Genomic DNA, 72,089 nt, shown 5'->3' on the forward strand with positions numbered 1-72,089 from the left:
GAAGTTCAGCCGAGCACTGTGATTCCAGATGAGATACAGTAAGTCAGCAGCTCTCAAACTGGTGAAATCTTCCATTTTTCCACAAGTGTCTTTATATAACGTAAGGCAGATTCTACATGAATTTAAATCACTGAAGGTATAATAGCTCCAGCAGGTCTATGCTAGTTCACACCAGCTAAAGATATCTAAATAGATTTATGGAGAAAGCTCCTTTATTATTGCTTAGAATTATTTCTACATGGAATGTTTATTTCTTTCCTGAAAGCCTTTCCTTCAGTATAAGGAAGCACTACCCTCTGTGCATTTTATTTAATCTTGTCTTGAAACGAAAAGCTGACCGGTTTTTATACTAGCTTTGTGGTGATGTAGGTTTAAAAAAAAACCAAACAAAAAAACCCCCACCAAATCCCAAAGAACCTGTCAAGTGTTTCCACATCTTTCCCACTTACTTTTATATATACACATATATACTATTTTTTTTCCTCCTGACTCCACTTGAAACTCTTCAGAGCATACTTCTATAACCTCATCTAAAATTTACTCAGGTGGTAGTGTATTTATTCTACATTTAAACAGTGCCTTGGCTTTATGCATAATTTAAAAATAGGAAGAAAAAAATCCTCTTTTCTATCAAAGGGATTTAGAATCTTTGAGGAAATTTATAAAGCACTTTGAGATGGTTTTGCATAAAAAGGTGCCACTATATATTACATGTATTTAAAGTGGTTTAATATTCTACTCCAAATAGAAGAGAAAGTTTTGTATTCTCAATATCTATTTTGCACATAAAAATTAAATATATTTTGGAATAAACAAAACTACTCAGTGTAAAGGGATTTGAAAGTACTAGATGCTACAGATTTTACAGCAGCTCTTCAACCAAGCATGAGGACCTGATACCAGAAAACAATTTTTAGACGATCTAGAAGAATGGTGCAGACATGCAGATGTCATGATAGGGGAAAAATATTAAGTAATTTTGAAAAATGTATTAGTATGTTCCAAACATATTAATGATAAAATTAAGCCATTAAGCCACAAACAAAACCGCACAAAATAACTTTTGACCCACTTTCAATTGCAGAGAAGACTGATCTCTTAAAGTGAGAAACAAGCACTTCTTGAAAGCAAGAATCACAAAGCTTAAATAATTCAGCAGAGCCATTCACATACGTTCATGTATTATGAATGAATGCTCAGTTATAATTTAGTCCTTACACATACAGCTTTATGCTAATACATTTAATGCCTTTTTTTTTTTAAAAAAAAAGAATTTAACAGCTGCAATGGGAACAGTCTATACCTTGTTAGAATGATGCTTTTAATTTGACTGCTTGGGTCATGATACTTCAGCCACAGCAGTTACTACTTTGAATTTGTTCCTCTGTGGTCATAATTTACAATTTAAAGTTAAAGTTTTGGATGCTGTAAGGGGGGGCTTGTCTGTAGAGAATGGAGTAAAACAGTTAGGGTGGTTAAATCTAGAAGCAATTTCTCCATCTTCTAATCTCCTTTAATATTGGTGGTACATAATTTTCCGACAAAATACACACAGAACCACACATTTGACTGCCAAGACATTCTGACTCAGAAGAGAACAATTCCAACCAAGCAATTGATTATGAGAACATGAAATAGGTTTCACTAGGGCAAATAAAATATCCTGCGCTATATAAACTTTAATGGCTGAGAGCAAACATGAGGTTAACATCCAAATAACTCCTAATGCTAACTTCATTTCAAAGTGCTTATGCCCAAATGCAGGCCTTTGTCTCAGAGATGCTGAAATCATTCAAACAGCTTCAGGTACTGAATACCACTATAACAATAAGGCAGCCCAGAAATTGCTGCTTCTAATTATTTCCCTTATCATTTAGATGGAATAGATCTTCCTACTTGGCTCAGAATTAAGTTTGCAGGAGCTTAGAAAACAGAATGTACTACATGATTACAGTCATACCATCATATTATTTTCAGAATAGCTCAGTCCATCTTATCTGTGCACTCCTTTAAGGCAACTTCACTGTTACACTCAATAACTTGAACATGGGAAACAATGTTTTTATACATTAGGATGTGGTAAGACAACGCTCCAGATCCCACAATTGCACTTGAGAGTCTTTTAGAAGATACCAACTTTCAGGAGATGACCATGAAAGAAAGTTAGCCAAGGAGAGTTCTTCTTGCTTACCTGAATGTTCCCCCATCCCTCGCCAAGGTATACGCAAGATGACATGTACTAGCTAGGGAGACCCAGGCGAAGATTTGATGGCACTTGCCAACGTGAATCAAAATGGGCTTGAGCTGCCCATAAATAAAAATAAACATAGCTGACAGTAAAAATAACTAAAATCTCATAGAGAATTCAGAAGAGCTTGCACATCAGATAAAAGTAATACTAGGGTTACATCCAGAATAATCTGGACACATGGAGCACCCAAGGAAGAATTCAGAACTGACATGCACAAAGTCAGTTGTAGAGTTAGTACTCTACAATGCCATGTCCTGATGATTACAAACACTAGCGTAAAACTCTGAGGTCTAAAAGCCATGGTAGATTTTGGATTTGTGCAGGTGAAAGCAAAATCCAGCCCACTAACATTGTTTCATGACATTCTTCTTACCAAAGAATGATAGACACTGTGTACTCATGTACACTTGACATTAAAAAAAACAGAGGTTACTTTAACAATCCTTTGTTAAATGCTAAATAAGTATTCCCGCCCCCCCCCCCCCCCCCCCCCCAGTGTTGCAAAAAGAGTGAAGTGGGAGTTCAGCGAATACGTTGTCTGGAAATCTCATTATAAAAAAGCAACAATTTAAATCTGCCTGCATGTTACTAACAAAAGTGGACTTGAACCTGAGCTCTTCAGCTTGACATGATTTAAAATACAGATTGCAGCTATACTAAGAAGTAAGACTCCTGAATGTACTTATGACAAGTTGATTGTAGAAGTTACCATATTTTCCTTCCTTTGAGGGGTCAGAAAAGGAAAGATACTATCAAGCAGACAATTAAAATGATTGCCAAGTCACTACCTCTGAATGTGTCATATTTCATCCAAGGATGTTAACAGTAAAAATCTTTGGGAGGTCATTTGCCTCTATGTATAAAAACCCTAATAGGAATGGAAGTTCATAAGGGACTTAATGCTGTAGAGCCCACAAGTCCTCATTCCCATAAGTGGAATGCAAATAATGTCAGTTAATGCAACTTGAGATTTGCAGGCTCAGACCTCACACTAGAGTCATATAAAGCAGGCTACACTTTACAACAATAACCCTTGAAGATTGTTGTCATAAATAAGTATTACAGTATCTAATCTTCTGCAAAAATTAAAAGATGTAAGTTCAAAATGTTCTTCTGGTCCAATAATCATAATAGCAGTAATATACATTCCCAGAAGGTTACTAGAATCTGTTGCTTTTCTCAAACCACATACTGCATTTTAGTAATGAACTACTGCACTCTTAAAAGGTAACAGTGATAGGACACTGAAGAAAAGCGACTACTCTTTTAAACACATCTGGAACTTATTTGTCCATTTCATGCCACTTACATTACTGCTATTTTTTTAATGCATAAAAATACCAAGATCATTAAGTGTCAGCTATTAAAACAAATCACTGAACAGTATTTGTTAATTTAGGACTGTGTTTAATTTCAAATAGAAAACATGCTTTTTAAATAAATTATTCACTAATAGGAACCCAGTATCATGAAATCAAAGCAAAAATCAAGTATTGTACATTTTTAATACTGTACATATATTATATATTGTTTTCTCATATTTTAGGTATTCATTTCTAGATTGAAAATCATTAGATTGTTTCCTTGATAAACTGAAACTTTAAAAGCCAATATACCTGTGAAAGCAATTTGCATTAATTAAGAGACAAGTGAATACAACATATGTACAGATCTGTGGAATTCAATCTATAAACTACATACATTAAACCAAACTGTCCCTGCATATTTAACTACAGATCTATTTTGGCAATGTGGAGGTATATCTTTTATCCTGTTGCAAGTCCTAACAAGTAAGTAGGAAGCTTCGATATTTGCATTCTTAATGAAAGTAGCAAACATTAACGAAAGAGCAACTGGATTTTCAAAAAAATTTCATCACGACAAACAAGTAGTACCGTAAAGTTAGTTAAGTATTTTTAATAGCATTCACATTTTTTAAAAAAGTCTCTGAAATGGACCTGTACATCACTTTTATTGACAGAACATAAATATAAGAAAAAGATCCCTAAAAAGACCAGAATTTTTCCCAAACATAAAGTGCTAAGATGTGTACGGTAGTAAGAAGTTTCTTTTTTCTTTTTTTCTTTTTTTTTTTCCTTGATTGAGCAAAGAAAGGTTAACACAAAGGTTAACCACAAATTCAATTGAAATCTTTTAAAAATACCATGTGTTCTTGAGCTTCAGCATTCAGATGTTTTAGAAGATTCAGGTTGCTCTTCTAAATTCACTTGCAGTTCATTTTGACATTCTGGTGTCTCACCTTTGACAGCTAAATGGATAACTTTCAGCCATTTCTGTTTCAGTTCCTCATTGTCCGCAGCAAAGCTGTGCACAGACTTAGACTGGGTCAGTTTGAAGCTGTGCGGGAGGTCAGCACTTCTTGGAGTGTCATCTACTGTATAGCCCAGAAGTGGAATTGTAGCCAGAGCTTTAACATCCTAAGAAGAAGGGAAAGTTCTGGATTAAGAACAGCCAACTAATCTGCCTGCTACCTCTCATATACTATACAGGTTAGTAAAAAACACTTGTGTCTTTCCTCCATTCCAAAGCTATTTGACTACTCTTCCTCAGATGTCAGTGACAATAATTACTAAAATCTCTTCTATTTTCTCTGTACATACCTGTGGAGCACCATACATGTACAGCACAAGAGCTTCCTGCTTAGGTATAACACACCATGCTTTCTGCCAGGGCTTTGATTTTTCCATGTACTGAAGAAAGCTACATATGACACTATTTCCAGAGACTTCCGCAGATTCAATCTAGGAGATAGCATAAAGCATAAGAAGGAAAATTAACTTTCCTTAAATAAAGATTAAAAACATACAGAACAGAAAAGTAGAAATTCATCACCATTCATAGCAAATCTTGGAAAGCATCTGCAAAAGAGATTTAAAAAGGGCCTATAAAGGGGGATTTAAGAAATGGGAAGGTTAATTGCAATTGTAAGATGCCTGTTTCTCCCCCTGCTCATAAGAGAAACATGGGTCTTTATTGTCTGATTGAGACCTTGATTTTTTAGATGTCAAAAGCCGAGAACAACTTGTTGACTTAAAGGGTACAGTTCCATACATTGATCAAAACAGTATCTTACTGTTCAGACTCTGAATAGCAAAATTTTCCCTCATTCCCCTCTCCTCCATCCCAAGTTCTTTCAGTTTGGGTGTATGTTTTCCAGAATCATTGTAGTAGCAGTGGTTTTTGTTGCTACAAGAGCTTAAGTGCAGAAGAAGAAAATTGAAGATTTACAAGGAAAGATAATGTTTTATCACATTAGCTGGCAAGAAGCAAACAAGCTCTAAGGTTCATAATCCCTCATTTAAAAAAAGTTGTAAGAAACAAAGTAGTATTGTGAAAGATGCATGGTGAAAGCCAAAATCCATTGGGTGGGATGAATTTGGTCCACCTGCCCTTTATTTCTCAAAGAGAAAATAGCCCCACAACAATGGTACCATTTTTCACCTACTGATGAGCTAAAACTCTTTGCAACTATGCACGTATGGTATTTTTAAATTACATACCTCCAAGATGCCTTTCTTCTTCTTTTCTTCACTGTCTGTACAACCAATTATAACATGATAGCAGTCCTTACATACTTTGTTCAATTTATTGCCATCATATTCAAGATGTGCCTTGTAATCAGAACATTTCCAGCAAACCACCTTAGAAACAAAAAAGATTACATATAAAATTTTAGTATTTATAAAACTTTATGAAAACAGAATTTAATTAAAAACTAGTATTATTTTATCTACCTAGTAATATGCTGTTTAATTAAATAGAACAAGAAAGATAATGGCTTTATGACCTGCCAACAATAACTTAATTGAAAATAATGATTTTCCAAATTTGTGCCACTGCTTCTTAACTATAAGTGCTTTTTATTATTTACCCTGTGGGAACTTTGTGTAAAATCACATTAGCCTTTCAATTATATCTGTAGGTTAAAGTTAGGAATAGAATCAGAATATAGCACAAGCCATGCTGCAGAAGAAAATCCTCCGGTTTCTTTAGATGCTAACCTGAAAAGGTACATTTACCATTTTGTTTTCTACATAACCTCAGAAATGTACAACTGAGATGCACTTTTAATGTTAAAATTAATAAAATCAGGAACGGCTAATTTTTTAACCTCCTAATAATTAAGTTTACAGTTTTAGAATCTGTTCATAAGTACACAGAATAAATAAGCCAATATCACACTGATTTTTTTTTTTCCCACTACATATATATATATATATATATATATAAAAAATGAAATGCAAGAGAGATCCGAGAGTTCTTTTGTTAGAAATGTTTTTCCACAGAAATGTTCTTTCAGGTGAAAAATATGCCCTGCATAAAATATATGAGTGTAGTTATTTCAGGAAAGAAACGTAGACAAAAGGACTTGAACCACTCAAACACCTGAACAAAATTTTATTGTAGACCAGGGCTCTGCAGTACTAATCTAGATCACTACCTTCAACTACTATCCCTAGAGAATACTAGTTAAGTGTTCTCAATTACTCACTGCTGTAAAGACACTATCACTGACTCAAATTAATTCCCATGAAAAAATATTTTAATATGAAAGTGCAAGGAGATGTGATAGAACTACAATAGAGGTTATATAGTAGAGTAGTTAGGAGTCTAAACAAAGGGGGGAAAAAAGGAAGAGTGTGATCTTAAGATTAATAGAGAAATTTTAAGACAGAATGATCTGGAAAAAACCCCAGATGACAACTCTATAATCAATAATTCAGAGCTTCTGAAAGCTTCTAATATCCTGCAATGCACAAAAACAGCGCTGTGAATGCACTAAGCTTTCATACCACATAAAAACATTAGAAAGAAATCATAAAAGATAACCTGTAAGACAAAAATTAAACCTGGGCTTGCACTACCACCTGCTGGAGAAAGGCAGAGCTGCTGGATGGCAAGAAAAGAAAGCACAGTATGTTTGCTTACCTTTTATTAATTTCTGAAAACTCCCAAGTCATACCACTATCCCATAGTCATTTTAAAGTGGCATATGTTACCGTAGCACCATACATGGAGAGCAGCAGTAATACTCTCTCCTCTTCCTAACCTTCTCTCCTTCCCTGATGCTTCACGCATGTTCACACAGTTACACACTGAACCCAACTGGGAACAGCTCCAAGTTATCCCAATGAAAAAGTTTTAATTGCAGGGCTTCAATCGTTTTCTTGCGAGGAGGCAGCAGAATGGGAAGAGGAGGCTGCCAGCAAAAACGCTGGCTTATCCCAGTTTAACGTGGTCTTGAAACTGTTGAGATCAGTGGAGGCCACTGAGGAGTAACAGTACAGTGTATGTCCAGGGGCTTGGGACATTTTACATAAATGCACATCTTCCACTGCTCCAAATTACTTCCAAATTTACTATGCCAACTAAAGCAGACAGAGGTTCCTTCGTGGTACAAAGGTACCACAGCTTCTTTCAGCCACAGCGCAGCAACAAACTGCAGCGTAACAAGCAGCCACCAGAAGTCAAGTAGGTGCTTAGACCGGTTCCCAAGCCTGCTCATCAGCTACAGCACCTAGGATTTTGCACTTACATGTCCACATGCTCGGCAGTGGTGCCTTCTCCTTGTCAGTGCATTAAAGGGCTCCTTGCATTTCATGCACATGGTTACTTCGTTGTCTCGGATCCACCTCGGTGCTCTCTTCCCAAGCTCAGCGTTCTGAAGGGGGGCAGAGGGAGGATGGGAGAATAAAAAAAGCCAGTATAAAAAGTTGCACAGTACTTTAAATAGAGAAAATAATTATTCTCTTCCTCTGGAAAGGAAATGGCAAAACACAGCTCAAGATGCACTTTGAAATCTATACAAGAAATAACAAAGAACCCAGTCAAAAGTCATTATGCATCACTGAAAGGGTACTCTGTTATGCATTTGAAGAAAAAAAGAGGCTTGTTTATAAGATTTGGCATTATGAAGAAAAACAATTATCAACAAGACGACTACCTCTGCTATACGAATGATGAGCTTGAAAACAAAGCTTCTGCCAAACTTTTTCCAGTTATTGAAGAACAAAATGGGTACTAAGAAGGTTACCAAGGAATAACAGCAACTTACAGAAACCTCAACAGGCATGTCTTCATATTCTTTGGCAATAGCGTTTCTGAAAGTTTCATTCCTCTGCTGAAAAGCTTCTATAGTATTCTGAAGTGCCTAAGGAAACAATGGAGAAATTCCTCAGGCTTATTACATTTAAAATGGACTCTCTGCATTCTGACCAGTTATTGATTAGCAGAGGGAAGCTACAGCCAGAAAATATGAATATTACTTTTTTGATTGCTTCACTGAAAAGTGTTTAGAAAATAAAGAATGTAGATGAATTTACCTTTATCCATTCTTCCTTATCTTGTTCAGAACTAAAAGAAATATTTGACACATTAGTCCAAACTGGTTCAAGAAACATTATCTCACTATCAACAACTTCTTGCAAAAGCCAAGCTTCTGAAGTAATTCTCAGGAATTTAAATTTAAACAATACTAATTGTTAACTGTCCAACTTAAAAACAAAACAAAACAGAAAACAAAAGCATGACTTCAGGCTTCACCTGAAAAACTTCAGGTTTGCAACGACTAAGCAGTGAATTCAAGTTGAAAGATAAATGTAAATGCATTCAAAAGTAGTAATAGTATTTGCATTGTTAGACTTTTTTGTTGTTGTTGTTTTTGTTTGAGGACAGCATAGAGAGGAAAAGAGGACAACGCAAAATTTAGGTGCAGGTGGTTTTTTCTCCCCTCATTTCAGGCACTAAGTTCACATACTAACACACATTTCTCCTGTGCGTCTCTTAAATCTTCCTCCCTCCCCAACAAAAGTGATTTCCTTAATGCTTTTTTGTTGTTGTTGTTGTTTAAACTTGTCTACAGTGAGAAGAAAAGTATCCAATTAAACAACAGGAAAAATGTGTTTTAATATTATAAATCAAACAGCAGAAATTTCCCTTTTATACATTAGAGCAGGTACAGATGACTTAACAGTAAGTACAGATGAGATATACAGACAAGACAGAGATGAGAGAGGAAGCATATCCAACTCTGATGATGTATGACAGCCTTGTCTTTAAAATGTATCAACAGGACTTTTACATTTAAGTATTTGGAAAAGCATCTTATATCACAAGCAATAGTACTATTAGAAACTACTGGCTAATGCTAGTAATGAAAACAGTTTATCTGCAAACTTTAGGTCAGAAAGATGAGAGTTAATACCACAGTGTATCTGGCTCTTCAGAAGTGGCCTCCTCTTTGGATAATGATTTGGGAAAAAACCAAAACAATTCTGTAGCCATGCAATGTCAGCCATGCAAAATTTAATTTTTCTATGGATTGCTCTGAAGGATGTGAAAGAGAGCTTTTACAGCATCTCAGTAAAAATGGCTCCTCACATGTTGTTTTGCAGTATTAGTACAACTTTTAAGCAAGCAGAATCCTAAACAAGTGTTTCCCCTTCCCACCTACCAGCTGCATACAAGGCAGAAGAAACCTGTCTAAAAAGCCAAAATAGTTCTCCCTACCTGCTTACATTAAAAAACAAAAGCTGAACTATTAAATGTCATACCAGATCAGCAACCTCTCAAAGAAATAATCTACCAGCTGTTTAAACCAGTGATTGAAAATGTACTCAAATAGTATTCTGAAAAATAAATAAATAGAAACCTACTAGTAAAGAAAACCTCAAGGGTAAACTAAACATTACAACACTGTTAATACAAGCTCATGACTCAAGGACAATAAGGTATAGGGTACATAAAATACTCATACATTAATTGAGATTATTCTAATATAATTGAATAAGATCTCATTTGGTACTTATTCCTTCACTATTTTGTACAGACTTAATGCATTCTAAAAATGTTCATAAAACAAAACACTATAACATGTTCTTCTCACACCTAAAATAAACTAATGCAATAACTTTTAGTTACTGATCATTTGGGAAAGTTGACAAAATAAACTTACTTTGTTGCAGCATTTTTCTTCCAATTAAAAAGTACTTCACAAACAGTACATCAAGATTGAAATGGACATATGGTATAACAACTTGCCAAATACTTAGCAAGACATCATACAGCAATTTATAGTAGATGTGATTGACAACCAAAAACATGCCCCGAAAGTCTTGCAGAGCTTAGTGGAAAGCTTTTTCCTGTCATGTTTCAAATTACATATTTAATTTAAAATTCAATTATAGCGTAGGTAGATTTCTATATGCTGTTACATTTTTATATTCACTGCTGTTACTCTCATTAAATATTACAAGCTTTTTTCCATAAAGGAAAGTAGTTTGCAAGCTCGCTTGCTAGCAAGCTATGGTTTGTCCCCAAATACATGGTGTCAACACAGAAATGAATCCACTATGGACATCCTCCTGCTTATTTATTCCTTGCCTCTCTGCAATGAAATCCTGATGGCTAAGATAGGATCTTTAAGCACGTCCAAAAGGAGTAGTGGCACACCCTACTTTATTTGAAGTGGGGCAGTGTAGACAGGGAAGGTTTAGTCTAGGCAATGTAAAAAAGCAGCCAGAGGAAGGTAACCCAGCAAGAGGAGGATACAAGGACTAGTAAGGAAAGCAGAAAAGTGCCAGTTAGAAGAGTGCAACTGGAGGAAAAGGACCCAAGAACTAAAAAGGAGAACTTGCCTTCTAGGGTGAGGTTGATACCTGGGACCGGAGGAAAACAAGTAGACTGGAAACAGGCCTGAGGAATGGAGAAAGCAGCTGCCCATCTACCACTGTAGAAAACTACGTTCTGTGGACATATCGCCACCAGGATAGAGAGTTTTGTTGGGCAGACATGCCCTGAGGTGAACAGGCCCATTTGTACCAAGGTGGCTCAGGTACCAGAGGCAGCAGCACTGCCCAGACTTTAACGCACTCAGTGTCCCAAAACACTTACGTCAGACGGATTGCCTTCGCACCAGTTAGGTACGCTGCTTTCAATTTTCCAGCCAGCCCATTCACAGCTAACTTAGGTATTTCTGAAAAGCAAGGCAATGCGCTATATATTGTAGATGCATCTTCTATTCTGAGAGATTCTGGGACTGATAATTTATGTTTTTGGCAGCCTAGGCTATTTCCAAAACACTGATATTAAGATGAAGCCCACTGCATCTTACTCCAAATCTATCAGCCCACTCTTTTGCGTGTATATTTAATCCTCCAAAAATTAGATAAAAGACTTCGCTTACCTGGCCTGCAATTCCAGTGTTCGCTCTTTTCCAGACACTTGAAAAGTGTGTGGATATTCTTCATTATGAGTTTCTATAATCTTCATACCATCTATGCCAACTCTGGTACGAACTGAGAACTTTGATCCTACCAAGCTGAATTTGGGGACGCAGTAGAGCAACATATTGTTAAACTGGGAAAAAAATAAACATATGGTTTTGCATTAACAAAACCACAGATACAGAGATCTGGGACAATGTTCCAAAGCTGGAGTCAGTGAGTGAGAAAGAAGGTTCTTTCCTGCTCAGCTGATATATGAGAAGACCAAAGCTCTCATGCAAGACAACTTCTTTTTCTTATTTGTTTAGAAATAAGATGGAAAGACAACTTCAGTGGATATAGGAATAATTGTTCTGTACATGCAGCAGTCTTCACAGCATTCATTGCCAACTATACTCAGACTGGATATTTTATACCATTGTAAACCTTCTTCTGTTAGAAAAAAATCCCATTCTTATGCCCCAATTCTGTGAAAACGACTCTAAACGGCAGAATAAGAACTCTTTTCTTCAGTGTATACATTTATATTTACCCTGTACCAAAAACATTCAGTTTTGCAGAAGTTGTAATTAATATTATTTGAGGACATTATTTGTCTTTTCTCCAAGATAGAAGAACATTTCTGTCTTACAGTTTTTATTCACTGAAACCCTCAATATCACAGGGGAAAAAAAAATACATGAGCAGAACAAAGATATATTTCTTTATTAAAGATTAGAACTTTAAATAATGTTTAAATGTCTAAAGCCCCAGCCTAGAAGCACATTTATTAGATCTATAGTGTTTAATTTTCTCACAATTAATTATTAAAAAGAGAAACTCAACTTCAGTTAAATAATATTTCACAGAAATCCTGTCTAGCCTAATGTCTAGTCTGTATCACAGATACAACACACTTGAACTTGTCACCTCTCATATGAAGTGCACATCATTTTAATCAGCTGTCTAGCCCCATTTGAGATCTTACTATTCAATGATTTCACCTTTTGTTTGAAGCACAGATAAGCAGGAGTTGTGCCTCAACAACCTGTTACTGGTCTTTATTAACCAGAAGCCATGCAATGCCAGAGCATTTTTAACGCATGGGAAGCAATGAACTACATCAAACCTTTTCCAAGTGAGTTGGAAGAGACCATGGCTGTAGCTTGTTAGTTCTAAGACAGGACACAGGCACCTGAAAAGAGGATGGCCTGCCACTATAATGAGCTCCCACAGGACCATGAGACTTACTGGGATCTCAACACACACAATCTATCAGGACTAAAATCCTAAGCTTTTACATTTCAGTTTCATGAGAATGTTAAAGTTCTTATGCTCTAGGACCTGCATTTATAATCAGCAGCCACTTATTTAAAAGTGAGTTGCTGGACACTGGTTCCATTTATTTAAAACGATGTATTCTGTTCTAAATGGTGTTTTCAAGCCTTTCTGTAAGCAGTATAAAGTTTACTCATGCTCTAATATCGCTAGTGGAAAGCACTGACATCAACTAGAGAGGATTTCCCTCCCTCTTTGGTAGTTCAAGTCTAGAAAGGTATACAGCCACTCCTGCAAACACAGGCCACCATACTTACTAGGAAAAGATACCGTTCTTGAGCAGACGTATTGCGAGCAGCGAGTTTAAGGATCTGTCCTTCTTTTATCAGTTCATTTGAAGGGTTCACAATGTCTTCCTCTTCTCCCAGCATCTCATATATCTCCAACAATTTCTTTAGATTCTCCTTTACAGTGGAAATAGAGTTATAAAACTTATTAATTAAAAGCACAGATCTTTAAGCATGTTTAAATGAAATGGTGGGAGCTTGTGTAAGTCTGGAGAATAAATGTCAGCTTTGAAAAACATATATATACCTGTTATGTATGGTCAGCCATGCAGATTGATTAACCTAGTTGATACAGTAACAAGTACTTTTAGAAACGTTATCTCCATGGTAATTTTTAAAATGCAGATAAACATAGAGCCTGCATTATTTCTTGTCCAAAATATCTCACGTACTTAATGAAGGACCTATCATGCCAGCCCAATATGGTAGAGAAACAGTAACTACTCTTTACAAACATTATCCTTCCACTGACAGAAACAGGTGAAACAAGGGTATGAGTCCAGTGTAGTGTCAGCTATTTGAGCCAGGAGAGGAACCTAGTCTGTCACATTTTCCATTTGAGAGAATTAGGTACAATGCCAAATTTTGTCTCATTCCCAGGAGCTGTATAAATACATGACATAGTATCAATCACTTGGACCCAGGAAACCCATTTTTGCCATTTTAGGGAAGATTTGCAATTCACACTCCTAGCTTCACCAAATACTCAAATACAATATATTAAAAAAAACGAACAGGAAAACAAGGTTCATTTACCATTTTTCTTATTGCACTATTAGAGTGACTTGCTGCAGTGGATATAATTTCCAGGGATTCTAGACAGAAGAAGAAGAAAAAAGTAAAACCAAAAAGCTGCATTTTTACATAGTTTTATATTATATAGAAAAAATTAAACCTTTCAAAACAATTATCTGGCAAGAAATTTTTGAAAATCCATGGAAATATCTTGAACTGTTCTTGTGTAAATACAGAGAGCAATAAGTTTAAAAATGGGCTGTTCTTTTTCCCTACAGGAACTTAAAAATACAGTAATATACAGTAATGAGTCTAACGCCACTTTTTTACAAATAAGAGACATACATTCCAAATGTGCATAAAGCAAACCAAAATGCCAACAAAACAAAACAAAAAAAAACAACAAAAGAAAAACCACCACAACCCCATATCATCCGCAAAGCAAACAAAATCAAAACCTGTGCACTATTCCAAAACTAAAGCAAAACCTATGTGCTTCAGGAGGAGAATACTAAAGGCTTTACAGTTTTTATATTAACTTCATCCACTATTCAAACAGAGCTTTTTTTAAAGAATCCTACAATTCCACTGAAGAAATTCTATCATTCTTTTCAGAGGAACTTTGCTTCTTCACTTTATTTTTCCTGAAAATATCTTTAATTTACAGTATCCTCTTATAACTGTCTTGTTTCAGATATTTCAGTGACTAGAAGATATTTACTTTCAGCATCTTTCCAGTCTAGGGAATCCTGAGGTAATTTCCTTAGATAGTCCTTTAGAAGCATCTCGTAGCGTGGAATGCGTTGTACTGGTTCTAGCATGTGATGTTGCAATGTCAAATTTCCACACACTTTTTCCTTCTAAAAAATTGTAAACATATTTCAATGTAGCACGCAAAAATGTTATTACGATATAGTAAAATAAGAGTTATGACTGATGAAACATAAACAATGTATTTTGCAACAAGCATGATAGACCTTCTGAAAGAAAATAGAACTACTTTACCAAACAAATAATTAGAAAATCTTTCCTAAAAAGAATTGTAAAAACTTTCCTAAGTATCCAGTAGTAAGTATCCAATTCATAAATAAAAGTCCTACCAAAAAATCTCCCAAACTCCAGTGTATTTTAAATTAGGTTCGTAATAACTCAGACAAGAGAATTACTACTGAATTAATAAGAACAGTTTGTAATCACGTATTAGAAAAACTTGCTTAAATGGGCTACAAAGGTATATTTTACTTATATGAGAAGGGAATGCTTTGAGTTTAATTTATAATGTAAACCCCCTCAGCAGTGTTTTAAGATGCATATTCACTTCCATATCTTAGATGTAATTAAAAGATTACACTGAAATACACGTAATTGTCTTCCCTGGCTTAGAATCACAAGACCCTATAGAGCAGTAAAATTTAAGTAGAAATACCTTATCCTATTTCTAGCTGCTCAGTCTGCAGTCTTCACACATACCTGCCATTTCGCAGAGAAACCTACAGGGAGCACTAGCGGGTACAAAACGCACTTTTTCAAAAAGACAGCTGCATTGCTTAACTGTTAAGCTCTCTTTACATTTTGTGGCTCAGCATTTCAGATTACATACTTACTTCCAAAGTGTAATGCTCTACGTAACAGCACTGGTGTGAACCAACACAATACTTATGGATTCAGTGCAAGGATCTATAGTTGCACTGATAGGTCACTTTATCCTAAAACAGTATTTACTTTTGGTATCTACAACAAAATGTAGCATTTTTTTAGTCTCCTCATGTTTCAACCTTTATACTTTGGTCCTCTATTTTGCAGTGGAAAGTCTGGATTTGTGTGGGTATTTGTGCATATATGAAGGGAGAAAGAGAAAAAACAGAATGCGGTGTGAAGTGGACAAAAAACCCAACCCTTAATTCTAAGGGATGTGGTATTTAATTTTCTCTTTAATTCCTTTTTCACCCACAAACCTATATATTTTTTATGTATGTTTGTATTACTTGGAGATCTACATTATTCTCCCTATTACCTGAATGTCTTGAATAATGAATTTGAACTGAGGTGACCGTTCAGTCCATGTTTTCACCAATTCCATTGCGTTATCGAAGTTCTTCACATACTCTCCATACATCTTGAGGAAAGGAGCTAACTTTTGCAGAATATCTCCAATTCTGGGGGTGGTAGTCCTGCAAAGTAAGAGGGCGGAATCTCAGAGCAAACAGGAAAGAAAAAACGTCACACAAGGTTATAAAACGGTTTCAAGTGTTTAACAGAGAATCCTTCTGTTTGGGATCACCTCATATAGAGTTCAAACATAACCATTAAAACTGACGTGAGTTAATGTGGGAAGATTGTTTGTACCCTCTTTGATCATGTGTAAGCATGACAGGTCACGCAGAGCACTAAAGAAAGAAAAGCTATCTATAATGAAAAACTTGAAAGGCTTTGGTTACAAAACATGACCTAATTTATTTTATTTGCAGTTCCTTAAAACTACATTATCTTCTTTTGAGCATACTTTACCCTCTAAATATCTAACCTGTAGTTTTGTTTGAGGACTAAATCCATACTGTACAGCTTCCCTTCTGTGCCTTATATAAAGACATTTATTTACAACTTTTAAAAAACATTTTTTTATCTAAGAAAACCTATGAAGTAGAAAGAAGTCTTTTGTGAGAACTTTCCCACATCTTTCCCAGTTATTGATAATATCTGCAAATAAAACAGAATAGTAAAGAAACTGATGGAGAGGCGGAGAGAAGCTGCACTCTTGATGCACACAAAGAAAGCAGAACGGCACACATACATCTCCGAGAACTACAATACGAAACACGTTTCACATTTAATTTTCAAGGACAGATTCAGAAACTCAGTACCTCTGGATTTCTGAAAGTCTGAAATGAATGTTGTGGTAGCAGTCTAAAGCAAAGCCAGCTACTGCAATAACTTCAGCAGTCTACTCCAGCACACCACTTCTCCAAGAGAAAAGCTGTGCAGAAGGGAAAAGTTATTTGAATAGTGAATATTGTCAGGAGTGGCAAAGGCTGGTCTAGCTCCAGCTCCCTCTGGGGGGGGCAGAAGGTACCTATGTACGACCTGGCAGAGGTCTGAGCTACTGCTGGCCTGGCAACTAGAGAAGGGGACAAGATAGAGTGGGAAGCTGGTCTCCGAAATCACCAAGGCTCTCCACCCTTAATTAGCTCCATGTATTTGTTCAACCACTCTACATGCAAGCAGACACATACACTTTCAAAGGCAAGCTAGCAATTTAAAATAAAACCCCTATCCTTTGAGTCCCTGAATGCTATTTGCCTGGGTTGTCATTTTATTGCAATGTGGCAGCGTGTTTTTTAACTGAAAATAAAATATAAATCATGCCAATTCCAACAGGACCTAAGAAAATGTGAATACATTTCTAAAGGTCACCAGAAAAACAACAAACACAGACATTAAAGTTTTCTGATAAATTTAACAGATAAGTAATTATAAAATGCTGCAATTAAAAAAAACCTTAAAGCAGAAAAGACTGTGGCAATCCATTGTATCTAAAGAAAATGGCACAAATAAAAGAATACTTCTACTTAACTGTTTCACATCTATTACCAGACAGACATTTAAAAAAAAAAAAAAATCTCAAAACTTTTGTAAACCAAGAATTAAGAACAGTTTGCTATGCCTGCTCCTTGGATACCTATGGCTGCACATTTACACAGAGCACTGCAATTTCACTGTCTCTGAAGATTCAAAATTTTCAGAACTACTTTTCATGCAAGGCCCTTATATGTCCAAAGACTCTGAGGCTGTAAAAGCACAAATTCATCATCATTTTGGGTAAGAAAGACAAGGTCCACATCGCACAAAGACCTCCAGAAGAATAGAAAGGACAGGGGAAGACTCAGAAAGCAGAACCTTCCAAGAAGAGCATCCTCCCTTGATGGACTTAACAGGTATAGATAACTAGTTCATCTCATATTCAAACACTACGCACCATGAGCCAAAATACGAAGTTCTACTAAATGCCATCAGGTCCACAACAGTTACTGTTCTCTTGGGCAGACAGATCAGAAAGACAACTGTTACCACGGACTCAAACCAGCAGTGCACTATTGCCAGACAACAAAGATAGCATCATTACGTGGGTCAAGAAATAAGACTTCACATTGTAATGCAGCTACAAAAACACTTTGTATTTCTGTGTTATCAGACCACGATGGTATTCACATTTGCATCTAAAATCTCAAACATGAAATAGCTGACTTACTCCTCATAATTTGTAGCATCTCATTTAAAATTGTCATGGCTGCACGAAAACTAAGCAAATGTCTGTAAAATCACAGCAAAGTGAAGGTGACTGCAGAACAGCTGCTTTCTCTTCCAATACACAAGCTAACCGGCATCCAACAAAACTGAAAGTTGCCATTTCAAAGCAAAACAAATAATATGAGTAGGTCAGCTCTGTAATTGCCACAGATTCCAAAACTTTGTGTTGAAAGAGTGAAGTAATTTCTTCACCAACCCCCATGCCGAGGCTATCGCACTGTGTTCTTATATTCTTCCCCAGGTATCTGCTATTGGTCGTCCTCAGGTTCAAAAGACAGTGTTAGATGCTCTTTTCATTGGAAATACATTGCAACAAGGCTGTTTCCAGTGTTTTCAAGACATATGTTGTGAAAGAGAGATTTAGCTCCAGCTGTTGCTCAATTCATTCAAATTGCAACTACCGGACAATTTCATTTCCACCTAATAAGCTTAGATTCACACTGCATTTTCTTCAAAGAAAGAAGAATCTGTTTCTGATTGGCTTTCCCAGTTGCAAAACTATCTATTTTTACCTTAAGTTTTCAAAAGAAACCACAGCTCAGGGGAAATGTCAGAAATTTTTATCCAGCTATTTTTATTGGAAGATAAAGAACATCAGAAGAAGTGCATTTACCTACCGATAGAACATACTGAAGTATTTTCCATGTCCAATTAAGGGAACTGCTGAGGAAAGTGAACTCTCTGTCTGGCAGAAGCTGTTGTGCCAGACAATTTCAGAGACTGGTGATGGGGATAGAAAATTATCCCAGACTTTTCTTTCAGCAATGATCAGAAATCGTTCTCTTCAACTGCATCCTTTCTTCTAACTCCTCCCAAAAGCATAATGTTTTAAACAGGCTGTCTCAGGTACAGTGCAGAGGTTGTTTGAAGCAATGTGGGAAAGATAATATCCTTATGATGCAATTTATTAGTTTTGCACTAATAGTCAAAACTCTCCTGCAAAAGCATTTTTCAACCTTTGAAGCTATGTAATTATACACACATCATTAGTGTGCAATTTAGCATTTTGCAAGCACGTAAGGTAGTGCAACCCATCTTCACAGTGGAATAGACTGCCCAGGGAGGTAGTGGAGTCACCCTCCCTGGAGGTATTCAAGGAGCGTGTGGATGTGGCATTGTGGGACGTGGCTTGATGGGCATGGTGCTGTGGTGCTGTGTGGTGTGGGTGGGTTGTTTTGGGTAGTTTTTTGGTTTGGGGTTTTTTTTTGGTTGTTTTTTGGTTGGTTTTTTTTGTGTAATGGTTGGACTTGATGATCTTACAGGTCTTTTCCAACCTTAGTGATTCTGTGCTCTATAAAGTGTCCAGAGCAAAATTTTTAGAGCACATCACAAATTTCATTTCAAATACATACAGCACGGACATAATGTAGTGTAAGTTGCTTTTTAAACATCGTTGGACTAAGTTAAACTCCACTTCTCATGAACGTGCATGCTATTTTAATCCAGGCATTCATATTTCCTATCAGATCTTTTCAATTGATCAGAAGAAAGGGCTGTATTTACCTTACACAGTCATTCTGCAAGGAACGAAAGTTAAGGTATAAACTTTGCTATACTCCATGATACTTGGGTTTTATTGACTTTCTTGCATTATAGACTATACAGGGCTACCAAGTATTTGTGCATGGTAACTATCCTATATTAAAGGACCTTCATTTTAAAGGGGAATCATCTTACAGAGTCAGGATATCTATAGCTTGTTGTCTAAAGCACCACTCTGTGGTCTGAGATTTTTTCCTATATGTCACGAGAATACATTATTTCTTATTTTTTTAGCATGATTTTTGACAATTAAGATGTTATATGAAAATATAACTGGAAATGATATCTGGACAAACACTAGAATTCTTCACAATAAACCCCACATAACATGGAATACAGCAACCAAACAGTGCTGAGGTGAAACAACTGCATAAAACAACATTAATAAATATTTTAATTTTTTCTAAATGAGATGTCCCCTTTTCCCACATAAGTTAGGGAAGCAGCAATGGTTTGGGACCTTTTTTTGTTTGTTTGTTTTTGACAATTACATGCGAGACCAAAAATGCATGGCTATATTTTAATATCTCCAGAACAGTAAACACCAAGGCAGGAGAAAGATACTACAATAGTACGTGATAATTACAGAGTATATTTACACCTCAGCTATCCTTCTTGCTTGCTCCAAATAGAGGTCCTATCAAGAAAAGCTGAGGAAGAAATATCCCCAAAACATTCCTGACCTGGATGGGGATTTCAAACAGAAAACCAAAACACAGAAAAGCAAAACCATATCCCACCTTATTACAGAAAGCAATAATGACAAAGGTTACTGTGCTACAAGGGTAGCACAAAACACATCCATGTTATTTATCTCAATTTTGTATTCTGTGCAATGAATTCATCAGGTAGCACATAATTTCAGTCTGAACCCCTAATTCAGCAAGGCATTTAATAATGAGTAATCTCACCAGCTTCAGCAAGATACATGTCCTTTATTTTGAGCAAATGACGCAAGTCCTCGGCTGAGTCAGATCCTGATGAAGAGTGGAAGAGCAGATGTTCTCCTACCCACAGTACTTCCTGGACCTGAAGCACTTAATTACGAAGGTACCTTCCCTACCTCAACCCTGTGACAGAGTTTCTACAGACACAGTGTTAGTAGTATATTAACCAGTGAATCGCCTCTTACCATTCTTGCATTCTTTTCTCAAGTTCTGGAAGTAAGAATTTACTGTGGAAGGCATTTATTGATGAAATATTAGAAAAGATTTTGTTAATCACTTCAGCTGGAAATGAACCTCTGTTGGCTTCTTCAAGGAGTCTGGAATAGAATACCTGCAATACAGAAAGAAAAGCCGCAAACTTATCAGCCTATTATCTTCAGTCAATGGAAGACCACCTATCTACCCCTCCTACTCCAACTGAGGCAAGATTAATATTTCAATAATATAGACAGGTAATGACAAACTCATTTATTGTCTTTCCCTCACCAGAAGTTAAAAAGATTCTCCTCCCCTTACACCCCACTTTTTTTCTTGTGAGCCAGGAAAGCGCTGCAGGCAGAGCAGACATAAGGAAAGCCAAACTGAAGTGGTGCCATTTTGGATTGACTCCAGGCATCCTGTCTGTTTTAACAGCTAGATCATCTCAGCTTTCTCAGTCTTCCAGTCATGTTTTCTACTCTTGCTTTCTTTTCACAGTTAGCATGATGTCTGATCATCATTTGCCCAACCACTCTCCTTGTATGCTGTATCCCCATCAGCGGGCCCTACCTGACTAGATGCAGCTACAAAACAGCTAGAGACATGTGCAGCTGTTAATGTGCGCATCACATAAAACAGTCTGATGGGGAGCTAAGGTCCCTCCATCTCTTTCTCCCATGCTTGAACAGACTGCATCTCCCTAGAAAGGGCTTCAGAAGTTTGGGTAAGGGCTTGGGAAAGAAGAAAAGTGTCTGAAGACAGGAACTTTGATAATCTCAACTGAGACAGCAAAAGTGTCTTAAAAGGAAAAAAGCCATACACTTTCACATATACTTTAAAACATGCTCACTTTGCTGCATCTCTGAGAGGACAGTTACTTAATTTTGACAAGTTACTTTGAAGACTAGAAAGGTTACATAGCTTTCTAACCAAGTTCAGAAACATAACAGTCCCTTCCCAGTCTTCTGCTTTCCTGTCATTAGCGGCAGTTGAGCAGCTGTGCTTGAGACTCATTTTTCAGAACTCTGTCCAATTAATATTTGGAAAACAGGCATAGGAGTAATGTATTTATGATCGCATCAAGGAAAATAATTGTACATTACCCATCAGAAAGACCTATGAATGAAGTAAACGTTTTTTATTTTTAAACTTCTCTAAATCAAAGCTCTTTTTTCTGCAGTACTTTGTCTTTTAAAACACACCATACATCCATCCCGATGTGGGTCTGCTAGGTAAACCCACTTTCATGAGGACAATTACTTAGATCCCCAAGCAGCCTGAACAATTATTGTATCAGTTGAGGCTTTTTACTTTTTATCAACTGTTTTTACAAGACTTATAAGTTAAACCTGAGAAATTTAAACAGCAATGCCTGAGAAAAATATCATGGAGTAAGGCAATGCAAAGCTATAGGTATCCAGGTAAAATGGATATAAGTGTTATGTGAGAAAGCAAACAAGACTTAAAAAGGAAAATACTCAAGAACTACAGATTTTCACATTTAAGAAATATCAGTTTGATTCTAGAGAGCACAAGAATTCAACCTTTTCCTTGCAGGAAGAGTAATTTCTGTTCACTTCAATAGGATTTAGTCTAAATGTATAGTGGTAAAATAGGGAATATACAGTTTAGAATGGGCATCTTCCTAGGTTCTTTGGCACTAAAGAAAAATTCTGATCAGATGGCTCAAATTTGAAAGATTTAGCAATTTTCTAGTGGGTGGGTGATTTCAGTATTATAAAATGATACCCTTCTCCGCTTCACCAGAAGCCAAGAAATGGTTAGCCATCCTCTTTGTTGTAAGGACTACCAGTATGCACCACTATTGCTTATGGTGACATCTACAAGCACAGAACATATTGCATTAATATCCACAAAATTCTAATACTTTTAAAAAAGTAGTGTTCTTAAAATAGAAACATAGGCAAAGTTATATGGCAAGATCAAATGACTGGAAAAGCCAGCAAAATGTGAAAAACATACTACCTCTTACGTAATTTATATACACACTTATATGCATAGCCATTCAAGTGAAGTCAAGGCAAAACAATAAAAACAAATTCAAGAAAAATGTACCCCGTCTAGGAGGTCAAGTCGGCTAACGTAGGCTTTTTCTGTTTGCAGAAGTTCACTGGCAATTTTGTGACGTTTCTGTTCGTCTGTCTCCTGGAGGAAAATAAGAAGAGCTCTTAGGATACTGGAGGAAATGTAACTTAATACTAAAAAAACGTTGAAAAGACATATGATTACCTTACAGTCCAAAAAGCAACTGAAATCCAAGTTTCACATTTAGTAATAGACACTCCATTTTCAAAAATACAAACTTTTCAGCAGTTTAATCAACAAATTCAAAAGTCAGAGGAGGATAAAAATCAGTCGAACTGTGGACAAAAACTCAAAGCTTAAAACATTTAATATTTCTCAGTTTGTATAGGGATCATTGCCAAAGCACCAGCTCCCTACTTAACAGATCAGCTCACATCCTGGTAATCGAGTACCGCTGACCTTTCAGAGCTGGAAGAACTGATTTGCAGAACAAGAGGGAACAGATGGGATTAGTTGGTGTTCGCCCCCATCCCCGTTTCAAAGTTATTTGAACTGCATGTTCTTTGCATGACAGAATCATTGAAAAATACTGTACAAAATGTTTTATGTTCATCAGTACACTCATTGCTGATTAATTGTTGACTGCAATTAGAGGGCTCCTTCACTAGGTTTTTATGGAAGTCACTTTTTCATCTTAAGGGAAGTTTTCACTTTCAAGTCTTCCATTCCACAAAATATATTTTTGATTCTTCTCCTGAACAGAAACTTAAAACGTTCATTCAAATTTCAACATTAAGCTAAATATGTTAGAATATAAAATTATGAGCTGTTATGAGAAGTTACTTCAAAACAAACAATGAAAGCACAGCATTCTACAATATTAAAACATTAGGGAAATGCCTCAGGCTCACAAATGTCAGATTCAACAAAATAACACTTCCATTAGAAGATTTTCTTCCAGATCTAGTGCTAGCACTGGAAAGTGTTCACATCTAATGACATCTGAGCCTTTCTTAAGTAAATGGCAGCCTTATCACGGTGCTTATGGGAAAGTGGTAATTTTCTAGATGAACCGTAGAAAGTCTTCATAAAAAAAATACAGAGGAGAGCTTGAAAGAGTTATTTCTAATTTCAGACTGCACACTGCTTCCCACAAGAGTACGATAAACATTTGCAAGTACATTTATAAAGATGGTTTGCAGAATACTGAATACTAAAGTACAGTCTTTTCATTTAAAGGACAGCGGCTTTTTTCCCCTTTTCAGCATTCAATAAGTATTCCAAATTTGAACACATTTCAATTCTAATCCGCAGTGTTAACAGCCACACTACTACATGGCAAGCCTCCTCCCTAAATACAGGCTTTCAATAGTGACTTCAAAGCTGTTCATTAAATCTGTTTAAATCAGCATAGCAACCACAGTAACCTACAGAATAGCATTTTAAGTGCTGTCAAGAGACATTGCAGGGAGCTGGAGGATTAGCTATTACAGCTACAGGATGCCGTTTAGTGCAGCCATTTACAAGGGATCTCACATGTGGACTTGCGGCACAAAACCATGGAGGCTACTGGTTCCTCAGCAATTTTATTTTTTTTCTCTCCCCAAAACCCCACTTCCTTCCTGAAGGACTGCTATAGAACGAACCCGCAGTTTTCAGAAGATTACTTGAACTAATTAAGAGAGAGAAAAATCACACAGAACAGACTCGAAAATATCACACAAAATGAGGAATTCAGAAAAAGCGTTTAATCCTCACTCTTAAATCAGTGCAAATCCCTCTTATTCTCCCACTATACTCTGACCCCAGCTTTCCCATCCTCTCAATATCAACCTTACACATCTTGCTGATTCCTGAACCTCAGTCTCCTTTCTACATCAATCACGCTACCAAACACAGGAATCTTCTATGTGGGAAAAAATACGCACACAGATGAGTTACCTTTTAATCGCAGTGGCATGTTCTTATTCCATAAGAATAAGCATAAGAACATCCACCTATAGGGTTGTATCAGTGCAAGAATAAAATTGTATCGCTCGTTTTCTTTTAGAGAAGTCCTCAGTTTCCCACGTCACCATCTCAATATTTATCTACGTTACGTGAACTCCCAGCTGTGTTGTCTGCTACAAGCTCCACCCTTCTCACTAGTCATTCACTCACTTCAGTGTCTTATCTAGTATCCCATGCTAAGAAAAGCACCTGGTTTCCACAAGGTCACTCCAGCTTCCTTCCTGTCGGAAACAACAGGTCACAGGCTATTTTGCTAGTCGCGGCATCGGTCTCCTGAGGAGCTTTTCTTGGTGGAAGTGGCAGCCACTAGTCCTGAGCACATGGGACGAACTGGGTCCAGATGCACAGGTGGACGCATGGGTCCTGGCAGCGCCATGCTACACAGCACGGCACACTTGGTGGAATCTCTCACCATTGCGTGAAGCCAGAGCTGCAGCTAGCATGTATGTATACATATCTATTTTCTGCTTTCAGGGAATTCATTCATAGCCATCCCGGCTCTGCCATGGCACACACCACCTCTACCCCCAGCTGCCCACCCACCCCTCCTTGAAGCAGGTACACAGGGAGTGGCCAAGCCATGGGGCTCAGGGCAGGCAGACCCCAAGAAGGGGCTCAGCTTCTGCAGACCCAAGTTTGGCTAGTCTGAGTAGCAGAAAGCAACTCTTACAACATAATTTGGAAATAAATCCTGAATGATGTTTTGTGACAGTGAGAATGACGTGGAACCATTTGTTATTAGAGCTGTTCAATGAAACAGCCTTGAAGAACCTTGTAGAGATAATGGGGGAAGATTCTCAAAAGAAAAAAAACTTTAAAAAGTTAGTATTCAACTTCTGAGAACTTCAGTGCTTCCCTAAAGAACTAGTGTATCAAATCTAATCATTAACAGTAAAAGCGAATTTTAATTCTCTTTTAAGTTACAAGTTAAGCTTTATTTTCACAGGAATTAACCATAAATGCACACATATCTTTTCACAAGCAGGATAATAAGATAATAGAAATGAAAGATAGGGACATATTTTTTTCTGGAAAAGTTTTATATTTCCCTGTTATGATTTCTCTATGCTTTTAGTACATCAGCATTTATATAGGGTTCTTTGCCATTAACAAAAAATATTGAGACAAATATTTACTACAAGGTAAACCTGGACACATACTTTATCGCTTCAAGCACAACTTCTCAATGATTTCAGGGAACTTTTCAAAAACTTCTGTGACAATCCATAACACGTGGCAACTCAACATATAAAAAAAATCAGGAATGGTTAGTGTGATATATAGAGAATGTTCACATTAGAGGTGCAGGATTTCCACTGATGGTGAAAATATCAGAAGTGTGAGGTAACATTATGTTCCTGATGTCTACTTCAAAGCAGAATGCAATCACGTTAAAAATGTTTAGGCAGCTTTTTTAAGCACTTAAGCAATTTAAAAGAATGAACCTCTACTCTTTTCCAAATAAAAGGCAAATGTTGAATAAAACATTACTATTCATTCTATGAATGCTGCAGCTGAACTGATTTCTTGGTTCTATTTGTCTTGCACAAAGTAACCTTTGAAAACCCAAATTTTAGACAATTTTTACTTACATATCTAAGCTAGAAGCATATAAAATTTGGCAAGGTGCCTAACTATTCCAAATACTATAACTTTTTATTTCTTTCCATGAAATAGTTCATATGCTAAAAATGGGTATATAAACAAGAAACAAAGTGTATTGCTTAGCAAAAACAAGATACAAAAGTAACTTAGGTCAATTGTTACCATCATCTCTAATGTGACCCAAACCAGACTTTTTTTTTTGGTTGAATAATTTATTAGCTGAGGTATTAAAAAATTAATAATCTCAATCAGACCATACTTTCCATTCTATCCAAACATTTCGCAAAGTTCATCAGGAATGACTGCAAACTTCTATCTCTTTATAGGATGCTTACAGTAAGTATTTCACCTGGGCTTAGTTATATATTCTGTACTACAAAGTTGCACATCCTTAGAATCATTACATTACTATGGATGCTTAAGAAATCAAAGCAAGTAGTTTTCACCTAAATTGTTCTTGAACTCTGAAGTTAAGATGAGGTATGAAAAATGCTGCTGAGAGTATGAACTCTTTGCATCTGTGTTCATATTTCATAACATTGTTTTTCCACTTGCAAAAATTACACTAATTTAAAGCAGTCTTTACACAAAACTAAATCCCAATATAGCCATAACTTATTACCCAAACCAAATAGAAGCCATCTCCCATCAATAAAACTATACCTACCAACATGATAGTGATGCTATATATGATTCACCCCTATTTAGGTGTAGCCCTTGCCCCAAGGGCATTGCAGTAATATATTAAGCAACACAGACAGAGTAAGAGATGTAGAATATGAGCAAATACCATTCGATCTATGTTGTGTTTGTTTGTAATGCTGAGTTTGGTCTAAAGTAACAGAGTGTGGTCTTCTTTTCTAAAACCATTCATGTCATAGCTGCTTCACAGTCCAAAACTTTCTTCCCTAAGTATCGGGAATATAAACATAAATTTCCATTAGAATTTAAGATTGCTTTAATCTCTTGAGTCCTCAGTTTCTGAAATCAAGGAATATACTAAATTTTGCAAGACCTGCAGTGAAAATCACCTTCTGGCATACTAACTCTATGCAACAGTCCATTGCACAAACAATGGGTGAGTTTCTTGCACAGCAATCAAGAAAAGCAGTAAAGATCCCAGTATCCCTAAAGAGGCAATTCTTCTCAAGAGGATTTACGCGTTTATATTGGGAGCTAAAGATATACAGCTTTGTCTGTGATTTACTGTTGCTAAAGATGAACATAAAATTGTAGAACCAGGAAGAAGCTGGTAGAACCTCTCTTTCTCAAGTGTTGCAACAGTAAACATTTCTTGGTAGAAAGTTAAATTAGCAAGGAAGTTTCACCCTATTTAAATCAAAACTTCACCTTACATTTAGAAATGTATGATCTCCACCAGGTTTTGCATCTGAAACACCAGAGCCCCCAACATTGCCACTAAAAGGAGACATCAAGTAAGGACTTCATTAAAGATGTGCAATGGATTCTTCTCCATCTGTGGCATGCATGCAGTCTATATCCCTATTTCCTACCAGTCTCACAACAAATACCAAAGCATTTGTCTTCTTGTGTTCAGTTAGCTCTAGCAGCAGATTTCTCACAAGATGTTTTTTAGGAAGTTATTTGATTGGGATCTTCTTGTACTATTCAGCCTCCACATTTTAGGCAAAACAAATTTTATGACAGAAGGTGCTTATGCTGCAAGGCAGGAAACTTTTCACTTTAAATTGTCTTTTTGCTTGTGATATTTGTGGTTTGTGACTTTCAAACTGATACAGTAAGTAAGAGAAATAAAGTATACTCTACTCTGGTCATTTGGGGAAAATGTTTCAGAACACTGCAAAATTTAGGAAGTTTTGTCTGAAATTTTCTAGAACCTGCAAGAATCTGACTTTAGTCAGATCTACAGCAATGAGGAACAAGAAAATAATTGTAAAAGCAACATTAGTTCAAAATAAGCTTTTTTTCCCAAGTCTAAAAAGCAATTTTTTTCACTGGTTTCGCACCATTCCCCAATTTAATTCACCCTTTCTAGCAGTGGACTTAATTTATTTCTGCTGTACATGTATGCATTTACAATGCAATAGGCACCACTTTCTTCTCTTCCCTGAATTAGGAAATACGGCATGCAGGAGACAAGGAAGATACTTTGCATCAATATCAAAATATATATATCAGCTACATAATTTAAAGTTTGTCTATGACTCATACGCATCTGGTCCTATTGCTTTTAGTCAATTGTACCTACACTTGCTTAATTAAAAAGGGCGGAAGAGTGCTGTTAGTCTGTGCAGTGCAACTTCAGCTGGACTGCATCCCTGACTAAGTGGGCGCTTAGCAAAATTACAGACTGTCTAAATGCTCTTGCTTCTTCCCAATGCCTGCTTGGACACAGTAACAGCTTAAACCTCTACCAGACCTCTCCTGTTCCTCACCACCCTCCCCCTATTCCAGACAGCATGGCAGCAGCTACTTAGACCTCCACAGGGCTGATTTCAATCTATAGGTTGCATTAACCCAAACTAAATCAGTGTTTGATTATGTAAAGCGTGGCCCTTAGATTGGTCTGTGGTAGACATGCTTCTTAATCTCACTAGACTAAAGGGGATGTCCTTGCATTGCAAGTGAGCTGGTATCTCAGGAACTGCTGCTGTGACCCAGTTCAGATTTACAGGTTCAGTTCTCCACTGATGCTGACTTAAAAGTCATCCTGCGTAGGCTTGTTTTAGTATGGGTTGTTTTGGGTTTTTTTTACCCTTCTAGCATCAGCAAACAATACATCTAGTAACAGTCACGTTACACCTTACAATTTGACTCTTGGTCAATACAGGGCAGATCACACATGTTCGTCACCCAGCAGCTCAAAGACAGATTTTGATGAGATTTCTGCCATTAGCATTTGCCCAGTTCTTTCCTGGACTTCAACAGGACTGCCTCCCATTTCTGCTTTTTCCTGAAAATGCTGCCAGCACCTTACTGTGTGACTTGGATTCAAGCTAAACATCGTTGACCACAGAGTGTTCAGCACTTTATTGGCACAGAGAGGGGAAACAGGCATTAGGGAACAGGAGTAGAAACGTAATGAGAGGTGTGGCAGGTTAAAGGTGACTTGGACCGTGACCAGGCTTATGTTTAGACAGGAATCATAACGCTCATACATTACTGGCAAAACCAACCTCCCAAACAAACAAGAAAACCCCCACACCCCAGCACCTTCTTGTCATTACCTAGGATATTTTATCCTGTAATACATGAGAATTTCCCACACACAGAATTTACCCTCAAGCGTGTATGTATGTGAACCCTAGCTAACCAAACTCAAGGGCTTGGAAAGGTCTACAGTTAACTAATGCAGGTGTACTCCTGCAAGCAGTCAAGAGCTTTATCAGCACTCCACTGTCTGGCTCTGTGGTGAAGAGGAAGGCTGGGAGGGCCCAGCCCAGCTCCCCTGCTGTGACTCACACATAGCATGGCTGGACCAGAACTGTTAATGATGTTCGCTGGCCACCAGTGCTTCAGTACCAGAAGGCAAACTGCATAATCAAACTTTTGGAAGCGTAAATATGCACAATTTTTCAGCAATTAATTTTCCCAAGACAGATTTTCTTCCACCCACTTATTTCCCTTAATTATGTAAAACCTTCCTTATGAGGAATCACAGAATCACTAAGGTTGGAAAAGACCTGTAAGATCACCAAGTCCAACCATCAACTAACACCACCATGCCCATTAAACCATGTCCCACAATGCCTCGTCCACATGTTCCTTGAACGCCTCCAGTGAGGGTGACTCCACCACTTCCCTGGGCAGCTTATTCCAGTGTCTCACCACTCTCTCAGTAAAGAAATTTATCCTAATATCCAGCCTGAACCTCCCCTGGCGCAACTTGAGGCCATTTCCTCTAGTCCTGTCACTCGTCACTTGGGAGAAGAGACCAACACCCACCTCTCTGCAACCCCCTTTCAGGTAGTTGTAGAGAGCGATAAGGTCTCCCCTCAGCCTCCTCTTCTCCAGGCTGAACAACCCCAGTTCCCTCAGCCGCTCCTCATAAGACTTGTGCTCCAGACCCCTCACCAGCTTCGTCGCCCTTCTCTGGACACGCTCCAGCACCTCAATGTCCTTCTTGTAGTGAGGGGCCTAAAACTCAAATTCATCACGCCATAAGTTCTCCTTTCTAACAAGGCATATATTTAGTACACTCTGAACCTTGCGCCTATCTGATAGCTAGCAGACTGCCACTGCCTTTCCAGCTTTGACTTGACAACTACATCCAAGTTAAGGATTCACACAACAGTTCTGCAAGAAATCCTGTCGCTGCAGTTTACTACACGTGGAATTTTATTTTATATACACTGCTAACGTGTGTCCCTTGTAGTCTGGCACAGCTGAAGCATAGTGCTAAACATGTACACATATTTCAGTTTTTCTTTTTTTTTAAACCTCAGATAGCTTACGGGAAAAAAGGAAAGGGGGGGAAGGTAAAGTGGGGAGAGGGGCAAAGATAAAGCAGGGGAGGGAGGAAGGAAAGCAAAACTTTTTTTTCCTGTCTTTTTTCCAGAGGAAAAATAACCAAAATATTTTCAACTTTCTGACCTGCTCTTATTTTTGTAAATAAAAACCTGGAGAAAACACACAAATTAGTAATATAGCAAGAACAAAACAATTTCTCTTTTTACCTTTGTTTCTACAGGTTGATCTTGCTTACTGATTTCCTCAGTTGTTTCTTCCTTCATGTTAGTATTAATTGCGGGAGTTTCATTGTCAGATGGGAGCAGTGTATCACTGCTTGGAGTCCTGTGGCAGCTGTTAAGCATCTGTCCTTCACAGGCAGTCACACTTTGCAATGACTCTCTGGAAGTACTTTCTCTTTCCCCGTTTATCAAGCTGCTGTTGATGGCATTATCTGGAACCGGAGTAGACATAGTGGAGCCACGATCAAGTAATCTCCTGTCCTCATCTTCAGTCTGGTCTTGTGCTACTACTCCGTTGGCTGTGTGTAGCTGTGCAACCTGAGTTTTGTCGGTATTACTGTTTCCCTGGTTTTGCAGTGGGTGCTGGGAGGGGAGTTTTGGCTGAGGTGACGGTGTTGACCCATATCTTCCTTGAGATTTAGGAATGTGGAGAACAGAGGAATCTTTCTTCAAATCACTAGGATTTAATGGGCTAAAACCACCAAACAAACAAAACATAGATGAGAGAAAAGGTAAACATGGCGTTATAGCAAATACCTGGTACGGAGAGTAGGAGAAATGCGCCATATAACCAATTCCCCCCAAACCATTTTTTTTCTGTCTTAATATTAGGAAGTTCAGGCCATTGAGACATGAACCACATTATTCCATTGAAACACACACAAACATGCATCTTTTACTGGAAACCCCGAGTGCCATCCATATTGATTCATTACATCCTCATCTCTCTTGAATCTCATTTGTAAAATGGAAGGCAGTATGATCAGCTACAGTAACAGGTAAGGGAACTGTGGCACTGATATATGAAGCAACTTGCCCAAAGTGTCCCAGAAGATTATTGGCAGAAATGGAGAACAGACTCAGGGTCTCCCAAGTCCCAGTCCAATGCTTAAACTAACAAGCAGCCTGTTCCCTAATTGCCCTTTAATTATACAAAATGCATGAAAAACATCCAAGAACATTTAGCATCCCTTTCCTTAGTTCAGCGTATTGCAGGAGGTGCTTTAAATTCTTATCCCATTTCTTCCCCCAGTTTCCTTATTTAGCAGTGTCCTTTCATCATGCTGCATCTTTTCTGAAGGTTTTTTCCCCCTCCATGTTTTATCTCTGCTTAAAACACGTTATCCCTTGTTCATACCTTTCACTCTCTCTTTCTCTGTTTTATTTTTGAGATTTTGAATTTTAGACTAATATAAGTGTTAGCCTACTCTGTAAAAGTGCTTGACTTCATTATAGTTTAAAACAAATTTTAAAAAAAGTCATTGGAACCAAAATAAAACCTATACATTTTTGTCTGAAATACATTTAATAAGCCATATGCAACATGCAATACAATACCATGACTGTCCTCCAACATATTTTTCCTAGTATGGACCATTAATCTTCTGGGAAGATGAAGACTGCTTATAAATTGTACATTTGCTCCTTATTTATAGGACAGTTTACAGAAATATTGTAAGCATATTCTGCACTTTCGTACACAGAGCTCAAAAAATATCTCACACTAGCTTCATCTCTTCCATCATATAACAAACAAAAAAATTCAGATTAGTTTTCCTTTAGTTGTGTAAAGATTATGCCTTTTCTTAAAAATAAGCTTAACTCCAAGATAGAATTAATTTACATTTTTCAATTGCATGCACACAGCAAAGAGGTTTAATTAACTTTTTGCCATGCTTACATGTTTGTGGCGCTGTACAGACTAATGAAAATATGTTATCATAATTGACAATTGCAGTTTGCAGTTCATGAACATGCTACCTAGTCATTTGAAGACCAATAATTACAAGTGAATTTGGTCTTCATGGAAAACACACTTTGTGAGCTGAGCTCATTTAAAAAACAGGAATTGCTTCCACAGCCACAGTAGGATATTCCAGAACATGGCATGCTAATTATGGAAGTCTCTCATAAGCAGAGATCATAGATTTGAGGAGAATTTAATCATTGGACAGATATTATTGGGTGTACTTAATGAACGATGTTGGCCAAAAAGCAACTCGGCTTCCCCTACTCCCCCAAAACAAAAATGCCCTTATTTTTAAAAGTCTACAAATAAGAAAGTTTTCATTGCTCTCTTTATAGTTCCTTCCCCCCCCCCCCCCCAATATTGAAAGAATTCCTGTTAAAACCAGCAGGTATGGCTAGGAGGTAGAAATGTAGGGCTCATTGGTGTAGGGCACGATGAACCTGAGGAGTTTCCTTTCAGAAAGGATAAAATTGTTTTTCTAGGGATACTACACTGTTAAAAAGACTTGGATGATGCTTTAGCAGAAGACTGGGAAACAAAGTGGTAACAGGACTGGAGACCTGAGCTAGAAATCGTCACAGGACCTCCACTGCTGCAGTAATTTCTTTTTCCCACCTTTTTGCAGCTGTGCAATGAAGTCTGCCTAATGACAGAAGTTTCTTGCAGATGAAGCTCTGAAATTATTTCTATTCCACTAGACAAACGTGCTTTTACAATGCTCAGCTGCTTCTGTATAAAGGATTAAATTTGCCCCATCTTGCGGGGAATTCTTTCAATGAGAGTCTTAATACTCTGGCTCCTCAGAAGGACATGCTCTGTTGTACACCATGCGTTCATTCCCATAGGGGACACCCCTTCAGAACATCAGTATCCCAAGGAATCACAAGAAAGCCACGTCCTAAACTTGCAACACTCAACTGTCGCTGGACTGTTTCTTGAGCTGTTCCTGTCACAGGCTTTGTGGAAGGTCGCTCCCTTTATACAGAGCAGATATATTCGGAACTTCTGTTTCAGAGCTTATAATGCTTGTCACATACATCTAATTAAAGACACACAAGTAACACTATTTTGTGAAAGCAGAGTTCACTGTGGCTTATGTTTCTCAAAGTTCCAGCTGTTTCCTGTAAAAGGCAGTATGAAAACTCAAGAACACCAAGCTATTCCACCAAGATCACCAAGTACTACCAAGCAAACAGTTTAGAGAATGTATGCCTTATCAATACAAATAACTCGTACAGTTCACCCTCTTCACATGAATGATCTGAAGAGGTTAAGACAGTATAAAGGGAAAATTAGTAAATTTTTTTTTTCTGCAAGAGCAAAAGAATTTAAGATTAGCTCCCATGTTTCAAATTGCTGACCTTTTTCAGTATGTTTTAAAAATGCTACAAGCTTGTTTGTGTCTTTGTTTAAAAAAAGAAAATGTAAGACTAGCACCTTATGAAAAAGCACACATTGTACAGGCCAAATAAACAATTGGCTTGCACCATTTCAAAACGTGCAGTTTTGCCATGGAGTCCTCTGGCAGGGATCAGTTTGAGCACTACCACGGTACCAATATTTTTCCTCACAGGTTCAAGGTCCAACAATCCACACACAACAGAGTTACAAACCAATTCAAATTCTATTACATACCTGCCTCCCTCAAAACGATTGATGAGATCTGACACTTTACTGGACTTTTCCTTTGCGACACTAGAAACAGGGGTGGGTGTCTCTTCCTCCATTCTTGGTTTCTGATTTGATAAAGCTTTATGCCTAGGGGTTTGGTACGTAACAGGTGACAACTTCTGCAGATGAATTGGCTTTGGAGGCACTGCAAACAACAATAACAACAACCACTAGTCAATCGCTCATGAACTGTTTCTTTGAACTGACAGAACATATATGAGATTTTTGTATAAGAACTTACTACAGTAATGAAGAAGAGACGCTCTTGGCTTTACTAAACCTTAAAGTTGCTTTATGAACGCAGGGACTTCATATAGTTTTTTATGCACTGTCTGGTATCAGGCATCTTGTTATATTTTTTGGATAAAAGCTGAATCACATGCTACTTTAACAAGCTAGAAAATTAAGGGGTTTTCTTGTTTGTTGTTTTTTATAGGGTACTGTAGTAAACACATATGTGGCCTCCATACATGCAGTTTTTATGATAAAAAAGAATTAAGCATAATCAGAGGTTCTAGTTGTGCTGTGGAGCTCAAGAGAGAGATTTAAATTGCTGCCCCAAAACTCTGTTGCTCTCATTCTTTACCTTCTCCCTCGTGACTTCAATAATAATAGTCAGTGGAAAAGGTATTTGCCTTCAGCTTTGAGCTTCCTTTACTCACTGAACCTTTGTCTATTTATATCGCTGAAAACCTGGCCCCCTGAAAATGTTTTTTATTCTTCTTGCTTTTTCCCCATTACTACCATAAGTCCTTCTAATTAGATTGCTAATGATCAGCCATTGTTTAATGCAGCAGACAAGGTGACACATAAAGCAACTAAAGTCACAAGTGCTGGGGATCTTTAAATTAACTTTTATCCCTTTAAGCAACTACTATGCAGCATTTGTGAGCAGCAAAAGCATTTCAGACAGCGCCTGACTGTGTTCCACTATGAGAGCAACACACCTTCGGCTCCATCAAAAGGTGAGACTTAAGGGAAAGGTCCTTAATTCCCAAGAACACAACTCTGCTCATCCCCACACGTGCTCCCAAAACATATTGTGAGAAGCAAAAGCATTTGATATGAAAGTGATATAAAGACTATATCTGCCCTTTTATTAAAGGCAGGCATAAATCAGCAGGAATAGGCAATGCACTGCCAGTGGAACCGGCGGCCCCTGGGTCTCGGCCACCACTCCACAGGCACCAACGCTCCAGTGTGCCACAGGCACTCACCATCCAGTAACTACACAGACCTGCCAGGGAGCAAATATGAAGGGAAGGAGGACAGGAATTGACATTAGGAATCACGTGCAACTCTCATGGTAGAAAAATAAGCTCTAGTACAGGATATACAGAAGATGGATGTGAAAAAGCCATGTTGCTCGCATCACTGACTAGAATGGCTTACTGACTTACCCTGGAAAGCCTGTGCACCACAGGAATTTGTTTAAATCCCATCAACTGACATTTGAAAGTGTTGAAAAAATTCTTGCAAATATGCTATCATGGACTATGATAAACTTGAAGGAACACTAGATTAAAGGTGACTTTCCATCTCTATCTTACATTAAATTTATAGGAGGTAATATTTATCTGTGCTTCCAATAACCTAATTGCATTTAAGTGGGATTGTAGTGATCACTGCAGTCTGGAAAATACCATGAGGGACTCTCTGAAGAAAATAATGTACCACAAAAAGCTTTAGACTTCAACCATATCATCTACAAATGCTGATAAATGAAATAATTGGAGGGAGAAGGAAGAGAATTACTGTAGATAGGATTCTTTTACTGTGTATATGTGTGTATCTTTGGTCCTTTCAAGCTTTATTTTATATTTATTAATACAAGCAAAAAGTAAGTTTGGGGAAAGATGCAGTGCAGAAAGGATGACTTACTTAAAATACTGCAACTTCAAATAGTTACAATGCAATCCTGAAACAAGCAGAATATTAAATTGTGTAATTACTTGAGTATGTGTGGTAACTTAAGCCACTCCCGAGAAGCCACATGCATTTGCCCAGCCGCAGCTGCAATGTGGTGGAGCAGCTTTCCCTCTATTCCCTCTTCTCAGGGAGTTCGGAGAAGGTCTGGCAGAATTAGGCCAATGAGCATCAGATAATTGTCCAAGCGCTGAATAGCTTGCTGTGCTGACAAAGGCTATGGGACAGCTGAAAAAGGCGAGACAAGAGGGATGGGAAAAAGCAGGACACATAATTAAATGTGGGCACTGCCTTTCCCTCAGGGAGGAGATGGAAGGGAAAGGGGATGCTGGGTGGATTTACTGACCAGCACTATGCTAGTTTGTAGAAATACTTCTTGCTCTTGCAATGGATTTTGTATAACCCGCAGTCCTGTGAATTCTCTCATTTAATGGACTTGTACATCTCATAAAGTGTTAATATCCTCACAAGGATACATTAAAACTACTAAACTTGATGGAATTAATGTCAGAAGGAATTAGTGGGAAGCTATTTTTATACTGGATCCACCGAGACAAAAATCAAATTCTAGGACATTCTGTGGAGGTGTTGCACACTTTCGCAGCTATTACTGAAAAAAATCCAGCTCAGCAGCATTTCAGTAGGGCAAGCACGAGGAACCTCTGGTCAAACTGGACAATCCCAGTATACTGAAAATCCCTGTAGTGTCTTCAGAGGAGAACCACAAACCAAACAGCCATGCCAATTCACTAATGCAAGATACTTTCTTCTTTACTCGTATTACCATCTAAGAGACAGCATTACTCCAAATCAGCTGCTGCTGTAGCTACTGTAAGTTTTAGAAATAGAGCAATGGGAAAAGGACAGTCACAAGATCAATGAAAAGAAAATAATTAGTACTGTAAAATAAACCCGCAAACCTTCCTGTAAGGTCAACCTTGTTAATGGGGATTATGAAAAACAAATTCCATTAATTCTCCCCTCAATATACTTCTGAAGTGTTTTGTTTTAATCAGATTATTTTTCAATGTGCACACAGCAAGGATCTTAAAGAAAAAAAAAGAGAAAAGACTGGCCCATTGTAATACCCTGCATAATACAGAGCTCTGTTTGAGTCTATAAATACTCTTGTCTCTATACTGTAGAATTTTGAGCTCATTAGGAGATATGAACTGTATATTCTGCCCAAAGAAAACCCTCAGTATACTCAGGTAGCTGCTACTGTATAATGCTAGCCAAAATACCTAATCAAGATTTAAGCTGCAGCGCCTAGTTGGACATTCAACTTTGTACATATACATAAGGAGATGGGAGGTAATGCTATAAATGGTTCAAAAGGTGCAGCCACCTTTGCTGACTCCAAAGCATATTAGCAAAGATCGCTTATCTCTTCTCTTGGAAAGCATAATGTGTTCAATCTCTCCCTACGCGTTTAACTCCTGATGGTTAAAAATGCTGCTATGCTTTGATTCAATGAAAATATACAGTTAAAAGTTCCTGTGGTAAGCAACTACAGCTCTCCTGGCTGAGTCATTCTTCATCACCTCCTTGCATGCTCCATCACCTTTAGGAAGGTCAAATGAGCACAGCTGGAAAGATACCAAAGATTTACACTTGCAAGAACAGTACAAAATAACTAGTAACCTAGACTCAGCAGAAAGAGAAAAAGTCATCTCCTCTTTAGGATGTAAATTTCCGTATCTTTATATCACATCAGAATAAGTATCTTCCAATAATATATTAAAAAAGAAGACCAATAATAATCAGATGTGCTTTCTTCTCTCATTTGTCTTCTTCCTGGAGAAAATGTTTGGGATGTAGAAGTTTTGTTGATAAAAGAGACATTGCTACAGGTTCTTAAAGCACCACTGAGACTGGAGAAGTCGAGCTAGAAGCAACTTTCAGTTTTAGTTCAATTCACCTTTAACTGTAGAAGTTTCATTTGCCAGAGAAGTACAGTCTACATCCCAGACCTTTAAGAAATCTTTCAGCTTTTCTGGGCCCAGGTCACTGAATACTTTCAAAACAACAGACTTATAATTAACTGAGAAAGGAGGACAGGACTGATGCTCTACAGTAGACAGTCAGCTAAAACTGACTGCTGAAGTCTACGTCTTGAATGCTTTATGTCCATACCATTTCACAGTAGCACAAACCAGGCCATCTTCTGGAGTGGAAAATCATCTCCAACCCAAACAAAAATGCCTCTTCAGCCTCAGCAGGAGATTCACAAGTACTCCTAAGCACTCATTAGAAAAATCTAAATGAGCAACTGATGCACAGTCTTGAACTGACAAGACACTTCACTGCTTTGAAAAAGTGTTTGACATTTCAGCGTATTTTCCATCCTACAATAAAACTGCCTGGTACAGACAACAGTTTCAGTGCCCAGTATTTAGTAATTCGGCATCATATAAAACTCATGCAAGAGGTTCAAAGGGCAGGGAACAGAGGAAACTAGAAAAAACTGGTCAGTTTGTACATGTCACTCTACATGCATTCTGCTATTACTGGGTTCAGATCGCTGCCCAAATATTTGTAGGTAAGGGCAAATTTCAAATTATCTAACAATTTGCTTCATCTCTCATGCATCATATTTGCCTTGGAACTCAGTAGCATATTTTGCTTTTTTCCACTGACTACCTCCAGTCTGGATTAGTCCACTTCATCAGAGATTGCACTGCATTGATGCAAAGGCGAAGCACCATGTTTCACAGCTGGTACAGATTGCGAATGCTTTTCTCCTCAGTCCTGATTTCTTTGCTTAACTCCCTCATCAGCCTTCAGTCAGTTTCAGGCTTTGTTCCACATTTGCAAATATTTTTATGAATCAAACTGTACTCAACACAGAAATCTGACATATGAATTGCTAAATTGTTGATGGAAGGAATTATTGGGGAACAAAAATTGCCCTTTTACTGTCAGTGTATTAGACAGCTAGTTTGTTTTCTCGTTGAAATGCCAGGGGGAAAAAATGAAAATTGAAAGAAAGAATTTTATATTGGATTCTGTGCAGAAATTTATTCATTTGATCTAGCTACCCTGAGTGATCTGTTTCCAGATATTTAAACTACTTCTCAGAGACCAAGTACAGACAGAACAGGTTCAGAGTCCAGGGTTCACTTCAAGTGCAAGCCTTTGGACATTTTTCCTCTATAGTAAAGCTCTATTCCCTCTATTAAAGCTAAGTTTACTAAAAATAGCTGTACCCCACTTGTAACGCAACCTCAAAGTCATCTTTATATCTCTCATTTTAATTATATACATTTTGATAGGTTAGATGAAGGTCATTTTGCAGTTCATCAACAACCAAATACACTGGCATTACAATTCGGGTCTTGTCAAGTCATCTTGTTTCCTTTCACTATGAAAGGACACTTAGTATTTGTATGACTAGAACAACAATTTGGAAAAAAATTTCCTGCCACTATAAACCAAAAATGTTTCTGTACCTGTACATGAAAAGCTATTTAAAAAAAAATGAAATTAGCAACCACATTTAAACCAATAAACTAGAGCAAATTTCATTTGCTTGGATTGTTTGGACTCCCAAATGTTTATCTCATTCATTCTATTTTGTTTTGCTTCAATTAAATAAAAAGGCAAAAAAGATATACTATAAAACTTCAATATGATGCACGTTTAATGGAAATAAATGGAGAAAGACATAGGCCCATGAACAAAGCAGGCACAAAATACTCTTTACAACAGTATTATTGAATATAATCTACACAGCTGCATTTCTTAGACTTCAACACTATTCCTGGCTATGCCACATTTTGGAGCAAGCAATTTTGACAAACACAGAAATCATGGCTAGGGAAAAGCAACAACAGCTGCGCAACTACTGGAATGAATGGGGTCCAATAATATCCAACTCCTAATTTATCAAACAGCTAAAATTTATAATAAGTGGGCTGGCTTTGTTTTTTAAAGGCTTAAAATCTTTTTATTGCTTGCCCATTTCTGTTTATCCTCTAACAGATTTCTACAATATTTTTCTTAGGAAGAACATGTGTTTTCTTGTTAACTTAGTTTCAGAGGATGTGTTTCAGAGATCTAGGAACCGATGCAGAAAGCCTACTCAGATAAGTAATGTTTACATATGACTGATAAAAACCATCTTAGTTTAGTGAACAATACTGGCAAAAGTTCTATAAAAACAAACAATACAAAAAATACAGCTTTATTTTGCTCTCATTCTGCCCAAGTAAACAAAACTTCCTTGACACCCCTTAACTCTAAGATGAATTCAAGACTGATGCAAAATTCTTCAAGAGGCATTTTCCCATTAATTGATGCAGAGATTGTTAAACCCACTACATGATGACTCGATGTGATTCTAGTTTCTATACGCGATTTAGATGTGATCTAGTTTTCTATAAGTAATTCTAGTTTCTGTCATAGCATCACTGTGCCTCAGAATCCAGTTCACTGAGCAGGATCATGATATCAGTCTTCTAAACTCCCTCTTTTTTTTGAACTTTTGAGATGAATGAAGTTCCTAGTGCATGTCACTCCTAAAAGACATCAGTCCGGATTCACTTTTAATCCATGACTTCCAGAACATACTGACTCTTTGTTGTGATCAACCTCAGCAGGATCATCAATATTACTGAGAAGCCCACATAAAAAGATGGTTTGAGGTTTAGATTATAAAGTCAACATGTAGGTTGACCTATTTGGCTTCTAAAAGTGAAGATACTATTTATGGACAGAAAGAAAATCTACTTCTACTCTGCAGACATTATTGGTCAGCTTTTACTGTACAAACACAACATTCCCATCTTTCCACATACTCCTGCAGGAGGTCTCCTCTCGAACTCTGCTAGAACCCCAAAGGCCCTGAATATCTTCCCCACCACCCCCGCCTTGAAGCCAGCCTGCCAAACACTCCAACTCAAAAATAGTATCAAAATCTTCCAGCTCAAATACAGTAATCCTTCTGAAAAAAGAAGCCCTGGCAATAGTTTAATACAAACAAGGAACTTACATGTGTTCTCCCATCTCTACCTACTAGCCACTTGGGCAGAGAACAAATTTAACACTTGCTGCCTGGCAGTAAGTGCACAGCAAATTACTAGATATTTGAGATAAAAAGTGTATCTAGACCTATGCGCTTGTAACATATTATAAGACCAACTTTCCTTCGGAGAACCATTTTCAGCAAAATATTTTCAGATATTACAGATTCATAAAGCATTTAGAGAACATATGTATTTCAGTAGCAAGCTTTTACCCCACTATTTGCTTTCTGACAAATACAGTTCTTTCAAGGTGCTCTATTTCTCTTAAAGTCTGAGATGAAGAACAACTTTCCTAACAAAAATATTTGAGACTACTTACCTTGTGGCTTTGGATTTGAAGCTGAACGTGGGGACTGTTTGACTGGCACACTTCCATTTATTCCCTGAGCCGCTTCATTGCGTACATTCTGCTCAACTAGCCTCGTGGCACTTGCTGTACAAGATCTAGACAATATTAAGGACTTTGGACAGATGCTGCTGCCTGAAAAACAAATACATACAAAAAAAAGAAGAGTTAGAAACAGGATTAAATGTAAGGTAGAATGTCTATAAACACATTTATTAAGTGCTAACACTTATCTACAGAGAAAATTAGAACACTCATCTTCCCTTTAAGAGTGTCTCATCCTAAAAACACACTTTGCCTTTCACTGAAATTTATTATGTTGTTTAAACCTTGAACAGCTGGATGTAAAAAAAGACTTCCACCATGACTATCCTAAGCTCTTCTATAGAAAGATTACAATCTCTAACAGACTTTTTCCTATCTGAATTGTCAGTGTGCTTGTTCAACAGAAGAACTATATAAAACACAGCATTTTTGTTCAGCCATTCTATTTCTGTATTCAAAGTGTTCACAAAATGCTATACATTCAAAAAGTTTATTTTCTTACTGAAGGTAGCATCCAAAAATTAGCTAAATGTATTGCATCTTTTTGGTTTGAAAGGGCTCCTATTGTAAGTATTAAAAAAAAAAAAAAAAAAGAACATAGCACAAAGACAGCTGACTCTTCTATTTCATTTCTTCCTAGCAGAGTGGAATTTATTATGATTAAGAGGATCAATATGCTGGTATTGGTAAGAAAGCTGGAAGAAAATATAAAGCAAAACATATTCAAACAATGGAAACTGTAATAAAAGCACTTATTAGAATGTGATTACACAAGCCTAAACCATGCACTTTTGTTTTGGGGTGTGAAAGCAATTGGTTCTGTAAACACAATCGAAAACTTGAAATAATAATATGAAGGACCTTGAGATCTCACTTAGGTCAATATTCATCCATCTCTGAATCAAAAAAAATCCACAATTTTTTTGTGGGGAAGAGCAAGGGAAAGGAAGAAACCCCATTTATCATTAATTGCAGTGCTGTCATAATTATATTAATTTTTAACAAAATGACTAGGGTAGAGTTTGAACACTTCAATTTATTGTTATTGCCATCATTTTACCTTTGCTGGCTCATACCAGTAGGAATGCAAGCATGAGTGGTGTTTTCTTTGCATGTTTCCAAAGAAAGCAAATCCAAAACCCACTCAACCATTTCATAAGGTGATGCTCTGATGTCTTCTGAACAACAACTGGTCTGCAGAGTCTGGACCCTCTGACCTAATCCATCTCCCTCTCCCATAGAAAAACCCATCATATCAAGCCATTCCTAGCAACAGCCAAGCCTCCTCTTAGAACAGCAGTGGAAAGAGATGCCATAGCTATTACCCAATGCCGCTTAAAGATTCTTCAACATTTTGTGGATTCCAACAATATTTTCAAGTATTTATGCTTTATTTCTTAGAAGCCTTTTTTCCTTTTAAACACTGAAGTAGCCCTACACCAAGAAACTGTCTCTACAAATGTGGAGACTTGCAGAGGTCCATGGTGAGATCAACAAACCACGCTACCAAAGCACCAGTACTCAGATCACAATGCATGCAAGACACCCACAGCTGCAACATGGCATCTTTCCCTCTTCCATTTCATTCAGTTAGCAAGGGATGTCCCAAGAATATACAGGTGGCTGGTCCCAGAACGATGCAGATAATCTAATGAGGCCCACCACGTATGGAAGTTTCTCAGCCATTTGCGATCTTAGGCAGAAACTCCTCAGCTCTGTTTCCTTGGGCATCGCTCCATACACACAAAGTTGTATTGTACTACAGCAGTGGGAGCTCTGTCCCACACCATTACTCAATGCCTACGAAGGTACCTTAAGTGCCATTTCTGTCTATCCTATGGAGGTGAGAGTACTGAAAGCTCTTTGACAGACAAAGGTGATATTACAGGGGGTCATACCAGCAAGTCTTCCTTGTCTCCATCAAAGAGCCAACAGGCTGAATTTCCCTCTCTTACAGAATCCCATACCATACTGTAGCAGTTTACACTCCAATTGGGGAATGCCCAATTCAGAAATAAATTTAAGAAAGGGTAACTCCTTCAGGATCACTATGATACACAAGCCAGGTAGGCAACTGCCCATGGTTTCTAAATCTACATTCAGATCACTTAGAACTTTGCAACGAGGGTGAAAGCATGAAGTCTTTAGAGTTTTCTGAAAACTATTTTGCCTGCAGATTTGACAGCTAATGCACTTCAAAATCTCCAACTCTCCAACTGCAACTCAGTAAGGGGCATTGCTGCTGTCAACTGTTCAGGTCAAGGCTGGAAATCTCCATCAAAATAGTACCCTATTTATTAAAGGATTCCCTAAGAAAACAAGGTACTGCTGGGGTCAGAATAGGAACTTATTTTACACACACAACTTTATCAAGGCATTTACTCCTGTTTAAGGTTATCGCTCACCATCACTTTAAGCCGCGGCAGATGCAGAGCTGCTGCTGAGAACAGGGCAGCTCTGTGGTCTGCCACTCCTTGTCACCATCCGCTCCAGCTTCTGCTTCTGGCTACTCCTTCCTCTATGCCAGCACCAGCGTTTGTTCAACCACACAGTGAGATAAGCAGCAGAAACGATGCAGCTGAAAGCTGGAGTATATTTTACATCAGTTTGGCCTCATGGCCACCCCAGCACTACTGCTAGCACAAGCGGACAGCCAGGAATATGGCTGGAAGGGGACAAGACAGTGCCTCTCAGCAGCAGCCCTTACTTAGATCGGCCTGAAGCAATCATTTAAACACAACCCCGACCCTCAAATAGATACTCAGACTTGGATCTTGGATTCTACTTGGTTTACACATGCACACACACAGCCTTAATACGAAGTCTAGCAAAACCAGGAACAGCTGAAAACAAACCTTTAATGCAAAAACATTAGGCTGTCTTAAGAATCGATTTTGTTGTCAGCATCCCGCCCCCCCCCCCCCCCCCACTAGATTGGCAAATATTAGTTGCATTCAGTGGGCAAAAGCCATTTTGTAAAGCTTGTCCACTCTAATACAAAACCATAACACAAGCAACAGAAAAGATTGCTTCTCTGTAGTGAGATCTTTTGCAACTGCTTACGGAAAACAAAAGCTCCGAGAGGTGTTCTGACCCAAGACGTGCTCTGGCTTCACACTCATAACAACTCCGCACATGGGGGGTGCAGGGAAACAGACCGTCTTCAAATTCATTATTGTTGTACAAGCCATCACACAAATTATTCATCCTGTCTGGAAGCCATATTTGCTGGAGATAGACACGCTACAGACATTTAACCTATATTTCAAACTAGTAATTCTGTTAATCATGTCACATCCTCAAGCCATGTGTTTTGAAGAGTAATATAGCCACAGCAGGATGAACAGCTTTCTTCACATGTAAAGCTGGAATGGAAAAAGGTAATGGAAATCTAGCCACACCATACTTCTATACAAAATCAAGTAGTCAAATTCTCTGGATAAAAAGCATCCTTTAACATCCCTGGAAATCTGAGCCCTGGTTTCTAGCCACTGAAAGATATTACCTTCCAGGTGACTTAGACAAGAAAATTGTGGCAGAAATACAGGAATATTCACCACAGATTTGTATCTAGTGTATTGTATGCAAGTCTATTGTAACAAAAGTTCAAAACACATAATTTTCAGCACATTACAAAAATACCAAATACTTGCTCCACAATCAGCAGCATGCATTTCAGTAGGGCTGCTCAATTTTGTCCATTTAAGTAAGCGGTAATACAGTCTACCTTTTAGAAATACAGTTGTTGCCCTGTAAGTACAACTTAAAATCCCATTAGATATGCAAAAAGTCAGACATGCTGCAAAAACCTGCAGCTTTTACTAGGCTGAAGCAGATTCCCATTGTGATTATTTCTGACCTGATTAAACAAACACTGGCGCATTACTACTATTTCTATGCATTATAATAACTGAGAAATTTTACTTGATGTCAGAAATGGAATACACAACAAAATACTACTAGCCAGTTACTGTGTTCACTAGTACATGATTAATACCACCTCTTATAATCGGGGATGATTAAAAATAACTTGGAACCATGAACATTTAGACAAACATAATCAGCCAGCTTGAAATGCCAGTAACATGAAAAAAAGGGCTTGCTTATATTAACAAAAGGTTAAACTGATGTTATAGTATTGGATAGGTCCTCCATCAGCAGTTCCATAAGCTTCAGGAAGACAATCTCAACACCGTTAGGTCTTCTGTTATATTTATTTTCAGTCCCACTTATAGCACATAGTGCATATATACTGCTCCAGCACTGCCTAATTTTTACTGCCATTGCAATTCCACTCTTGATCATACATTCTGAATGAAAGAAATGCAGCATTTCTGGATGTAACCAAAGTCTATGGGAAAAGGGGTATTCTTTTGTGACTGCCAGAAGGCAAAATTTAAGTCTCAGAATTACTTCTCTTAAAATTATATAGCTATGTATACCTAGTGTGTTAAGTCCCAAGAACACCAGCCGTAATGGTTGTGGTCTTGATGTTCTACTGCTAGATCTTTTCATGTAAGATCAATGCAAATCTTCACCCTTCCTACTCATCCCTAGACATACATGGAGGTTCAGCTAATAATGCTAAAGCAATTGGTTTAGCCACAGTAACTTAGCCATACAACCTCCTGATCAGTTCAGAAGTGTGTTAAGTAGCACTGACTCTACAAGAGACTAATTCAACCCATCCATTCACTCACCAAACACTACAGGAGCTATAGCAAGGCCAGGACAAGAGTGAGCTGCTTCCTGAGCACAAACAAGAAGGCAGAAAGCAGCCTCTCACCTGAGCAGTTACAACAACAGATTTGTTGAGGCCTGAGCAGGAAATCTAGTACATCAGGTCATGGATTTTGCCCACAATTGTGTCCAAACAATTGTGCCTCAAAACTAAGTTTCTAGTAACTTGGTACCTACCCTTCACAGGTCTGTCCTGTTTGTGAGAGGAACCGACATGTTGCTAAGAGGCTTATACTGCTGATGCACACCCAAACAGATTTTAAGAATAACTGGACTAAGCCCAAACTATCTGAAAATTAGGAGTATGGAGGAGGAGAGTAGGAAGTCTGGAGGTCCAGTTTCTCTCATGAAAAAAAAAAAAAATCTACCTTCCTCCAAATTCTATTAAATGCTCTCATCTCAAGTTAATTACACATTTGTAATTAATCTTCACCTCTCTCATCACAGTGGTGATAGCGTGATGAATGCTTTGCAGCTGCAGAATAGCACAAAAACTTCATACTGATACTCTGTTCTGTGCAGATGAGCCCTAAAGGTTAAACATCAGGCCAGCCTTTACTGTGGCGAGCCACTGCTGAAATACTGCAAACAGTTGATAAACCAATGCTGTAAAAAGAGAAAAAAATAACTTTAGCTGAAGTCAGGAGGGCTGTCTCGCTGAAGAAATTAGGGTTTTTTTTGCAAGAAGGTGCTGGCCAAAAAAATAAAAGGCAAGTATCAGAAGGTTTAGAAATATCTTTGAAGAGCGGAATCTTGGCAAAATGTAGGACACAGATCAGGTTCCATTAAAGGATTAGTTCAGATACATACGCTGGCAAAATGCAAAAATGTAGGGTTTTTTCTTGCAAAGCTATTCTCCAGACACAGGCAAAAATATTCTAAATTCAACAGAAGAAGGTAGGCCACTTTTTGGGAAAAATAAAGAAAAATAGCATGTAAGGCTATTATTTCTCACTGCATGGGAACATTCCTAGGACTACCAAACAAATACTATCCTCACATACTCCCCAATAAATAGCATTTATTGCATGGAGTAAATAAATCTTAAAGAAAACATGGTAGGTATAAATCGTAGATAGCAAGAAGTGTATTGATACTGCTTTTTTAGTTCAATGACCCCTGTGAATGCAGTCACAACATTTGATGTTGAAGTTAAACACATGAAACAGTATTGAACTTAAAACTGGCAGGCCAAACACTTGTTACACAATACTTGCTAAGAACTAGAAAATATTCAACTTCTTGGTAGATACGCTACCTTACACAGTAACATAAAGCAGAGGTTTCCAAACTGTTGTATGCATAACACTGTGTATGTGAGCCACTTACAATAACACACCAAGCAGTAATGCAGAAGGATAACTGAAACAAAACTTCAGCGAGTTTAACTGTGTACAACACACAAAAGATATTCTAAGAAAAGAAACAACTTTTGACTTTTGAAATAATTTTGTTTCTAATAAACTAAGGTGGGTTATGCAGAGCATCAGTGATAGAACCCAATTCAAAGTAGATATGTGCCCACATCTGCTTTGTTTAAGATGAGACATTACTGCACTGATTTGGTTTGTGGGTATTCACGAGGCTCAAGCATTCAACATTGCCTCTCCTATGTTTTGTCAAGCTTTATAGTTCTGTTTGAAAGAAACCATGCATCTTTCCTATAGTAACTTTCATTTTTAGACTGAAATAGAGTTTATAGTAACTGCTACTAAAGAGCTACAGTTTGACAAGTTACCAGCTACAGATGCCACCACATTTAAATAGGCTATCTGCTTCAAGATTATAAAGTCCAAGCTTTAACAGGAAGCACTGAAATTTTAACAAAATAAGATTTAACATCAACAATTCCTTAGTCTCAGTATACTGTATATCATGCAAAGTGAAGGACGGAATGGTGAATTTCACATTCACTACAGATGTCCTGCCAACACTGGCTACAGCAGGCAGACTCAGTGTGCCTTAGTCTGTTGTCCTGTCTGGCTGTGATCTTTGTTCTTTTGGCTCTGATCTAATAGTCATTTCCATGCAGGCAGACCTGCACATCTGCTGTGAGTCTTAGTAAAATGAGTAAGTCAGCAATTAATGGAATTATCTTTCAACATTTGTCTAGATTTTGGATTAGCACAATAATATAACATGCACTGCTGTTGCTGTTCCAATAAAACAAAAAGTACTGTACAGGACTTCAAATGGTTTTGTCCCACACTGAGCCCAAAGAGGTAATTATGGTTTCTCCATGCAACATGCACTGATTACAGTACACTCCTCATCAGAAAAGGCAAATTCTGGAATACGGAGATGCAACGTGAGGTAAGGGAATGCAAAGCAAGTCAAAAAAACACCTTCAACATGTGGAATCTTTAAAATCAAAGTTATTTTGATAGAAGTCCAAGTGGTATATAGTATGAATGTTAAATAGTAATGTAAAATAAAATGGAAAAAGAAACAGTGAACAGCTTTTAAAAGCTGTATTAAAAAGGCAGTTTTGAGCTTTCTGAGAACAAGCCCTCTCTGCAGTCACCATCTTCTACACCTTTCCCTTGCTGGACCACTGCTTTCATACTGTTGTCTACAGCCTAGCAGTGCCACTGCTCTCTAATCACACAGTTTTTGGAGGCTACCAGGGACAAAAATTGAAGCTGAGGCACCTTAGAGATAGAGGAGCTGGAGGGTTACTGATGACCACAGGGGTGGAATTACACAGCAGCACTCACGAGACAGGTTGCAGAGGCTACAAGTCACGGAGATAATGTGTGACAACCTTAGTCCTTGCCATTGCTGCTGTGGTTTTCTACTCGTACCTCTTCCCGCATTGTAGGGAGGGGAGGCAGCAAGCCTTCGGGCCTTGCTACTGACTGAGCAGCTGCTTCAGCTGGCAGGACCTCCGAAACCTGCCACTGCTGTTCCCCCCACCACAGCGGAGCAGGGCTGCTGGAAGGAGCAGGCAGAACTACCCAGCTCTGTGGCTGAAGCACACCGGCATCTCCCTTGACTGGAAAACGCTGATTTAGAACAGGCTGCCAATGTGCAGCTTGTGGTTTGAAAGTAGTAGCTTATGACTGAGGTCCTCCACCAAAAACACAGCATCTATTACACTAAGGTTCTTACGAGTCACCTACACGCATACACACTGGGACAATGCCTTTGCTGATGGTGGTCATTCATCAACTATTTGATGAATAATGGAGGTTTCTTATATGAACAGAGACAAGCAACATTCAAGCCACGTCTCAAGAACGACATATGATTGAAGGGAGAGCTCTGAGTAAGAGAAGTTCTGTTTACAGGAACCAAGACTGGTCTTTCACAGACTTAGTTCCTGTATTACAAAACATTCCCTCAAACCCTTTTTTTCACTTTGGTGTTGAACATGTATTATCAAGCCCAAAACCTAAAGAGAAAATATGCAATAGTGTTCTTTTACTTGTAGAGACTTTTCATAGCTTGTTTTTTATAAAATAATGTCAATATCTCTTTCAGCAGTTTTGGCCAATATTTTTTCTTTTTATTAAGCCTATCTACAAGTCTTAAGGGTGACCACAGTTCCTGACCCTACAAGCCATGTACCATGAGCTTCATGTAGTTAAGAACCACAAGGTTACTACAAAAAAAAACACTGAAAAAGAAAACAGGTACAGTAAGTAGCAGCAGCTTCACTGCTCCAGGAGAAGCTGATCCTGTAACCAAAGTCAGCTACTCTGCTGTTACGGTCTCATTTCTGCACCAGGTAACTTCAGAAAATTCCTCCCTCCTTGTCAGCACAGCCTTTTGCCAGTGCCATAAAACATAACGGCAACTTTCAGCTCAAGAACTGCTTCTCACATGGCCCTATTTCACAAAGTCATGGGAGCTCCCTGACTGCATACCGCAACCTCTTCCCTTGTCGTGATCATGGGAACATTGGTGAGCCCTGTTTCCGAGGACCATTTCCTCCCCTCCCCACTCCGCGAGCTCTTTACAGCTTCCTACGCATTTGACAAAGGAAGGGGCTGAGTAAGGTTTGTGTGGCTTTCTTGAGTTCCTACTGCATTAACAGCCATTTTGATTATGAACCCTAGCACAAGAAAAGATGAGCAGGACGCAGCTCCACCGAGTTTTCCCCAAACTATTTTTTCCTTTTAGTTTTCTGTGTAGAGCTGTGTGAGGTGAGCAATGTCACTCAACTATTATTTTACTTAACACTGAAATTTTTTCACTGAGTTTTTAATTGACACCAGCATATTTTGCACAGATGGCAACCATCATTTTCTAAATGTCTCAAGCTCCTATTTACTAAATAAGACACTCCATTTGTATAAGCTGACTCACTGATCACAGAAGAATCACTTGTCTGAGCAAGGATCGTGGCACCGAACCCTATGTGTTTCTTTCACTTTATTTGTCAAGTCTTAAGATGATTTATTTTCTTCCTGTTATCATATACAAGATAACCAGCATGACACCATGCCAGGCAGCACAGTCTAACATTTCATATTAAGGAAAGCACCTGCACTAGTGGGGTCATGCGAGGAAAAAATGCAGCTGATTGTATCTCATACAAACCACCAGAATGATTCAAGATGCTATGTTAACATATATTTAGTATGCAAGTGCAGCGATAACTCAGAGAACGACAAAAAGTCCTCCCCTCCTATGATTGATAAGCCATTATGAAATAACTGTGTTTAGATTTATAGACAAATACTAACAGGTTTTCAAAAAAACATTGATAAATTTGATCTAACTACACATTTCACCATTTTGTTCAGTATATACTGCTTCAGAAGACTTCTCTAACAAGTCAGTCACTGACACTTTCATCTTCTACTCTGCCCAGTTATCTGTGCAGTTATTTCTCATTCATCTCAACTCAACTTAGAGCTATTTTAGAAAATACCCATATGCTTTGAGACATGAAATCAGCTACTTCTGTTGATAAAAGGACTGCTAAGAGACAGCATTTTTAGAAACAGGATGCTAAAAAACAAACAAAAAACACAAAAAACACCCCCACAGACCCAAAGGGGGGGGGGGGGGGAATATCTAATTACAGAAGGTTCAAACTGTAACTGATCTATTATTTCAGAAGATCTGAGCAGAAGTTGTATAAATATACACCCTGATGGCATTCAAGTAGTTTAAAGATACAAATACATAATATAATACATCAAAAATTCGGAACAGCCAAAGATCCAAACAGAAGTCAATTATTCAATACAAGCCAATAAAATTATCACTGATAGATGGAAACTGCTTCCCACATCCAACTGCTGAGGCAGCCTGTGTGTCCGGCCAGCATTTGACAACCCGAAGCCCATCCAGCCGCCAGCTGTCACTGACACGAGTTGTTCCACCCATTCCCCTCCCTCCTCCTGGCTGTGCAGCAGTGCTGGCAAGCATTTAGCCCCAGGATGCAGTCTGGGAAAGTTAAACCATCAGAAATGTAACCCCACCAAAAAAAGGCAGCCAGCTTCATGCATTCGTTCACCTTAGATGCACTAGAGCTCAGGCAAAGATGCGTATTCAGTAATGAGGAAAGGAAGACAAGACTCCCTTTCCAGAAGCAAGTAGCCACTAGATAATGTTAATTCTGTTGAATCACATCTCAACAGGGTTGGAGCAAACAGTAGGGAAGGAAAAGAAAAAATAAATGAAAAAACAATTCTCTAAAAATGTGTAGCTTGAGATTTAAACAATTTAAAGTAATATGCCCTAATTAAAGAACAGACTGCAGGATATTAGCTGCACAATAGCATCACAACAGGCTACCAGGCACTACTCCCTGTTATGTGAAAGATTGCAAGTAAATATGACATTATGAACTTGATAAAGAACAAAGCGTGGGTGAAGAGGAACACGCGGTTGTTCATCCCTTACAGCAGCACGAGCCGTACAGCTGTGCGGCACTCCGGCTGCTCGGTGGCAAATGCCTTCCCTCCCCCAAGCCAGGGGCAGGCAGTCCACTGTCAGGCTCCCCAAGCACTTCAGTCTCCCTGCCAAGTAATTAACAACCATCATCTACAAAACACAGAAAAACAAGCAGCTCCCTGGGAATGCTCACTGCACCAAAACAGAAATATAAAGAACCCAAAGCTGGACACTTCACAAGAATTCAAGTGCTTCCTGCTTTTGACCTGGTTGGAAAAAAAAGTAAGAATAGCCACAGAAAGCCTGGTTTAAGTACATTTAGGGCCTTCTTGTGAAGTTTTTAAAGAAGGACCTTCCTTGTCCAGTCCCTTTAAAGCCTACCATAATTATGCCAGCTTTTACATTGTCTCTTGTTCACGAAGAACAAGAGAGAGATCACCATTTCACACTAACTCATCGGTTCATAATCATCCTTACGGGAGGAAGACAAATACAAGTTGCCTGGAATCCAAATGGGGAAAAAATTCCTTAGCCCTAAATTGCCAGAGATGGCCACTGTTCTCACTGTCCACAGAATTCACCCCAGATTAACAGACCTGCATATCAGTACAGTTGCCTCTTGAACATTATATAGACTGAAACAGCTTTACATTTTATGCTATGAACTGGCTGAGAGATACAAAGTCAGAACAATTCTATTGTTTAGTCTTCTATCCTCTCTTTTCCAGACCCCCCATAAAATATACTTTTTAAAAAATAATTTTTTTTTTTTTTTTAAAAAGAACATAACGGTGATGAATTTAAAATGTCATTTCATGAAACTTCTTAAGTTGGAGAATTAAAATAATTTTTGATGCAGACTTGGATGGATATTTACCATACTGTTCCAACAAGATTAATAGTCATATGAATATTTACCTTTGAGTGTGCAAATGGATAGGAAATGCTTGAAAAAAAAAGGTCACACAATGTAAAAATACATTAAACCCAAGAACATTTCAGGAAGAGAAATAATTTTGCAATAGCTCAAGTTTTGTTCAACATACCTGAAGGATGTGCAACCTTTCACTTTGCAAACATTTTGAAAATGAAAACATTTGAAGACCCCAGGACAGACCAAAAAAGGCTGCTCAAACCCAAACCGCAGCTACCCCAGACAGAGTGCGACAGCCCCCCACCAAGAAGAGAAAGTTTTATCCCCTCCATCCCTCCACATCCCCGTAGCTCCCACCGCTTATTTCTTACCAGCTCTGACACTCGTTGAGTTTCTCTCTAGGCCAGTGTAATCCCTGCAGCCAGCAGGCAAGCAGACGCTGGTTTTATCACAGGAGTTTTGTGCTGTGGTGAGTGAGCTGAATTGGCTCATGGATGAGACTAAAAGTCTGGGAAGTCCCAGGGAGGGACTGGGCAGCCTTTTGGCAGCAGCTGCCCACTGGATCACTTGAGCTGTTCACACAACTGCAGTCTAAAAAAAATGTTGCTGACTCCTATGCAATATTTACTGTTTTCCTTAAAGCCTTAGTTTTTGGCATCAGAAGAAAGAGTACCAAAATATTCATTAAAAAAAGCTGATGGCTTGCACGTTGGGGCAGAAAGTTTTCCAAAACACAGAGCAAGTAAAATCTATGAAATTACTCTTAAAATATAAAGTTTGTTTAAGGCTAAACATCTAATTTCTTTTATAATACAAGGTTTGGCAATAATCCAATCCTTCTCCACCTTACATGACCAAACACAGTTGTTGCCCGTCCTTCTTTTTCTTTTTCTTTTTTAAGTGACAGGTCATGGTTGTAAGGGCTTTTTCACAAGCAAGCAAGAGCAATAACAATGTGTTAAATTATTTTATGGCAATCTAAAGGAAAGATTGTGTTTCCTAACTACCTACCCTTCTCAAGGTCAAGCATTGCCTGTCAAACTGTAATGAACACAAAGGCACTAAATTTCCAAACTCTTAATGTTAGAGGAATTTAATCCTTTTGTTTTAGAATAATCATAAACCCAGCACAGGGGGGAAGAGATGGGGAAGCAGAGCATTCCAAAACTATTTTGAATTTTTGGTAAAGACTCAACAAATTCACTGGTTTTACAAGCATTGAAGTAAACGATTAGACTGTCTGTCTCTGTTTATATAGCACCTACCACATAAAAGACTAACATAAGACTTGGGGTGCTGCAGTCACAAAGCAAAGCATAGTGATGGTACTAATGAAAACACTTAACTCTCTGCTGACTTCTGGGTCACAGGATCATTGAACTTTTCAAAATGACATTGATTGAAATCAGTTTTTCAGTGATGCTTTCATCCTATAGTGAATACTACTACTACAAGATAGAATCTATAAAGTTCCAGTCTTCAAAAACATCAAAGCTCCAGAAAAGGTGCATTCTATGTGTTCCATATTTGTTATGGCCCTTTAGTACTTGGAAAAACTGCTTTGCTTAGGCACCTGGACACACTCTCAATTGCACATTGTGATAGCAATGAATAAACTGTCACGTGAATTTATAACTTCCTATAGGTGCTGTCCCTTCAGCTGTGCTGTTCCCTTCTCACCCAGTCCCATCAGTCAGTACTGGAAGGATTTCTTTCCATTTCAGACTGGAGACAGCCAGTGCTTCAGCAAGCAACTCACTGCTTCTCTCAGATACTATTTAGGAGTGTCCAGGGATATTTGTCCACTTGATTTCAAACCCACACAGACTGGATCTACTTGCTGTCACCTTTTCTATGCGTACTGTCTATCTGTAAGTTTCCTACACCATTCTGAGAAGGTGATGTTAGGAGGTATCTATACGCTATTCCACCAGCTGGTAGAAGCTCACCCCTTCTTCCCTGCAAGTCAGGTATTTGCACCATAGTCCACTCCTGCATCAACTGCTTTCACACAATTTCTAACTGGAGTCTGGGAAATACACTGGCTAGAAAATACTGTGATAGTATAACCTGTGTCACCTTAAAGCACATACAAATATATTTGTACTACAGATATTTGATCTCTAAAAAAAAAATAAAAAAAAAAAATCACAGCTTCACCAATATATTTGACATTCAGACTGCCACTGTTATATGCAAGTATACTGGTAGGCCTCTGCAAACTGAAATAATGCAAAGTAAGCCAACGGGCAAGAGGGAAGATGAGTTGCAATACCGAAAACAGTAGTTATGGCACCACACTGAGCTTCCTGAAAAGCCATAAGGGTTTAGTGTTACATTTACAGGAAAAGGATATGCATTACAGATCCTAGAAAATAGCTCTTAAAAGCTAGATCAGTGAAAAAAAGTTTCCTACATCCACATGTAGATTCTTCTCAGGATACAGCAAAATGATACATGAAGAGTGAGAGGAAAGGTGTGATTCCTATCCTTTTGGTTGATTATCAAACGCTAGAGGGAGAAGGGCAATTTCAAACGTGTTCATAAAACAGGTAAGGAGCTGACAGAATTATTTTAAAGCAAGTATTCTTTGTATCCAAGGAAAATCAGATGCCCACAAGTACTGAAATCAGGAGAGCTGGGGTAGAGCTATTTACATGCACCTACTCCAAGCTTCTCTAGCAAATCTCTCAAACTCACTCAGCCAGTGACTCCCTTCCCTGTATTTAGTCTCAGAGGGCTTTCCAGAGGGACACCAGCATTCTGAACCCAAACCTTCCACAGATCCGTTTCATCTAACTCTCTGTGGAAAACTTAATATAAGACAGGAAATATTCTGAATTAAGCCTTTTAATTTAACTTACCCTAAGCTGAACTTTTCTCAGAACTGAAAAATGCACTCACTTACAAGTAAAGCAGTATTTTCAATAGTATTCTTAAAAATTCAGTTACAAGCATATTTGCAATGGAAAAAATCCAAACCTTTCACTGGATGGTGCAATAAAAGAAAACATTCTTTAATTCTGGAAGCCAATTCTGTACATTAAATGTCGCATATGCATCAGTTGAATGGATTATTGCAACATTATACGTGAAAAGCTGAGTATAAGTCAGAAGTGTACACCTAGTTCCTAAAAGAATGAGAGCTATAATTCTTAGAGCCAATGTTTACTTATAGAAGTGTCCTATAGAAACCTTGCAGCTAATAAGCAGAGCTTGATGAATCTGATAAATAACCCAGGAACAGAAACCACTTATAAACATCACAAAACCCATTCGCTTTTAAGAAAGTCTGGAGCTGCTGAAAGCAGCAGCAAAATGAGCCGAAAGCAGCAGAGTTCTCCGTGTGGCAGATGTATCAGGCAAGCTTCAAGAGACTGCAAGCTCATTTACTAAGAATAGGAGGAAAAAGCCACCAGAGCATTCCAGCTGTATTGCATCACAAGGCAGCTGGATGTTCACCGATTTGCTTCAAACTATAAAGTTTAACTCTCGGTGTCTCTGGACACAAATATGCCCCAAGTCTTGAAGAGATGAAGGTTTAACAGAAGCATCCCGTTCAGTCTTACCTGGTTCAGAAGACATTGTTTATAAATATATTCCGCTACCAGCGCACGAGGAATTGATTTCACAACGGTAATAACCCTGTGACAGGCTCACATATATCCTATTTACAAGACCTATAAGGAGCCAGAAAGGACTTCTCGCCAGATGTTCAGTATATGCCGACAGTTTACATGCTGGGTCTTTGAATTACACTATGCTCCTCCCTCTTTGAAGGCAAGCCTGTTTTGAGAGGAAAAACGTAAGCATGCAAGACAGTCTGCTTAGAGAAGAGAGTGAAGTCTGTTCACTATTAAAGAGGAAAAACAAAGAAATCAGCTTATGTAACCTACAAACTGCTGAAGAAAGGAGGAGGAGGAAGAGGAGGAGGGACTACTGTAAGCTGTTTTGTCTAAAGCCTCAGCTACTATGAAAGTTTTATCACTATTAATTGCATTGCTCTTTGAAATTAAAGCCGCATCAAGTTTAAAGGACAAGTTAGTATATTTCTCTGGTTGGTACTTTGTTCTCCCTTTATACTGCACGATGCTCATTTCTAATAACCTTTTTCATTGCATAATCTGTATTTAAATTTATGCCTAGAATTAAGTAAATACAACACGCAAGATACTGGAGCAGTGGCCAAAAACCTCTACATTAAAGAACTGTCATGAAAACATTAGCTTATGTGGCACAGATAAAAATTCACTAGAATAATTTAAAATAAATTTTTAAATGGCATAAACTAGATCTTGTGCTCCAGGGCAGAATACAAAGATATCAGAGTGAATTCTGAACTGTGAAAATGCACATTTTTAAAAAGCGAAAGGATTAACTGAAAAGAGAAGTTACTCAAGTAACTTTCTTTTATTGTTCACAGCTCTCACACCATGTGATCGCCGGCTGGCACGCTTTCATCCCAGCAGGAGAAAGAAACTGGGATTTAAAATCCAGCCCTGTCAGTTCGGATAATATGAATCAGAATATAGCAGCCAGCTTGTCATTCGCTGCAGCTGAGGTCATCTTCAACCACTGTGTTGGTCCAAACCACAGCTCCCTACAGTCCCTTCCACTCATAGTCCTCACATTCAAGGCTACATACAAGCAAGCCACAGCAGAGCTGCTCTGAAGGACAAGTACCAAGGGTTACTGGGAATACACTTGCAAAACAATCCATTGTTATGAATATCTGTTTTTCACTGAGGAGACAGCTCTCTGGAATAGGGCAGCTAATTATTTCCTTTCTATTACAGATGTTGAACAGAAGGGGGGTTGCCAAAAAACAGCAAAAACAACTATTTTCCTCCAGTTATTTAAAAACTTTGGTGCATTTTTCTTCTTGAGATGAGCAGATGTAAGTTCCACACATACGGATTTGAAATCTAAATGGAACCCATTTTTAGCACGTTAACCAAGATTTGCAAGTGTTGTTTTTGTTTTGAGCATTTATTTTTAAACTGCTAGGCTAGGAAGTTGCAATTCCCCATCCTTGATACTCCTAGCAAGTAATCCCAGGCCCCTTAAAGACACATACGAATTTTATTCACCCAGGTCATCAACACATCATTAAAACAAAATATAACAGTAACTGAGTTTAGTTCATAACCAAACTAAAAAGAACTCCAATGCATAGGTTACACTTCTATTTTCAAGTTCACCTCCAAGAGTTGAAAGCTTGACCCCTTGCTTGGGCTTCCACATGAAGTAAATCTACAACAGAACATCTCTCTCCAGAAAAGCCTTTGCAGAGAAAATAAATTTTCTTCTTAGTTTCCCATATTTGAAACAAATCACTTCCCCCACCAGCCCAGTTTTTCAGCCTTTCTTCAGCCTGATATACTCTTCCTAACTCAGAAAAAACACTGACAATGTGTGTCATAGATGTACATGACAGATTTTAAATTCAGATGGGATCAGCAATTAAGCTTTCAATTTTCACACAAGCAACACAGTAGGTTGGAAAACTGTGAGACAAATGGCTACAAAATAATACAAGAAGCAATCGGTTCAGATAAGCAGCTACATAAATGCTCATTACTGACCATCGTAAGCAAAGAGAAGGGGTCACACAAGGAAAAGTAGGGGCCGGATGGGAAATCAAGTCTCCCTTTTGGGGAAACATATATAATCACTGTTACAAACTTCATAACGTGACACGTGTGGGAGGGATGACATTTGAACTACCAGACTCTGCTCTCCATCTGTCCCTGCCGCAGGGGAAAGGCAGAGAACAGGCGAGAGGTCAGAGCCCCAACCAGTCCTGAAAGGTCCACTTTGGACCGCACAGGCAATTCCCCGCTCACAACAGCCCCCAGAGAGTAACTGCAGCTCTGCTACCACTCAAAGAGAGAGAAGGAATCTTACAAACCTGAAGAAAACTGTGGATTTTATTCTGTTTCATTTCCAGAAGGAGCAATATTAAAACAAGTATAAAGACATCTCCAAAGCCCAACTTCAAATCACATGCTTAACTCCTCCTTTGTAAAAAAAGGTGAAAGATGAATTGTTTTATATCATTTGATTAGCTAGCAGATAAGGGGATTCGGGAGAGATTAAAACTGATACAATGGGGAGATCTCACTAACCTATTCCCCTAGTTTCACAAGTTTTATACCTAACTTTGCTTACTCTAAGAGCAGAAATGTGCAAAGTACAAACTGCACAATAAAGCTATATTGGCAAGTATTAGTTGAAGACTCATCAACAGGAGATACAGCTATGTCTCACCTGTCACCAGAACATGCCTGTGAACTTTAAAGAAAAGTTAATTAAAAAATAAAGTTAGTTTTATTAAATTTATCTAAAAGGCAGATGAAGAGGCATGGAGAACAACTAGTTAAATAAAACACTCTCATTAGTGGGTAATTAAAATCGTACTACTAAGATAAGTAGTTGCTATCATTTAGTATGAATAAGATAGCTCTTCAAACTAGAACCAGCATCTTCTTAGTCCAGAGACTTGCGCAGCAGACTAGTTTATGGAACTGTTATCTCAAATCAAAATTATTGGCTTATCATATGATTTCATCACTCCAGTAATTCAAAGTTTTTAAGTGTCTTGCAATAAGTATAGGGCATTTACTTTGTTCTCCACCGTGCACTTTTCAAACTAAACATCACAAGCTTGCTCTCAGTACTTTCCCTATTTTGCAGATAAGGGGACTCAAATTACGTACCTGACTCATTTGAATATTCTTAATGATGAAGCTGGAGTTGAGAAGGAAGTCATGTGAGTACAAGTATTATTAGGAAACCTGGAGAGCTGAGCTAAGTATTACAGAGCTATATGGGCAGCATGCCACACTGACACACACCCCTGAAAACAAATTAGCTCATGTGATGGTGAATCACAGCCCAGCATTCAGTATGGCTGTCTTCAGATGGCTCCTTGTTACTGCAGACTCACTTCAGGCACAAAATGTTTGAAGAGTTTTGCTGAGGATGCTGCATCAGGACATGATACAAAGTTTTTGCAAGCCAGTGATGGAGGAAGAGTGATTTTTGTCCCATGCAAAGGATCAGTAACCCATGTGTTGCCCTAGCACAGAATGCGGCATGAGCACTTCTAAATTTCAGTACATCAGTGCTCTGCACTGAAAGCAACCCCTGACTTTTTTTTCTCCTGTGAGAGATCTTTAAATATCTCAATGAGTCCAAGAAAGACGTAAAAGCACAACAACTAAAAAGGCACCTTTCACAGGGCTCCTGTAAAGTAGGTGTGGTTGACTCACACTGCTATCTACCACTCTCCCTTCTCCTGTATACCCCAGTACTTCAAAAGCATAGCAGTTTGGTCTTGGGCAAAAATGAAAGCATGCTTTGTCCTTATTCCAAAATAGTTTCTGAGGTGCTGTTAAAAGCCTATCTCAAAAGCCCTGCAGTAGTCTGCAGAGGGGTTCAACCTGGCTCCCAGCTATTCTTAGTGCAATGAATGGGATTAGCTACCAAGACACCACACACCTTTGTCCCAAACTGCCCCCCACTTCTGTCAGACCTTCCCTATGCTGCCCTTTTCATGATTCTTGGGATAGTCTAAAATCAGTAACAAGTGATTTTGTGAAGAAGGCTGGATATAAACCATACCTTAAAAAAAAAAATCCAAAGCACACAACTTGCTAAATACTATTCACTGTAGTTTTGACCAGATACTTCTATAACAAGGCAAAAAAAAGTCTGAAAATTCACTTGGGGTGCAGGCACACAAAGAAAGGACACCTTTGGAACTGCAGATATGCAGAAATGTACATTGGCCTAGGTCAAAATCTGGGAGAAAGATGCACTGCCCCAGGCATGCTAAACAGAGGGTGACCATACGCCCTTCCTACCTTCACCTTCTTACTGTACTGAAGTAATAACTATCCTCTACTTTCTTTCTGTGCAAGAACTCAAGCAAGGCCTACCACTGTGCTCTGTGGTTTCTTTTGATTGTAACAGGGTACCTGATGGGGGCTTCCTGCCTCTGATCACTATGGGCAGATGGTAAAACTGCAGAGCCTAAACATGGCACCAAAGCAAACAGCTTAAAAAGTCAAGCATCCAACTACCAAGAGCTACAAATGAGGGAAACCACTACATGGATGTTCAGGAGTTTCCCCTCTCTGCCAAGGAAAAGGAGATGAAGCCCACAAGGATGTCGTTAATGTTAGATATGCATTTCAGTTTAATGTTTCTACTACCAAAATGAACATATCCCACTCCCATCATTCTCCCTTGCAGCTATATCACATTCCTCCCTTACAAAAATGATAAGCCAATGATAAGCCCATGATAAGCCAATGCTACCTAGCAGGCAAAGCAAACTGTTTTGTTCCAGGGGAGCAAGCTGAATCAGTGTTTTGTACAATATGACAAGCTCCAGGAGGCACATGGTGGAGATCATAGTGCAGCATAGCTCAGCACAGAGGGAAGGGACATGATGGCCCTTCCCAATGTCAGGCTGTCACAGTAACTCAGCTCCAACATCTCATCCAGGGACAGCAACGGGCATCAGCTCAAGGACTGCAGAGGTTAATGATGACTGAATGCAGTAGCTGTGAATCATTGACAGGGCCCTTGAATGGGTACATGAAGGATGAAATTCATGCATGGTTGCCCAATATCCTCAGGAGACAAGGCAAGAGAGTCCCTGTGCAGCCCAAGAGCTCTCTTATGCCAAGCCAGTGGCTGGCTCCTGGCAAAGGAGCATCCGGCTCTTCCTCTCCTTGCACTGTGTCTTGTCTGGCACTGCAGCAAGCCTGTTCAGCTCACTAATCTGCCAGAAATGTATTCATTTTCTTTTGGATTGTTCTGTTAACTTAGCAGGCTGAAGTGGCCCATGGGGTCAGATGAGCATCAGTGTCAACAGAAGGAGAAAGTGGGAGAGAAAGACAAACTCTGTCCAGGAAGCAGACCTAGTTATTTGCTGTCATAGAATCACAGAATCATTAAAGTTGGAAAAGACCTGTAAGATCATCAAGTCCAACCACCAACCCAACACCACCATACCCACTAAATGTGTCATGTTGTCATGTTAAGCTGCATCCTTCAAGCTTTGCCACACAGGCATGTGAGGAAGGAAGAAACAGCTGTATGACAACTCAAGATTTGCAGGTATATAATGAATAAAAAGATGGGGAAAAAAATTTCTACATTAAGTAAATAACCTACAGAAATAATTGACCACCAGGAAAAGGATGAAGGAGGAAAAGTCCAGACAGAAGTGGGCTGGGTAGGGATTGAGTTTAGGAATGGGTATTCGGGACTTCTGCAACAAGGAAAAGTAACAATAGCACCTTAAAAAGGTGCCCCCAATAAGGTGAGAAACGCTATGGCAGACTCTGGATCTGCAGCCCAAACAGAAACAAGTTTGTTCTAACGACACTTTGCCTCCCAGTTCTGAAATCAAAAACTCTTCCACCACTTCCTCCCCTAGCTCTCCTGGTTCACATGCAAGGATTTGGATTTAAGACAAGCAATCTGAAGGCAGGTGTGATGAACAACTACCATGCCATAATTAGAAAGTAAATAGCAGTGTTTTTCCATCTTTTTTTTCTTTTCTTCCATCTCAGCTGTATCATGTGCCCCAAAGGGAAAGCCTGCGGCTGCACAAAAACCCAAAGGACACGCAACAAAAGTTCTTAGGGGAAGAGCCCGCCTTTCTGTCCTACGTTTGTACAGCATTTGTCATTGTAGCATCTCAGTGTCTGCAATTTAGTCCAAGTATAAAAGTAATACAAGCAACTAGAAAACTCTCCAAACAAATAATTAAATGGTTGCAGTTCTACAAAATCAAAGAACTATATTAAATATCATTCAGCACCACATCACTGACATTATTCTTTTAGTGTTTACAAAAGGAGTGCTTTTGCTATGGCAACTGTATGTTTTACACTAACCATATAAAGCTATTTTTCTGTAGCTTAAAGTACTTCCCATACTTAAAAAAAAAAAATATGCAGGAATCTGTGGTTCATTTTTCAATTAATCTCCTCTAGCAAAGAAAGATCAGCAATTATTAAAGGATTTTTGTTGTCAGACGTGGGAAGTGGTCAAAGGCTTTGACTTTATCAGCTGGGTTTGATTTGCCAGTTCTCCTGTTTAAAAAAATGGCTTAGCAGTTCACCTCCTTGCTATATATATATTACAAAATTGAAAGAAAGCTTCATGTTATGATTTAGGGAAGGGGAAATTACTATTTATAGTCTTATAGATTCTGTTACACTAACACACAGTTAGCAAATAAATACAAAGAGAAGACCCTCTGGCCCTGCAGCTCTGCCTTTTCTCATGTCATCTTCATTGCCTTCTCTTTCCCATGCCTTCTCCCTTGAGAAGACAGCTTCTTCAGGCCTCCTGCTTCCACCACAGCTGCTGCCTCTTCCCCAGAGACAGTATTACCTCTGACAGTGATGTTCCGCTTGCTACTACGCTCTGCCAGCCAGGACATCCAGCTAGACCAGCAGAGCACCTCTGGTGCCCCACCAGTTGGGGAACATGTTGCAGCTATTACCACAGAAACCCATACCCTTCTTTAAAGGCAAGTGGAAAAAGCTTGTGACCTACCCTAATATTGTTGTGCCACCTGTCTTTATTTGCCTTCACAGATTAAACATATCACACATTTAACATCTTTGCAAAACAGCTTAAAAGCACAGACTCTCATTTTCCAGTTAATTTAGCTTTTGGTGACACACACAAAACACACACATATCCCCAAGAAAAACCTACCACCCAAGCCAGGAAGACCACCACACAAGGTTTTCCTTAGATTCAGCAGTACAGTGAAAGGCTGAATCCACAACTTAAAAATCACCCCTGACACATTAGAAATCCAAACAGTACAAAGACTCACAAGTCAAACAGGTCAGACTGCAGTGACAGTGATTTTGCTTCCATATAAAACACAAGTTTGGGCAGTGATAGATATTAAAAATAAAGTACAAATTATTCTTGGTTTGAGTGAATAAAAACCAGCATGGAAGATTCACAATAAAAACCAGAGTGGAATACACCAGTACATTTCTGGAGTAGATAAAAGCATATGAACCATGGTCAGAGAAAAAAAAAAATAAAAAAATATCATTCAATCAAATATTCTGTGTCTGAAAAGAAGCAGCAGCAAATGTTTGGGTAACCTACAGTAGAAGGCAGCAAACACACCTGATCTTTCCCTCAATCCCCACGGCTTCCAGCATCCACTGTTTAGGGATCACCTGTGTAAGCAGATGCATTTATGCAACCGTATTTTACCAGCTGCTGGAAGACATAGTCACCATGAATGTTTTGGTCTTTTCCTGAATCCCATTTATATTTCTTGCACAGACTATGTGACAGTATAGGTATTTTCAATCTATTCTATCTTAACTCTGACTCCGTGCTTTCTGGGGAAGAGACACTTGATGGCACAACACATTTGCCCTTCCCTTTCCACCTTTCTCCATCCTCCCTGTCACATAATAGAAAGCATCAGAGTAACTCTCTCCAGAACACAACAGTTCCTAAAAATCATAGAACCACAGAATGGTTTGGGTGGGAAGGGACCTTTAAAGATCATGCAGTCCAGACCCCCTGCCATGGGCAGGGACATCTTTCACTAGATCAGGTCTCAGGACACTATCTGTTCGTGACTACTTCCTTCTGCCTCAAATATACAGAAAGCTTTAGTCTCCCGACTTTGTCCTGTTAGGGCCAATTTAATCTAGCACTTACAGGACAGTCACCAAATCAGACCTTCTTTACAGAGCTTTTTCTCCCCTGCCATTAATACATAGTACTGCTTTTTTCCCAGTCCCTCTAGCCTTGCATATCTCAAGCATCCAGAGAAAAATGATCACATGGAATTCCTCAAATGAAATTCTTTCAAAAAAGGGAAGTAACAATACAGACAGTGGTGACAAATAAGAGAACGTAGAAGTGTATTTCAGCTTTTGGTGCAAAAAGGGTGCAAGGCCAGAGATAGTTGTGACTCTGTTTTGCATAGTGAAGTTGCACTGATAGTTAAACACAGCCTTCATGGAGACCACATCAGCACTAATGAAACTATAATTTCCTTTAAATTATTGCTATCCACACCCCAGACCTCATCAGCCAGATGGTAATAGCTTTTCATTGTTTATTTTAACACAAAAGCAATCAATAAGCTTTTCCCCACAGTTCTTTTACTGCTATCTATGAACTCTAAAAACCTAGAATCAGAGAAGATGCCAGCTATAAAACAGACACCGTCAAATTTAATTGTTGTCTTTCTTATGGAAAGAGATTCTAAAATGCCACCCGATTTCAGGATAAACTGGATTAAAGCAGTTTTCTACAAAGAAAATCTTAATCCATCGGAACATGACAAATAGACTACAGTATCAAAGAACTGTAAGTAGATCATGTTGGATTGAGCAGCTTTCCCCCCTTATCATGACTACGTCCTGTGCATTGTTTTTGCACTGAAAATGTCTAATATCAGATTGCAGGAATATCACACTTCTGTTCGCTTCATGGATCATTCACACAAGGTGAGGATGCTCTATCGAAGACACACACATACACAAAAACCCCTCAGCTAGCAACTGAAGTTTTATTTGTGTTAAGCATCAAGCAAAAAAGCATTCTACAGTTTTCAACAGCAGGAAAATTTTGGAATATTCTCAGTCAAACCAGAGAAACATCAGCAATAAGACAAGTAACATCAGTAGTAAGACAAGTCTGGAAAATCTAAGTCTATTGTTTAGAAAGACTCTATTTTACAATTGATAAAATCAGCTTTATAAACACATACACACACAAAAAAAATATGCAAGCAGTAATTATCCTATTACGGCAGAAACCAGGACACAGCTTGCAGAACAAGTGATAAAATGGGGAAAAATTGGTGGGCAAGGTGCTTTAACTACAGTGCTCTGCACTAAGTTTTTAAAAAGAGCATTTACCCAAAATAACAGGATGCTAGCAGGCAACAGATGGGTGCAGCACTGCTGACTTTTCTAAGGGCAAATAGTATTCACACTGCTAACTGTGAATATTTCATCATATTAGAATTTAACTGTTGTGTTTCGATTCTTAGATAAAGCTCTAATTCCACCACTAAGTCTTCCATTTTATTTTGGCTTAGAGCAGCTATCTTTAACAGTTTGTTTGTAGTAGCTTCCACAGTTAAAACTGACTTACACACAGAAAACTTGACAAGCCAAGGGACAGAAACACTTGCCAGTTGCATTACAGTGGGTGGCCAAGTCATAATAGCAACATAAGGCTCCAAGCAATGGTGTGAACAAGAGCTACTGAAGACAACAGACATCAAAATTAGTCATGGAAACTGCCTTGGCACATAGAGCTGCCAGAGAACTATTGCAGCTGTAAAGAAAAGTGGCACAGGATCTTTAAAGAAAGGCAACAGGTAATCTTATATAACCTATGATCCCTTTCGATATTTTAGCGAGCTTAACAACAGGTATACAATACTCGACCATGTTGAATGCAAGTAAAAATAGCATCAAATTACTTATTCTAGGTAATAGCTCTCAGTTTCAATGGAACTGCTGCAAGCATGATATGGGAAGCCATCAAACTATTTTAAATTACAGAAAAGACACTTCATGCTTTCACACATCTTCTTGAGCATCAGCGACCTCCTTAAGAAAGGGATGAGGAAAAAAAAAAATAACTCATGTAGGAAATGGCCAGGTCTGTAGGAGCACACAAGAGATGCTGGGACTGAGGAGGAGATACTAGGAAGGAAAATTCCAAGTGAGAAGTTCAGGTCATGTCCTGCAGGAATAACTGATTACAGAATCAACTTGTTCTTTGGAGTAATATTACAAGCTCTTAAGCTAAGTTTCGCTATACTACTCAAACAGCAGCTATGTTCAACACCATTCCAGGGAATAAACCACACCACCCATGGTGCTACTCCATGCCTGCAGAACAAAACCATTAACTGTAGAAGAGACTGGAATTCAGGTCTTCTGAAGCCTCAATCCCCAATTCATGAGCCTTTGGTGGGAAGGCTTGTACAAAGTACTTTGTTTCAACCTTAGTTACCAAATCTAAACCAGATACTCAGAGCTATAACCACAACTCCTACTTACTTGGGCAGCTGAATATGGATTATTTCCCTTTCCGACCACCCTCAAAGTGTTACTACCAGTGTAAATGGAACAGACAAGTTGCAACACTGTTTAATACCAGGGTTAGCTGCATTTATATGATCTTCACAAAGGTAAAGTGCTTCTGTGGTAGTGGGAAAAGCACAACATCAAAGTACTGTCCAAAGAATAGCAGACCAGATGTCTACAGATAGTCAACAATGACCATGAAAAAACTGCAGTGAAGGATCCTCCAAAGACCAGCAGCTGGAGAAGCACTTCTACTTGGAAAAGCACTTCAACTAGCCATCTGTCAGGACTAGAAGACTCTTCTTCCCTCTGATTCAAAATTTGGCTGCTTCGGGTTCCCTTTCCTCTGAAGCACTGGAGAATGGCCTTGGCTACTGAGTTCACGTAAGCATCATGCTGCTAGCAGAGTTAATTTCTCAAGTGCCTGCCTAAATTTTCTGCTAACAGGAATCTCATGTCATTGGCAATGACTTCAGTTCTTGCTCAGTTTCTGAAGTACAATGTAGCACTGGCTTTTGGTCACTTACTACAGTTTAAAGTTTTGTTTAAAGTTTGTTTCCCATAGCCAGTAACAGTCTGCGATTCTCAGCGTGCCAGAAGAAAAGTCTACTGAACATCTAAATGAGACGTAAGTTATATGGCTGCCTGTGACTGAGGGGGGCGGGGGAAAAACCCAGACAAAAGCCCCTCAGTGATCAAATAGCTCTTTCCAGTCGTGAGCTCCACATTCCCAAATGTACTCAAGGACTCACTTCGCTCAGATATTCATCAAAAAGTAAACCATTCCCAGTCTCTATCAGTTCAAGTACTATTTTTATACTTAAAATGAACAGCTAATTACTGTATATAGTAAGAGCAACTGGATGAACTGAAAAAAACCCACCAACTTGGAAATAATTCCACTTCAAGATATTCTATTGCTGGCGTGCAGTCATTTATCCCCGCCCTGTTCTCCTCCCAGCTGTGAACAAGGATTACCTGGGAGGAATGTTTTCTGAAAACATTTGCAGAACAGCTCTGAGTCTTCAGGTTCTTCTACTAGACACCTCAACAAGGAAGGACAAAAGTACTTCTGTACTAAATGCAAGCCCTTCTGGAAAAGACTGAAAAAACCTGCCACAATTCATAGATGTATCATTGATCTGCACACTGCAGTCTCTCACATTTAGTTACTCATAGTCTCACTGCACCAGTTCAGTACAGTGATCTGCTTTAGAACAAATTCAACAAATTTGATGTTTTCTATAATCTGGTACAGCAATTTCTAGCATCGTGAAAAAAGTATTAATGCCTGCGTTTTGTCCCCACCCATACAAAGTATAAAAGACGCAAGCAATTTTACATGACTAAGGGCCGGCAAACAGACCAACAGCAGCAGTGCCTGTGTCAGCAGGTTTATCCTCCCACAACCAGCATCCCGAGGACTTCATTATTCCATGGGCGCTGCAAAGAGAACAGTTTGTAAACAGGCACCAGGACTTTCCAAAACAGTTGGTCCTTCAGAGGGAGCTGCAGGCTTTAACCTTGAAATAGCCATGCTGCCATAAGGAGACAGTACAGAGCCTGGGCTTTTTTGTTTGTTTTAATGTTCAGAATACATGAGTAAACAGCAGAAAAAAATGTATTGAAAACTAAGCATGTTTAAAAGCTCCACCAAGGAGCAGCCTGAACACAATGTATAAATAAATCGAAGTCATGTCAAACAGCATTCCACAGTCATGTGTCAAATGAAAAGCAGAAAGACTTGTCTGTTTGAAGAAAACAATTGTGACCCTTTATATGCAAGCCAGCTTCCTATATCTTGACTCAGGATTTTACCATTTAATGACAAGTTTCCTGAAAGCTTAGCATGTACAGACATTATAAACAAGATTATTATGAGCCCACGGTATACTAAATTGTATTTCTAGACAATATTTAGTTGGGAGTTCATTCAAAATGTCTTTTTTTTCTGAGATGATGTACTTAAATTGATCCTACCCTCTTAAAAAACCCTAAATCACTACTCAGTATGACCCATCACCTCTGCTGGCCCCCAAAGCCTGTATTTTAGAATAAATCTCCTTCAAGAGTATTATGTAGCAGATTACAACAACCCTAATTTGTTTACATTAAGCATAAACATCAGAGCCACTTGTAATAATCTACCAAAGATTAAAAAAAAATTAAAAAAAAAAATCATTAATTTCAAACAGACATTTAACAGTTCCTCTGTTACATGGAAATGGGATGTCTGCTAAGAATGGCCAGATGCTCAAATGGATTAAAGAATGGCTAGCCTTTAAATCCTGCATCCGCAAATCAACACTGACCTAGTGACCTAAAGTAAAATTTAGTAAGGAAAAAAAAAGTATTCAACAGCCACATATAGACCATTCAAGAAGGACATAAAAAAATTGTTTGCTCAAGACTATTTGGACATTTACACAGCGCTTGTCAGAGAATATAATAAGAGCTGGAGAATGCCAAATGTAAAGTCCCCTATTTATCCTTGAACAAGGTTTAGCAAAGGCAGAGGAAAAGCAAGTTTCTCAGCACACCACCAGCTAGCAATCAGGAAAAGTCACCTCGGAAGGGGTATACAAGCCATTACCTTTATGTCGATATGAGTGTTGCTGTCTGTGAAGACTTGCCAGTGAGACAGTAATTCACAGCCACAGCGACAGCAAATCCTGTAGGCAACAGCTACCTTGCTAGAAGCAGATCGGGGAACTGAAACACATCCCACACCAGCTACAGAATAACCTTGGGGGTGGTTGCCCTTCCCTCCAGCTAGGTTCAGCATAGCATCTGAAGGGTGAAAGTGTAATCTCTTTTCAAGCACAAAAGCCAATCTGCCTCCTGCGTTCTTTTTAACAACGCAATTACAGACCTGCAGCTTGCATGTGTGAACAAGTCCACTGCAGCCCATTAAAAGCAAGTTTTGCATAAATCACCCATTTCAATGGCAACGCAATACTTAAACTCTGGAGAAGGAAGGGGTTAAAAAAAAAGTCTTTTTAATTACAAGATGATACAGCTTCCATTAAGAGCACTCGCCCAGTTCCACCAACGTGCGAGTGTGACATGATGTCTGAAAGGACCTCAGGAACATATACCAGGCTCCCACAAGCAGAATTAAAGCTCATATACCACAAACAGTTAAAGTACTCAAAGAAATAAAAAAACCCTCAACCTCCCCCACACACACTTCTGTTAGGCACCAAGACTTGGAAAGCATCTCGTAGGTTAAAAATTTATCCTAGTCAAATATGTTGCAATCGTGACTTATTAACTCCATTGGTAACTTTCCTCCCAGACTCCAATGCACTGACATTTTAAGTGCATAAAAGCAGAGGGCGGATCGGTGGAATTAGGACTGACACAGTTTTAATTAAAAGCCTCTAGTAGTGTCCTCCCCTGTACCAAATAAAAATGGCAGTCCTGGCAAGAGGGATGCAGCATAAGAGCTTTATCTGAAAAGGGAAAGCCCATACATGACTAAAAATATCTGCTGAAGTAACATTTAGTCTATTTGGGGTACAAATTAATTTTAATGCCCCTCATTTAAGTCAGTAATTTGAACTGCACACAAATGTTCATCATGCATTTATTATGAAAAAATTTAATACTTCTAGCTCCTACAGCACAACAAAAAATGCCTTTTATAGGACACAAAAGCATTACAAGCATGTATTTCTAATTTTATTTTCCCCTTTAAATGAAATACTGCCATCAAAACAGTCATGATATTTGTAGAGTATCCTGAAAACTCATGTCAAGTCTCCGTACAATTAAGCTCTATAAGACAAAAAGTCCAAACTGTTTGGTCAGTTGGTAAGTTGGAAAGAGGGGCAGAGGGTGGGAAGGAAGAGTGGAAAACCTGCTCCTGCATTCTGCCCCCCCAACGCTGCTTCTTCTGAGCAAACTGCGTAAAACACCCTAAACATCCATTGTATCACCAGCTCTGTTTGAACATTTCCCCCTCATCTCACCCTTCATGCCAGTATGAAAACTAAACATGTATCACATCCAAAAAGAAATCACTCAGACAAAAAGCAATCAGTGTGGAAAAGCATGTAAATCAAACAGATTTGGCAGCGAACAGCGTTTCATAAAGACAAGAGATAAGAATCGCTCTATTTGTGTCAGTTTGGCCAGTTATTGTTCTGACTTACTACTTCAACAACCCCAAATAAAACTGCTTGAACTGAAACAGACAAAGATCTTTAAAATACAATCCCCCCCCCCCCCCCCAACAATAAGCATTATTACTGTGGTAGTGCTGCCTTTAAATCATAAATCCACTGCACCAATTAAAAATTACCTGCATAAATAATGAATTTAGTACTGACCTTGCAAAAAGCTTACTCCTCTTGGCTAGAAATCATTAACAGTTTTTATAAAATCCTTTTATGTGCTCCTCCAGCTAGCTAATTCCAGTCTTCCATCAATGCACTCCATTGCAGATAATTGCCGACAGCACACGCTCCCCTGCTTTTGCTGGTTCCCAACCCAGCAAGGATAATCACATTCCAGCGGGGAGCGAACAGATGGCAGCCTCCATGGTAACCAGTCCTCCCCAGCTAGTGGT

General features: G+C 38.5%; 1 protein-coding gene across 2 annotated transcripts; it reads right to left on the reverse strand.

Moving 5' to 3' along the window:
• Positions 1-3,897: 3,897 nt before the first annotated feature.
• On the reverse strand, positions 3,898-41,994 carry FGD4 (FYVE, RhoGEF and PH domain containing 4). 2 transcript variants are annotated; one of them, XM_059816242.1, is made up of 16 exons: positions 41,855-41,994; positions 34,547-34,727; positions 31,147-31,618; positions 22,904-22,993; positions 20,815-20,960; positions 15,850-16,006; positions 14,557-14,695; positions 13,857-13,915; positions 13,071-13,217; positions 11,457-11,629; positions 8,596-8,626; positions 8,328-8,423; positions 7,809-7,934; positions 5,773-5,913; positions 4,873-5,013; positions 3,898-4,689 (listed from the first exon to the last, which is right to left on the reverse strand). In XM_059816242.1, exons 2-16 carry the CDS (start codon positions 34,636-34,638, stop codon positions 4,432-4,434), a joined length of 2,268 nt encoding a protein of 755 aa, XP_059672225.1. In that variant the 5' UTR covers positions 34,639-34,727; positions 41,855-41,994; the 3' UTR covers positions 3,898-4,431. The 2 variants fall into 2 exon arrangements, with proteins under 2 accessions (XP_059672225.1, XP_059672224.1); XM_059816241.1 differs by having other exon boundaries at positions 31,147-31,633.
• Between the last annotated feature and the right edge of the window lie 30,095 nt (positions 41,995-72,089).

Source organism: Gavia stellata, chromosome 4 (assembly GCF_030936135.1).
Source record: "Gavia stellata isolate bGavSte3 chromosome 4, bGavSte3.hap2, whole genome shotgun sequence".
Classification (NCBI taxonomy): Eukaryota; Metazoa; Chordata; class Aves; order Gaviiformes; family Gaviidae; genus Gavia; species Gavia stellata.

What these genes read in the sequence shown, in the direction of transcription:
- FGD4 (XM_059816241.1), bottom strand. Translation starts at nt 34,638, where the DNA reads ATGGAGGAAGAGACACCCACCCCTGTTTCTAGTGTCGCAAAGGAAAAG. An exon ending in ACATGCCTGTTGAGGTTTCT is followed by an intron (nt 7,935 to 8,327) that starts GTAAGTTGCTGT and finishes GCCCCCCTTCAG; the next exon opens with AACGCTGAGCTTGGGAAGAG. An exon ending in ACATGTATGGTGCTCCACAG is followed by an intron (nt 4,690 to 4,872) that starts GTATGTACAGAG and finishes CCTTCTTCTTAG; the next exon opens with GATGTTAAAGCTCTGGCTAC.